Source organism: Blennius ocellaris (genome assembly GCF_963422515.1).
Source record: "Blennius ocellaris genome assembly, chromosome: 3".
NCBI lineage: Eukaryota > Metazoa > Chordata > Actinopteri > Blenniiformes > Blenniidae > Blennius > Blennius ocellaris.
This window is the reverse complement of record NC_137652.1, coordinates 14059338-14130728: the sequence shown is the minus strand read 5'-3', so window position 1 is coordinate 14130728 and position 71391 is coordinate 14059338. Positions and strand designations below refer to the sequence as shown.

The 71391-nt window shown below is 41.8% G+C and overlaps 4 protein-coding genes and 1 long non-coding RNA gene across 9 annotated transcripts in view; 2 read left to right on the top strand and 3 right to left on the bottom strand.

Moving 5' to 3' along the window:
• f8a (coagulation factor VIII associated) overlaps window positions 1-1006 on the top strand; it is a 4929-nt gene extending 3923 nt beyond the window's left edge. Inside the window, exons 11-12 of the mRNA XM_080515393.1 lie at window positions 335-390; window positions 482-1006. Coding sequence (XP_080371519.1) covers window positions 335-390; window positions 482-563 — 138 coding nt within the window. The 3' untranslated portion in view covers window positions 564-1006. The remainder of the gene's footprint in view (window positions 1-334; window positions 391-481) is intronic.
• Window positions 1007-1467: 461 nt separating this feature from the next.
• Window positions 1468-5360, bottom strand: LOC308144314 (epithelial membrane protein 2-like). The gene is given in 6 exon segments (XM_080515404.1): window positions 1468-1922; window positions 3082-3222; window positions 3948-4047; window positions 4382-4384; window positions 4388-4472; window positions 5254-5360. Coding segments are annotated over 5 exon segments (474 nt in total). The 5' UTR covers window positions 4457-4472; window positions 5254-5360; the 3' UTR covers window positions 1468-1761.
• A 7239-nt stretch (window positions 5361-12599) lies between these two features.
• Window positions 12600-14146, bottom strand: LOC308147862. The gene is made up of 3 exons (XR_013937168.1): window positions 13917-14146; window positions 13107-13218; window positions 12600-13021 (listed from the first exon to the last, which is right to left on the bottom strand). It is a non-coding gene; the product is annotated as an uncharacterized lncRNA (long non-coding RNA).
• Window positions 14147-27805: 13659 nt separating this feature from the next.
• On the top strand, window positions 27806-65349 carry rbfox2 (RNA binding fox-1 homolog 2). 5 transcript variants are annotated; one of them, XR_013936581.1, is made up of 13 exons: window positions 27806-28880; window positions 36140-36190; window positions 50582-50788; window positions 51446-51616; window positions 52130-52183; window positions 52344-52436; window positions 56394-56481; window positions 56767-56823; window positions 57148-57298; window positions 58224-58269; window positions 58831-58867; window positions 60937-61025; window positions 61649-61696. XR_013936581.1 is itself a non-coding variant. In XM_080494262.1 (13 exons), exons 1-13 carry the CDS (start codon window positions 28629-28631, stop codon window positions 62210-62212), a joined length of 1374 nt encoding a protein of 457 aa, XP_080350388.1. In that variant the 5' UTR covers window positions 27807-28628; the 3' UTR covers window positions 62213-65349. The 5 variants fall into 5 exon arrangements, 4 of the variants coding, with proteins under 4 accessions (XP_080350388.1, XP_080350389.1, XP_080350387.1 ...); XM_080494262.1 differs by lacking the exon at window positions 58831-58867 and adding an exon at window positions 62168-65349 and having other exon boundaries at window positions 27807-28880; window positions 51449-51616; window positions 61649-61721; XM_080494263.1 differs by lacking the exon at window positions 58224-58269 and adding an exon at window positions 62168-65349 and having other exon boundaries at window positions 27807-28880; window positions 61649-61721.
• Window positions 65350-67191: 1842 nt separating this feature from the next.
• On the bottom strand, window positions 67192-67971 carry pde6ha (phosphodiesterase 6H, cGMP-specific, cone, gamma, paralog a; the record flags this gene model as incomplete). The annotated part of the gene is made up of 2 exons (XM_080520522.1): window positions 67192-67309; window positions 67862-67971. The coding sequence occupies 2 exons, from the start codon at window positions 67969-67971 to the stop codon at window positions 67192-67194; spliced, it is 228 nt and encodes a 75-aa protein (XP_080376648.1).
• Window positions 67972-71391: the final 3420 nt, after the last annotated feature.

The following is a 71391-nucleotide window of genomic DNA, read 5'->3' as shown; positions in this document are numbered from 1 at the left end:
TCCTGATCCTTCCTGCTTCATACAGGAAGAAATGATGGCCTTCAGATGACAGTGATGTACCGCTTGTGTGGGAAGTTTGGTCTTTCTCAGCCAGTGAAGTCATTGTTTGGTTTTAATTGTTTTACTTTCCCGGTGTCTTCTGGTGTGGCACAGCTATTCAGATATGTTCACTTACCCTTCATGGAAAATAATTATGCAAACAAACCATTTGTCCTTGGAGATCAGATCCATTCTTGTGAGTGAGGAGTCATGTGGGAATAAACATGGGCAAGGTCATCTGAATGTGCAGTTGTTTTTATTAGTGCCGTGTATAACAGCAAAATGTGTTGTGCAGATGGCGTGTCAGGAGAAAGACACGGAGTCCCTCAAGTCTCTGCAGACAGAGCTGTGGTGAGCAGTGTTATTAGGGTTAACGTTTGCATTTTCATCACTGTTAACTTTGAGCTGGTGTTTAATTATTTTACTCCCCCTCTTTTCTCAGGCCGTTTCTCTCTGCTGAGCAGAATCACCTCCTCCACCTGGTGGTGCAGGAGCGCATCACACCGTCTGGTCAAGGCATTTAGTGCACTCCAGATTTTACTCACTTCCTCTGGGAACGATACTTTATATAATGGAACATTCCTGTTTCTGACTGGGTCTGTTGTAAGGCCTGAAGACGGGTTGTTTTCAAAACTTCACTGTTGTACCTTGCACTCAGAACTGTGCACTAAAGTTTTGTCTTGAAGGAGTCGTATAGATTTAGAACCATGTCAGAAATCCATTTTCTTTTGTTTTTGTATGTGAAAATACTTTGTGGGCTGATTTGACTGAGGGCAAACAATAGATTGCTTTGTGTATTTATTTTAAGGGGATTTTGTAGTTTTTACTGTCGAAACAAAACAGGAAACAGTCTGTTATGATTTGTTTATTAATAAATGACATGGCTTAGATTCCAATGTAATCACACACACAACCTTCTAATGCATAATATTGTAATATGGTGCAAATAAACCACCATCACCCTCCATCCCTGGTTCACTTTATGTTCACTTGTACAGTTGCATGTACTTTTTATTCTTTGGATAGCAGCCAACTAGACATGAAATCAGACATGGTTAAAACACGCAGTACAAAATGCTACAAAAATATAATGGTTACAATGTACATCAATTAAAAACGATATGCGATACTTCAGTTGTAAAATGATACAAGATTAAAACTACTTGTACTGTAACTTAAGGCTGGTCTGTCTTGATTGTTCAAGTAGTACAACTTGTGGTTGTAGTTTTGCTGATGTGGTGTCATTTCAAAAACAAGATTAAAAAAAAAAAAAAAAAAAAAACGATGCACGATTCTTGAAACTTGTGATAGTCAAGTTCACAACAAAAGGCTTTTGATGTAATTAGTCGGTCGATTCTTAGTTATATATTCAGGGAAGGTTCACATTCTGGCTCTAGCTCTGAAGATTGAAGCACCAAACATGATGGACCCTCTTCAAATTTATTCATCACCCAACAAAATCACTAAGTCTAACTAGTCCAATTCTCAAGTACTGAAGACAAAAATACTATGGGTTATAAAGTAAACTTCCCATGTTCATGTAATACATGTTTCAATTCATAATCAACAAATGGCTCTCATTAGCTTTCAAAACATTTGACCACGATGTGAACTACAGATTGAGTTCAGCTTTCTTTTCGCCCCCAATTTTGAGATAAATCCTATACGATAATTCCCAAATATTTAGAGGAACTTGACCCCTGTCCCAAATCTCGTACTGTCTCACTCACTCTTCTTCCGCAGGACGAGGTAGACGATCGCTAAGAGGAAAGTGAAGACAAAGGAGATCCAGGCCAGGATATAGGAGTGTCCGTACGCTCCCTCTGTGTCGTTGGCGTGAAGCTCAGACGTGTAGATTGAGGCGGCTGTCATTATACACAGGCCTACAAGAGAGCACAGAAGATGTCACGTGCATCTAGACAAGACAATTAAAAAGTCATTATTTTTCCCATTAAAAGGAGAGCTTCATGAACAACGGTGCTACAGCAGACACAATGAGAAACATGACAAGTTTCACCTTTTTAATCTACGAAAAGACGAACTCCTGACGGCGCAAGACAAAACCTTATTACTTGCACTCCCTGCGAGTTTCTCGTGCTCTTGTAGCTCTGTCAGTAATAATCCGTAATTAACTCACAGCGTGAATCCTACGATACTTTTCTTTTAAATCCTTCATCCTCTGAATATTTTCTAATATTTTAACTTGCTGTTAGACAACGGTTTCCAAATCCTCATATTTCAGTGACTTGATCTTGGAGTTGGACTGCTATTGATTGTCAGATAGGCTTCTGAGTTATATAATTCCTTATAACAATATCAGATAATACAGCTCTTTTACTACTTTCAAATGGACTACAACAACACAAGTGTAAAGTACAAAATAAAACAGACGAGCAGATTTAATTATTCTCAAAGACTCAGATGAGGATTTGATGCTTTTCTTTACACAATACCACCAGAAAACGGTACTTGTAAGATGTCAGGTTAATAATTATGTGAAGTTGAACATGAGTCTTGTTAATGCAAACAAATAAATGGAAAGATATAAACAGTTGCAGGAGTAGATTTATACATCAGACTCTTCCAGGTCATGAGATTTGACATTGATTCGTCGTCAGACTGACTCATGTCAGTACTCAGAAACTTTAAAACCTAAATGAGTGAAAATAATTGGCCTCCTGCGTCTGTAGTCTTGTCCGGTTTAACAATATATTGCAGGTGCTGTGGTTCGGCCCCAAAGGCTTTGTTTGAGGTGTAAACATGCTCACGTCATTGAAGTTCATCACTCAAACTTCATGTAAAAGATGCATCAAATTAGTCACCTGCATCTTCACTTTAAAACAGTCATTTGTTTATGTTTTACTGGCGAATGAGTAAACCGTTCTCAATAGAATATAAATGCCAAACCGAAGAGTTTTCCTGAGTGAATCAGGCCTCTTGGCCACACATGCCATAGAAATGTTTTGATCTCTGCACAGAACCAAGTGAATAAATCAATGACTTTCAGCTACAACTTAAGACGTTTGTCTCCAGGATACTTACAGGCGATTAGCTGTAAAATGCCAGAGAAGGTGAACCTCTGGCCTTTGGGCAAGGTGAACAGCTGAGCCACAAACACAAACAAGGCCAGGATGGAAAAAATGCAGGCGAGTACTGAAGTGGCCTGCACTGTTTGGAGGTACGCTGCAGGAGCAAGGTGACAGAAACGGGTCAGCAATGAGTCAAAGTGGAACACAAATATAGGGCAATATTCACCTATTAGCCATTTATTACTGCATCACTTTACTGAAATCCGTTTCCCAGTGTAAGGTGTGGTAATAATTACTAGGGCTGGATGATTTATCGCAAATGTATCGTCATCGCAATATTAACATTCACATTCACATTCACAATATGCTATTTGTTTCCATGCACTATACATCCATGTTCTGCAGATCAGATTAGATGGAGCTTTATGGCAATAGATAGATAGTGCTGACAGAAAACTGTATTTCACTACATTATTTAACGAGGACCATGTGGGAACCTGAAATAATCAAGGTCAACAAAGTCAACCACTGATCTGCTTCTGCAACTCGACTGGTGGGAACTGCTGATGTGCATTTAAAAAAGCAACAAACAAACGAAGAAAAGCAAACACATTGCATTTCCTATCACACAAAATTGTGTCCAAGTCGAGTAAGTAGTAATGTCACTGATGGATACATATCCTGAAGCAAAAAAGACTTTGACATTAAACGTATTTGTTGATTTATCATAACTATTCAACCACGTTATTGCAAGTTTTATAAACAACGTGCAGTCCTAACAAGTACGTTATCACTTTCCTGACTTATTCATTCCAGCTGGCCCAAATATCATATTTATCAAATTTCGATTAATTAACGGGAAAGTCTCCTGCAGTTCACCTTCTGGATAGTCTTTCAGGTTGGTGTAATGCCACACGGAGTTTGTGAGGACCCACTTGCCCCACAGGTCCGTTGACACTGTATCGGTGATCCACCAGGCCTGAAGACATTAAAGCAAATGTAGACATGGTCATCATATTATAAAGTATAGATGCATTAGATCATTTAAAAAAAAATTGCTTTCTCTCTGTCATTTGCCATATCTGTATAAAAGTGGTTATGCATTCAGTGCCTCAATAATAACATGCCTTTTAAATATTATGTAAGCATTAATGCACAGTGATTCTACTTTTCAAACATGGAGGCGCAAAATAAATATATAGAATATACTTCCATCACAGATATCCACAGTTTGATGGGTTCTTGTCTTGGAATTTATAAACCTCTTAAAGACGTTTTGGTAGCATTGACACAAGAAAACAAATTAATCTTACATATCAATTGGTGGCCACCAACAGCAGAATGATGGTAGTAATGTGCAGAACGACGATTCCTGCCAGCATCAACATTATGGCCTTCTGAAAACTGATAACAGAGGGAAAGGCGGAAGGATGCGCATCATTTATTTATCTTCTTCGCACATACTTGTACAGGGAGAAAGTATCAAGTCACAACAAACATGGGGGGGGGGGGGGGGGGGGGGTCACAATTAGGTTTAAAACTGAACCGAACACACAGAGTAGAGGGGAGCCCTTGCATTGCAAGCCCAAACTCGTCCAGAAGTCTGCAGACATGCACATTTTTGAAAAACACACATCTGGTGTCAGACACACCACTGGTCCCTGCTCAGAGCTTTAACTCGTCAAAACGTTTTACTATGAAACTGTGTGTGTGTGTTTAATGAATAAACATCAATTTCAGTGCCATAAAACGCGCCTCCGTTTCCCTGAATGCTCGTTTTTCACTGCCTTCCGACTGTTTCCTTCGACAAGAAAGACGCATTTGTTAAGACGGTGTTCTGCGTGCCGCTCCGTTACTCACAGGCCCCGCACGACAGTCAACAACTTTGAAAAGAGCGCGAGATTTTCAGGGCGACAGAAAACTCAAATAAGCACATATTTAAATTAATTGTATGAATATAAATACAATCGACTCATCAAAAGTAAGTTAATCTGCGAAATCCGCTGTGGCGCGTCCTTTTAATACTTTTGCGCTCACAACCAATGAATTCTTCAAAGCGCTTAAATGGACTTTTATACTCTACATATACATAAACAAATACATACATCGTACATAGGGCTGTTCCACGGACAGTGGTTCATTAAAACGAGCTTTACAAAAGGTAAAACAATGCGGATAAACGTACCTGAAAGCGCTAAAACGCACGGCGCCGGGGAGTTATTTGGGAATGTGAAACTCTGTAGACCCACCCAGTTTTGAATTCACAGGACACACATCACCCTGTTTTCCCTCTCTATTCCCTCTCTTTCCCTCACCAAGCCCCACCCAGAAAGTCTCTATTTTCTCTCTCTCTCTCTCTCTCTCTCCCTCTGAGCGACATGTCCAGATGAGCCAAGCGGCTTCAGGTGGCCTCCTGCAGCTCCAATCTGTGCGTAAAAATGAGTTACGTCCTCGCAGTCACTCATCGAAGCCGCCTCGGATGTATTCCTGTACTGTTTATTCCTTTCTTTCCCCACATGCTGCTTCAGGTTGATTTCCTTCAGCTGAATAGCTCACCTGGGTGGTGGGTCTTCATAATAAACCGGCCACAGACGCTGCCGCTAAAGAGCCGCTCCATAGCACACGGGTGACAAAATATCACTGCACGTCTTGCGGGGCAGTGAAACTGTGCCCTTTACTTGCTTTCAGATCTGCTTTGCTGACTAGTCGCTTCATTATGCTCCTACAATGAGTTCTTCAAAAATGGGACATTAAGAAGTGATGCTGGCAGTCGTGTGGTGCATTTTGAGCAGCAGGGATCTCATCTTCTGCACAGCAGCAGTCACCCTCTGATGGGGACATTTTTATTTTTATAAGCAGGAAAGAAATGAGATGTCATGTTGTTGGCTTGTGTTGGGGCAGCTCTGACTGGAGCAACAGAGTGTAATTAAAATCAATGTCAATCAGCAAAAAGCTGGAATGAGATTACTGACTATAACTGTCAAACAGCTCTGTCAGACTGGACTATTCATTTTGCAGCCACGGTCTAAAGGCAGGGAGCCGCACTGATCAGTACGGTCACTATTGCCTCACAGTGAGAAAAGGCCTGGTTTGAGTCTGGGCTTGGGGGGGGGGGGGGGGGGGGGGGCTTTTCTGTGTTAAGTTAACATGTTTTCCCTGTGTGTGTGCGCAGCACTCCAGTTTTCTCCCACAGTGAAATGCCTCTGTTTGAGGTTGATTGGTGACTTCAGATCGCCTGCAGGTGTGAGTGTGTATGACTGTCCAGGAAACATCCTGCCTTCACCCATAGTCATCTGAGGTCAGTTCAGCCCCCTGTGGTCCTCAGTTGGATAAAGCTGTACAGAAGGTTGATGCATAATAACTGAAATAAACTTAAATATGGCTGGTAACTTATAACATATAAGTTCTACCAGGGGCATGCTGCACAAGGAATGTTTGTGAGAAAAAATTCAAAGTAAAAGACAAACAACATGATGTCAGCATTACCGACCTGAAAAGAGGCCAGCAAAGTCTTGATTTGTACAAAAATGTTACAGGTTACCGGTATAATAAATAATTATCAGAAGTGTTGACTTTCAATTGATGGAACAAATTAGGATGAAATAAAGGAATGCATGTATTTGTTTATTTGCATGCACAAATACATTTGTGACAGTTGGACGATATGGAAAATCAATATTTCTACCTGAACCTCTTCACATCTATGAAAATGCTCATTCAGGATGAAGTCTGCAGCTGTAATTCTTCAAGACGTTTGTAACATGCAACCCTTTGTATCATCTAGTTTCCATTAACTATTGTTCAGTTTCAAAAAGGTTAATTGACCTTGGCTTAAAATCATATATATTTATTCATAATTTTTTGATTTGGTATATGCATATATACATATATACAGTATGTATATCTATTATGGACATGAATGTATTCAACGACACCCATTCCACAACTTTTATGAGTTGTGATTTTTTTTGGAATCTCTACATCTGCCTGTCATCCATGACACTTCATCCAACTCAGGGATCAGAGCTGACCCCAGCTGACTGTGGTAACAGGCCTAAACACTACACAACCTTTGTTTCCTTGTTCAAGCAAACTGCTTGCTACAAATTGGTTGTTGTTTCTCGGTTTTAGTCCTGCAATTAATTGATGACCTTTCCATATGCTCTTTGCCTGTTGCACCCAGTCTAAACCGGATCACCAACACCCCTGACTTGGATCAAGAGGAGATGATGGATGCAACGCCCACTTGTGCGTTTCCAGATGGGACTCTGGAGGATGTTTGCTAAAAGCTGTTTTAGTGTGAAACAAATGTGAAAAATATGGGTTTAGATACTTAATGTGGACACAGTGTGTGAACTGAAGCAAAGCTCACACAGCAAAGTTTATTGTCGTGTTGCCTCCACTTTTATATATGAACCTCGTCCTTCATAAAACATGTATACAACATATGAAATAATCTAATAATAAACACACATAAAATACTGTCGCAAATTAAGTTAGAAGTAAACAGATGCAGACTAATGCAAAATTAAATATTAAAGTTTTTTTCCAGAGTACTCTTAGATCCTTAGGATTCCTTCCTAACCCTAATAATAATAATAAAGGCAGAAAATGGCTCTTGTCATGTGTGATAACAAAAAGTGAGTAAACGACATGTATGGACTCCTTGGAAAACTGTGTTAAAGGAGGTAAAGTAATATGAGGACTAAACATAAAAATAAACGCAAGTGATGAACATAACCAGAAGCAGGATTAAGTATCTCAACATACTAGACTCCTCAATGAAAGATAAACTCATACAGACACACAAATTGTCATAATTCAAACAGAAGTTGTTAGATAGCTATCATCATTGGCTGTAGTCAACTTACACCATGTTATTAGGGGATTATCAAGTAGACAGTGCATGTCTAGTAAAGGCTTTCATCACCTGTCTCAGAATTAAAAAAAAAAATCCACAGTGATTGCGGGTTTTCTCAGCTCTACAAAGTAGCTTTATTAAAAAAAAAAACCAAAAAACACACAAACGAGAAATATATGTGCAGTATTTTTCTACCACTGGCAGTTTGAGCTAATTTCTACCGGTCTCTGAGTAAAAACCACATTAATCGAGGAAGTCCTGGTCGCAGTACGACAATGGCTGCTTTATCCTGCAGGAGGTGGGATGAAGATAGATACGATAATTGCTTCCTTCACTCTTTCATTTGCTTGCGGTCTCATTTATGGACAATACAGATTCACTCAGTACAAGCAGCCCAACCTGGACCCAAAGCAAACAGCCAGTTTACACATGGCTCATCATCCAGTGTGGAAAAGGTACGGTATGTACACCTCCTCTGATTAAAGTAACACAGGAAGAGGTTTGTCGGCGAGCACAGCATTACACTGAAGGCCCCCTTCATCAGCGTATCAAACCATTTTTATTAATGTCACAAAACCGGTCCAAGATCATCTTTGATCAACTAAACATTTATATATATTTGACCTAGTATGTATATAGATATATGCTGACCATGTTTTGTATTCTGTTTTGTATTCTGTGTAAACATGTTCATATATGACTTTTTAATTCATGTTACATGTTGAAAAAGACAATTTATAAAGATATACAAGTATTTGTGTTGACAAAATAAATATTTCGCCAACACAAATACTGGAAACATTTTGTGATGTGACTTTTTAAACTCATAAAAAGTCACATTATTCAAAATGTATAAGAACTCAATTTTTTTTTAACCCAGTCATGCATTCAATGTCTTTCTGCCCCCCCCCCCCCCCCCCCTGTTTTTTTTTTTTTTTTACTTTGTGCATACATTTTGAAAATGCAATTCTTCAAATAATAGTTAGCAGATGAATAAAATAGTTCTTAGTTGCAAACATAAACATGATAAACAATATAAAATGTTGTTTTGGTCACACTGCAGTTATCTTGAACACACTATGTATCTATTTCAAATGGAACAACTTTCCAAAACAGAGACGGAAAGTTCACAACCAAATCCTACCAGGTCAAATCCAGATGAGGTTTGTGGAGACTGAAGCATATTGAAGTGACTAATCCTAACAAACAATTAACCAACCAATCAGTCAACAAGAATCATGATCAAATCACAAATTTAACAAAACCAATTAGCCACATGATCATTTCACCACTCAAATATGTCAGCTTGTTATTTGCACTGACAACCATTTGATCACCCTCTCATCTGACTGAATGTCTATATGAGCCCTAATCAATGACTCGACACCCCAACCTGCTCTATCATCCAGCCAAACATCTGAGACAGACCATAATACAACCTAAAGTGGTGACTGAATGGTGGCTTGTACACTTACAAGAGGAAAAACAGACAATCACTTGTGCAAAAATGTCCATCTGTAGCCTGTTACCTGGAAACAAACTGTGAGCCAAGCACATGCATCAATCCACTGCTGGTCTGCAGGTTCAAGCAGGAACAGTCTACTTGTGAAGTGATGGAGCAGACAATTGGGCCACTGTCCTCCAGACCAGATATCTCGATACCAAATAACTCCATTAGAGTGAATTTGTTCTTCACAGGCGTTCTGTTACTTAACTTTATGTAATGCGGGCTTGGTGCTAATAGAGCCATTAGTGTGCGTCTCTCGGTTTTTATTGTTGTACTGCTGCGATGGAAATCATTTGAGAGCGGTATTATTGTCAGGGGTTGTGGGAACGAACAAGAGGAAATATGTTCTGCTGGCAGCAAGTCTAAATAGAAGTCAAAACCATTACATCTGACCCCTGACTGTTTGTCATATCCTCGCTGTGAATGGTGAGTGGGTGCTGAGCAGCACGGGTTCGCCTCGTCCACCACTTCTGAGTCAGGCGAGTTTTCTATTCCAGTCACAACATGTGGGCCTCTGCAGAACGTACAGTCTAACATCTCCTGTGCTGTGGGCGTCCAGTGGAAACATCGCACAAAAGGGGGTGCTGCTGAAAGGATGTCATTTCAAATTTGCGATATTTTTCAAGAATGGAAAAGAATGTAGTTTTTCTTGTCATCTAATGTGTACTTTGCTCACAATGTATTGTTTTAAAATTAATCAGATGGAGCTGCAACTATTGATGTGTCAATTATTCTCTTGATGAACTTAATAGTCCAGTGCGATTCCCTCTCGCAACACTAAAATACATGTTTGAATAGAGTTTGAAACAGACATTTTTCCTTAATCAAAGCAGAAACAAAAGAAAAGTGATGAAAACGTTGCAGCACACAATAAATCCCTTTGCCCTTCGTAGACCACACTCCCCAGCTCACAATTTCTTTTGAACTGTCACTGCACATTTCTATAACACCCAATCTATTAACACAGCGGTCACTGCAGGACTGAACCTCGTCCCAGTGTTTTCAGAACAACTCCAGAGCCTCTGCTCACCTCAGGACACTGACGCTCGCAGCAGGTCCATCCTTAAGGAGCGACATTAAAAACGATGTGCCATGTGCGAGTGCAATGAAAGGAGCTCCATCGCAGCCCCTCTCATCACACTCGGCTCACAATGTTCCAATACCTCATCGCTGGTTCCGGAAAGACTATTCCTTCACATTTCAGTGCTTCACCTCTTAAATATGTGGGCGGCTGTGGTTTGGTTGGTAGAGTGGTCGTCTCGCAATCAGAAGCTTCCAAGTTTATTTCTCCATCTCCACCTATTGAAGTTTCCCTGAGCAAGACGCAGAACATCAAAGTGGCTTCTGACAACAGGCAGGAAACTCCAACAGGATCTCAGTCAGAAATCATATATATATAAAAGATGAATGGGGCTTTTTTTTTTTTTTTTCCACTTATGCATGTTTGCATTGAAGTCTACTACACATTAGAAATGAAAGATGGCAGGATATTGTCTCAAACAACCAAAGATACACTTAAACCTTTCAGGATTAGGAAGTAGGTTTAATTTTTCCCTATTTACAAAAAATAAACATAAAAAATATCAACACTAAGGAAACTTCACTTCTCACTATAACTGCAAAATGTAGAGTGTGTGTTACTTTAAAGAATAGACTGTGTTTATAAGACAAAGGGAAAACAAACTACAGAACAGATACTATCTTATGGTGTCCTGGCCGGTCTGTATGTGCTTAAAATAAGAAACGTTTTAGATCTAACCACACAGAAATCATGTTTTAGATTCTAAGCATGCTTCACACAAAAACAACAGATATGGAAGTAAAACTGTGCCATCAGATTCTGAATTCGAATTTCTAACTCTGAATTTTTTCACCATCGAAATCAGACTTTGAATTTGAAAAGCTGTCTAAAACATCTAAAAATATTCAGTGTGTAAAAATTCAATGTGTCTAAAAATTCATCTGCAAAAAAAAATTCGGCTGCAAAAAAAATTCGGCTGCAAAAAAAAATTCGGCTGTAAAAAAAATTCGGCTGCAAAAAAAATTCGGCTGCAAAAAAAATTCGGCTGCAAAACAGCCAGAATATCTGTGCCATCAGGACGATGCAATCGATACCTGTCTCATTCACCCAACATCCAATCAAGGGAAGCTTTGTTGGTCACGTGACAAGTGCAACACTGGGCAGGAGCGCCCAGGATTTTCAATCAGCCATGGAGGCCAGCGGTAGTGACGGCGCTTCGGTGAGTATTTGCCATTTATGTCTGTAAATCACACATTGCAAATCACCAGAAGTTATGAAGCAACATATGTGGCGAACTTTTAATGATGTGTGAAAATGTTTTCAAAGAAATTACATTTACTGTATGCAATGTTTTACATGCAGAAAATAGTTAAATTGTCTCCTGTTTGATTTTTTTTTAATGTCCATTGAATACTCTAATCTGCGAAATGCTTGTTATGGCAAAAACATTTTTTAACAAACATAACCAGGTCATTGACGGTGGTGCTAGAAACACTATTGCAGGGGGAGGGAACCCGCGCTCCGGAGGCATGTGGCTCTTCGGTAACGTCTTCAGTAATGTTTTGGATAATATTGTTTTCAAAGCATGGAGTTATTAGTATGCAGAATGAAACATTTTTGTATACTGCTTGTTTCATGTTACTTTATTACATATTTCAATTAAAATTGTCTCCATTTGTAGGGCCTGGATATTCCTGACATTGACTGGAAAAACAGTGGACTTCCTTATGATGATCACTCGAGCATCGTTGTTCCACACACAGGATGCCCACTGACTGATGGACAAATGGCAGCTTTAAGAGCTGCAGTTCACCCAAGAGCTGCTCCAGTGCTTTGGCAGTGACATTTACATTGCTTCTGTTCAATTTTGTGAGCAATTCCTTCATGTCTGAAGGAATTAATCAGAGAATCAGCTCTGAGTTTTGTATGTTGTAGCTTGAGTGTTGTAACAATGTAACAAAGACTTTCAATTGTGTAATATGGAAATAAAATCAGTGTCCACTTTATAAGTTGAATACTTGGAACATTGCATATGTCAAACTAGAGTAAGAAGGGCAAGGAATCTCACAGTGCATGGTTCAGAGAATCGGTGGGTTGCTGTTCAACAAATGCAACAATTCAGTCAAGTCTTGGAAGTGGGATCTATGCAGTCAAATTTATTTGAACAATTAACAAACATCAACACTAGTTACTTTGGACAAACAAGAAATTCAACCGTTCTCATTTCTTAAATTTGGATTGTATAAATGAAAAACTTATCCAGACATCCAGAGCTCTCAAACATGTAATTTAGGCTTGGAAACATGAACTTTTCACTTTACCTAAATACAGGCCCAATATAGTAACTCACACAAGACCAAATCCCGTATGGCAAGTGGCAATGCATGCCAGGATGTCGTTTTTAAAAGAATTGTAGTCCGTATAATGTCCTGGGATGCACAAGGTCTCAAAGCAGGTGGAGGCCGTGGGGTGTTTGCCACTGATGATTTGGATGGTGAGACTTTGTGGCAGAACCTCCCATCCAGTCCAGAGCTTGACCAGGTCATTTAATTCACTTGCAGCTGCTATAGAGTAGAGTAAAATAGATTATGATCACGTGTACTCTGCGCACACTCAGACATTGGTAGCATGAGGAGGCCTTAAACCTACCATTGGCTATGAACTGTCCTACATAGCTCGACGTGCAGCATTTTGCTTGAATTGAGCAATCGTCCTCATCATCACTGTCATCTTGAGGCCATGTGATCCGCTGAAGAAGAACCTGCATTGAAAAAATAGCATGATAATAACTGATCATTTATCTAGAAACTAGAACTTCAAAGATAGTTTTAAACAACTGAATATTACTGGACTTTAATTGAAGTGACATAGTTTGATTAGCAGAAAAGATGACACTTAAACTGTGGTGTATACATACATTATCAAGACCTAACAACTAAATAAAACATTTCCATCAGCAAACATAAATTCAGATATGCTCATTCAATATGCCTTTAAGATATCATTTTTTGTTCAGGTTTTGTATTTCCTAAAATTATTTATTTAATATCTTAAAAACAAAGGCAGTACAACCCACCACCAATGCAGATTGACACAATTTTTGTTCATAATCATTTTATTATATCTTACAAAGTAAAACTGCACAAACGATACTTTTAGTCAGCACAAACCAGGACCAACGCAGCACAAACCACTTGACTATTTTCAGCTCACGTTATGTTTGTTAAAAAATGTTTTTGCCAGAACAAGCACTGCGCAGATTAGAGTATTCAATGGACATAAAAAAAAATCAAACAGGAGACAATTTAACTATTTTCTGCATGTAAAACATTGCATACAGTAAATGTAATTTCTTTGAAAACATTTTCACACATCATTAAAAGTTCGCCACATATGTTGCTTCATAACTTCTGGTGATTTGCAATGTGTGATTTACAGACATAAATGGCAAATACTCACCGAAGCGCCGTCACTACCGCTGGCCTCCATGGCTGATTGAAAATCCTGGGCGCTCCTGCCCAGTGTTGCACTTGTCACGTGACCAACAAAGCTTCCCTTGATTGGATGTTGGGTGAATGAGACAGGTATCGATTGCATCGTCCTGATGGCACAGATATTCTGGCTGTTTTGCAGCCGAATTTTTTTTGCAGCCGAATTTTTTTTGCAGCCGAATTTTTTTTACAGCCGAATTTTTTTTTGCAGCCGAATTTTTTTTGCAGCCGAATTTTTTTTTGCAGATGAATTTTTAGACACATTGAATTTTTACACACTGAATATTTTTAGATGTTTTAGACAGCTTTTCAAATTCAAAGTCTGATTTCGATGGTGAAAAAATTCAGAGTTAGAAATTCGAATTCAGAATCTGATGGCACAGTTTTACTTCCATACACAGAACAATGCTGCTGATTCGGCCTGTAAAGAGAAGGAAGAATCTACTTTCCCCTAATTTTCTAATAGGGTCTACAAATGTCTTTTGTAATCAAATATAAATGATGTGACTGGTTGTTTTATGTCAAAACTCTTGTCATTTGAGTCACTTTAAGACGAATCAGTCTGGAAGGCAAAACAAAAGCAACGGGTTCATTGTCGATTTAAGTTTTTTTTTGTTTTTTTTAACCGTGCTGCGCCCTAATTGGCTCGACTCTTAATTGGTCGCGCTCTTCAGGAGACGCGTCTGACCGCACGTGCGCAACACGCGTCAGTCACCGGCGATGTCTTGCAAACAGAAGAGAGCAATAGGTTTATCTTTATTTAAACCGGCTGGTTGTTTTTTCGCCTTTCTACTGTGCTGTCCGGTGCGATGTGACGATGATTTTCCAGCCTCCACCGGAATGAGAAGTATTAACCGTGAAGAGGACGACCAGCGGGGCCGCTGGCGCGCAGTTAAACCCGTTTTTCTGGACTCTAATCAGCATAAATCTCTCCGGGAACTTCGGCCTGAATCGAAGGCCTCTCCTGGAGGTCCGCCTCCAGATGTTAAACTTCCAAAACTTACTGCAACTTTCTCTTGGGCTATTGGGAATGTCAGTACAAAACCCCAGCACTCTGCGTCGGGCCGGGAAGATGGATATCAGCGAGATTTTACAGGTTTAAAAAGAAATTCCACCTGCTTTTATCACACCTTTCACATGCGTTAGAGCTTGTTTATTGTTATTGAATAAGGCAGTATTATTTAAATATAAAGGCGTAGAATGTTTGTTGAAATTCTATTTAATGTCGACTGTTGTGGGATTTTAAAAGAAATAAGTCCGCTTACCAAAGCGCTGAAGTGAGCTGCTGCTTCTCCGTCTCACCTGAAACTACCTGAATCACCGGTTATGTTGCATTGTGGGTAATGTAGGCTCCAACTGAGATTTCTCCATAGCTATTTTAAATGTTACACAAGTGCTATGCCAAACATGGGTTGTCTATTTTTGTTTTGTTTTGAGAACTTGAAGGGGGATTTTGCCATGTATTCGAAAAGGTTTTTTTTGTGTGTGATATTTAGGCTACCATAGTGTCAAGGGGGAGGTTTTGGGCCCATCATCAGGCTCCAGCCCACATTTGACTGAGTGGGAGGCCATGAAGCCTTTCATAGAGTGTAATGAGAACGTCATGACCTTCACTGCCTCTGGTGGAGGATTCACGGATCTGCTGGTGGACAGAGGTAATCTTATTCATTATTTGATATTGAGATAAAGTGCATTTAATTTTCACATATGTAGAGGATTCCCAGCTTTTTTTTCTTTTGCATGGAAATGTAGAGCAGTGAATTTGTTGGGAGCAAAACGGACAAGGAAAAATTGAGAAATTGATTAACACAAACATTTCTTTTCTGAATGTTCATTGTAGTCTTTTTACAACATCAGAAACTTAAACTGCTGGTATACAATGCGTACAAATTGTGTCGTTTCACAATGTGTTACTTTGTTTGGCATTTAAAAAAATCTTGGTGGGGGTTGTAGAGTGCCCCTCAAGTGAGAGATACCAGTTTGTGCACTACATATTTATTTTATGACAAGCCTAAGGTTATTATTGTGAGATGCATGTCTGGTTTTTGCATCAAATGACAAACGTTGAATTGGGATGAGGAATAAAATGTAGGGAATGACCATAAGTGTTGTCTATAAGCCATGCTATGGAATGGTGGAAATGGAAGAGGGATTTAATTGTTGTATTTGATCATATTGGTTATTTAGTACATCTTGCTAAGAAAATGTGGGTAATGAAGCAAGAGAAACTAGTTCAAAGTGCCCATTCAATGTTCAAAAAGCTTAAGATGACTGAATTAGGTTGCTTGTTTTGTTTTATTAATTCTTTAATAGAAACCAACATCTTGTCTCCTCAGAGGGAGCTTCTCCCATCTCTGTCTTCCAGTTGCCCTCGTACTGTGGTTACTCCGTGAAGTCGTCATGGAGTGACCTTGAGATAATGGTGCCCTACGATGCGTGCTACATTATCCAGGAGGTACCAGCAGCTGTTGCATTATAACTTCCTCAAGTACTCCCTCCATTTCTGCTGTTCCTCACCCGGTTATTTATTTCTCTTTCTTTCAGAATGGCAGTTACATTCTGCCCCTCCTGTGGTGGGGCAGCCCACTGAAGCTCGCCTGCCCGATGTCGATATCTGCTCTTTCACCCCCGCTCACCCTCACACTCCCAGTCGTCTTCTGCTCCCCCTTTGGCATGGCCGTGCAGATATTTGGACAGGAGAGTGACGTACCTGTTCTGAGAGTCTTGGGTTTGTTCGTTTTTTTTTTTTTTTTAGCTGATTCTTTTGCCCTATGAAAATATGCTTTTGATATAGCTTCTAAATAATAATGACCTACAAGACACACATTTTTTATCAAGTTAATTTTGAAACGCATTTGTCTGAATTCTATTGAAAGTCTTGAATGACTCTTTAAAGAGTTTCCACTTCTTTATGCACTGAATTAATCTTTCTCTGTAATTGGTACCCAAACAAAAAATATGATCCATTTAAAATCTGATTTATTTTCTCAAGCCTTCCTTGCTCATCCTTTGTTTTGCTGCACTTCTCCACAGCAAATGGGGGGGGGGGGTTCCAAATTTCCTGGAAAACACGAGTGACACTTAAAAGCTGTTAGCCTGAGACTTTGTCACCTGAGTGAGTAATGGCACTTGTTGTTTCACAGTGGATGGAGCTTGGGCTCCGTTTGCATCCGAGCAGTGTGCGTACCGTGTCAACATCAAGGCTCCGGTGCTCACCTTCTTCATCCCCTACAGTGCTCCTTGTTTTACTCAGGGGGTAAGGGATTTCCTTTTAATTGGATTATTATGAGGCTGCTGACTTCTTGCACTAATCGTGTGTGTGTGTGTGTATATGGTGTTTTTTACAGGATGATCTGCAGCTACAGCTTTTCTTAGTCGATCAAGAATTTGTTCTCTCCTGCCCAGCCAGTCCTGTGTTTACCAACTCTCCCACCACACCGTGGTTTCCTTCTCTGTTTCCTGTTCTACCCCAGTTGCCAAACATCCCAGATCCTGTCAGCCTTGCACCCTCTTTCACTCCCCCTCCCCCTCCACAACCTACAACTGGGGAACAAATTGCACATCACCCCCGCTTCCCCCACTTTGCATTGAAGTTCCCCGAGCAGCGCCAGGTATTCTCTCCTCATTCACAATACCCTGTTCCCTCACAGCCAATCAGCGACAGCTCATATGAGCCCAAACAACCACAGCTTCTTTACCCCACAGGTGCTGGAGAGGTTCCCTACTCTTTTGATGAGCATGATCACTACCCTTCTTCTTTTGACTCTCAGGTCCTCGTAGAAGCAACATCTGCTCCAGATTTGGGTTCAGAGCAGGGTCGTTTGCCACAGTTCTCAGAACTACCTGTTGGCCCCTCTGAGGTGCCATTTGTTTTGCCTTACGAGCCATTTTTCTACCCCACAGGGACACTGGCTGCAGTTCCCCAAACGCAGAAAACCACTAATGCCGATCCCACCCTCATTGAGCTCCCCAAACTTCCACCAAGTATTTTTTACTCCACATACTATCTTCAGGCACCTTTCTACCCCGCACCCACTATTGCACCGGGCACCCAAGCACATGCTCCTCTCACTCCTCCCCCTCCTGCACCAGAAGAAGAGCTGGATCAACAGTATCACAGTTCATTTTATTCACCTGCTCTCTACTATCCCTATTGGTCTGTTTCTTACCCCAAACCATCGGAGTTGCCTCCTGTAGCCACGCCACCAGTTACTTCGGACAACAACCAGCCCAATTATCCCTTCAGCCAACTTCCTCCCCCAAAGCCCTCATACTCGCAAGGGCCCACACCCCCGCCTCTTGCTAAAGAGAACCCTACGACACCAATGGCTTCACAAGCCACCTGCCCCCCTTACACTCAGACCATTTGTGTCTATTTCTCTTATCCCCAATATCCTTATGGTGTATACCCACCACATCACCAGCCTTTCCCACAGTATCCAAACATTTATCCACCACCGCCAACAGAAATGCCCACCACCAGCTCCACTGAGAATCAATTCACCTCCAGGTTGACCACCCCAGCTTGGTCCACTCCATATCTTCACAACGTCCACTGTGCAATGGGGAGGATGGCTGCCTTCCTGCCTTTTGCTCACCCAGACTCCATCCAAGTTAGAGGTCAGTGCTGGTGAAAGTATTCACCAAGAGAGTTGAGGTTCTTATTTGTTTCCAGCTTTTTGTCTACAAAAAATGACATGGATCTTAATGCAGCATCCACATATAATTGTGACATTTACTTGTCTGTCAAAGACCTCTGCCAGATGAGAATTTGAATATTTGACATTTTAGCTTTTTTTTTTTCCCTACTTGAATCCATGATTAAGTTGTATTAAACTGAAAGACATTTAGGGTAGTCTTGTGTATATATGGAAAAAAAAAAATCTGTTTTCACGTGTGTGTGTGTGTGTGTGTGTGTGTGTGTGTGTGTGTGTGTGTGTGTGTGTGTGTGTGTGTGTGTGTGTGTGTGTGTGTGTGTGTGTGTGTGTGTGTGTGTGTGTGTGTGTGTGTGTGTGTGTGTGTGTGTGTGTGTGTGTGTGTGTGTGTGTGTGTGTGTGTGTGTGTGTGTGTGTGTGTGTGTGTATCTCAAAAAATGTATCTGAATATTCATAACTGTCTACAGCTTGCCAAGTCTCTCGACCTGTATTGTCAAGCCAGTTTCACTTTTGAAAATATTTGTTGGCCATCAAAAGGTGTAACAACCACTTTCTGACAACAGACCACAGGAGGACGTGGGTCTTTCTGTCCACCGCGTCTCCACTCTGTGGGTACCTGCTACAATCGGCTGAAGGCTCTGGGGTGATCCTCCACTCTCCTCTGCCCGCTTGTCACAGCGAGTTACAGGTGAAACCATTGTTGATGCTTTTTCTCGACAAGTCCTCGCTTGTCTTCAGTCATGTTTTTGTGGGTATACTATAGTGAAGCTCACTTGTTCCAAAATATTCTTTCTTGGCCAGCTTGAACTCATGTTTGCTAAAATAAAAATGGGGGGGGGGGGTAAAAACCTTCGAAGTAAAATTATTGTGCACATTAAATTAATCCATGCATTGAAATATGCATATTATTCTACATGATATGAGTGCTTTGATGTCAGTATTTTCAAGCTCTGTGGTTGGATGGTGTGGAGTATAGGTTGTCACGATTACACACCCTCCTACAGGTTAAAATGTGGTTTTGTAGGATTTTTATGCAAACTTTTCACATCTCTAAAAATTGAATTTATGGTCCAAAACTAATGGCGTAAGGATTTATCATGAAATTTTCCCCTGGTTTATGAAGGTAAAAGGAAATGCAAAGTGTGGTTGTTGGTTGACTGTATTAAATATCTAGAAGATGCAAAACTAATCAAATAGTCCATGCTGATTTAACAAAGAATGACTTGATCATTTCATAATGTTTATTTAAAGAAATTGGTGCCTCGAATCTCAGCATTGTCTTTGCTCATAGTTCAGTCTATTGCTGACGCTGGCAGTTTTTACTGCTTGTGTTGTCACTGCAGCAATTTACACCAGTCGTGCTTGTATGTAGAGCACAGACGAGCAGTTCTTCGACGTCAGCAACTCATATTTATGATTACTCCCATATGGACCATAAGCAGCATTCGCCCTGCGTGCATCTGTGCTGGGTGGAGTTTTATGTTCTGTGCAAGCCAGCTGGTGGGAACTTTTTTGTGTGAGAGTTGAGCTCAATTCACACTTTATTTTTAAATGCAGTAGCTGGAAACCATGCGTGGTTGCTTTTTGGTTATTTTATCGATTTCTCTCTTCCTGCAGACTCCCACGTCAATTTCCTTGCCGATAAGGCTTTGGGACCTATCCGCTGCGCAGTACAGGACTGTGGACCTGCAGTGCCTCCATCAGAGTACTCCAGATTCATGGCCTGTGCCTCCACCTCTTGTTCACACTCCTCGAAGCGCGGCCACCAGCCAGCCGGTTGTCCCAAAAACTCGACTCCAGTGCTCCCCCCATGAGATGGTGGTGAAGCTCCCATCTGGCTCAGTTTCAGAAATAGTGGTTAAAGGTGTGTGGATTTATATAGTAGTCTATATGTTCCAGGTACATATGGTTGCCATCAGCTCTGCATGAGTTGAATGTTGACATGGTTCAGGGGGTCTGGTGTACATTTGAGTGATGTGTAGGGGCCTCGGTTTCTGTTTAGGCTGGAGAATGCTTGAACTCTGTTCACTTTGTTCAAAGCTATAATGGTGATGTTTAAAGTATACCCGAATAACTGTTTGTTTCAACTTGCACTTCCCAGACATCAAGGGGAACCAAATGAAGCTTCAAGAAGCCCCAAAGCACTGTGGGTATTCTGCAAGGCAGACCAGCGATGGCAAAATCAGTCTGAGTCTCCAGTTACACACTCGGTGTCATATGAATGTTCAGGCAAGTACTGACCCAGACTTCTATGTGAACATATAAAAAAAAAAAAAAAAGACAAAACATTTCAGGTGCCTAATAACTTGATCACTTTTGTCTCCAAAGGGCCAAATGTACATCATCAATATCATCTACCCGACAGCGGTTGGGCTCAAAGAGTCCAAGTTTTCTTGTCCAGTTGTCGTCCCAGGATCTGGCCAAGGTGGGCAGATTTTATGTTTACTCTTCTCAAAGGCTGTTCAATTTGCCAAAGGGTGTTTTCTCCAGGCCATTCAGGGTAATTTTAACTGCGTGGCTGACATTTGTCGTGCTGTCCCTCAGAGTGCAACCTTCCCCGCGAACAGCGTCTCCCCTGCGGATCCAGCTCTGTATCCCAGCCACAGTGCATCTCCATGGGCTGCTGCTTCAACAAGCACCCCCCCGCCTGCTACTACCCCATGGATGGTGAGCTGCAGTTTGTCCCCACTGGCATTTTGATGCCACTTAGCTAAGTGCAGTTGAGCTGTTTTGGGTACGGAAATGTAAGCGCTGCAGTTGTTGGATGTGTGAAGAGACGTATTCATGGGCGGCACAGCATGAGTCAGGCTGGCAGTGACTCAGAAAGTGAAAAGGGTATAAGATACCTTGGGTCTCATTATCAATTGCCTCCTGAGATTTCTGACCTTTTGTTCACCTGACCTTTACATAACTGCGCGTGTGTATTTGTTTGTGAATGTGTTTGTGTGTTTTCCCCTTTAGAGTGCACTATTGACCGCCACTTTGTCTTCTCTGTGCCCGCCTCCCTCACGGAGCCCCCGCTTTCCCCCGATCTGCTCATTGCTGCCAGCAACTCCACCTGTAAACCTGTGAAAGTCACTCCTGAATACGCCCTGTTTAAGATCCCGATGGATGGCTGCGGCACACGCAAAGTGGTGAGACTCGCGGAGTAAAAATGTCACAAAAATAAAGCGGAGTCAGCATTCCATATTTAGACGTGCCGAATATTGACAAGCGCATTCTTTTAAAGTCCAAAGAATTTAATGCAATAGACTAAAATAAATCCATTGCACAAGTATTTCCTGTGTGGCAAAGTCCTAATATCTTACTCCTTTGTGCAACAGAACTTTCTCATCCAGAAAACTGAATATAGGTCAACCCCCATTGTGAGACGGCCCTTTTTCAAAGATCTGTTTTTGAGAGATTCTTTGAGGATAGGAAAGACTTTGATATTCATCCTCTTGGGAAAGGGTACTGAAGGGAATGAAGTCTTCATTATTTAAGATTCCTTCCCCCATTTTTGTGAAACATGAAAAATAGTTTTGCCCTCATTGGTTTATCTACAATCAGTTGGACACGTCTGTCAAGCTTTTAGATGCTTATGCTCCAATAAAATATTTGATTCTTTGACTTTAGTGCAACTGTACATGGTCCCATAATCATGCTGAAAACCATGTGCCCCAATTTGTGAAACGGTTGCTTAAACATTTTCCAAACAACCTCAGCTATAATGCCATCTGGTATTTATTGTCTAAAATTACAATTTCATTTCCGACTGTGTGACAGGTGGTTGGGAAAACGGTAGTCTACATGTTGGAGATCGTCAACAAGGTTCAGACCATCACCCTCAACTATGGCACCATCACAAGGGATTCTCCCGTCAGGTCAGACCACTTTGTTACACTTGCGGAGAAGCAGGCAACATCTGAGGTCGGCTGAAACTCTAATCTTGCAAAGAGGTGGAAGGCAGCATGCCTTGACATGCATATCCAAATGATTGTTCCGGTCATCTGTTGCCATTTTAACATGTATTGCTTGTTTTGAAATGACCAAATTCCTTCGGTACTTGATGACATTGAATGGAATTTTAGTATCCAGTGTTAAACCTAAAGTGTAATGTAGTTCAATTAAAACCTCAGAGAATCTGCTTCAACATCTCTTGTCTTAATGTAGTCATTCATTCACATGTTTTATTCCTTTACTGGACTTGCGTTCTCAACATGAACAAACTCTTGGCTGTTGTCTTTAGGAACAGGAAATGGATTCAAAATGCAGCTGTTGGATAAATGGAATAAGCCGCAGCATCTGTTTTGTAGTCTTCTCAGACGTGGCTTTTAAAACCTACAGCCTGGCCACATAACACTGTAAACCTTTAGTTGTCGATGCAGATATTGCACGAGAAATTTGAGTAATACTTGAGCACAGTTTGTAGGCCAGGTTCCTTCCCCACAAATGCATTTATCTAAACTATAGACCACAATTGAAGTGGGAATTCCCGTTTTGATGGTATTTCTCCACTATTCTCAGGTTGCTGGTGGAGTGCAGGTTTGAACCAGGAGAACGTCTCACTGTGAGCTATGTGGTTAAATCTCCCAGTCTCGGTGCTCAAATTCACACCCAGGGGGTGTTTGGAGTCCAACTCCGGATTGCCAAAGGTAAATTATCTTTATTTCAACATGAAATGCCTTAAGTTGGCTGTTAAACCACTTTATTTGTAATGCATCCACATCAGCTTGAATAGGTGAAATGTGGTTTATCCCACCCACAACTCTCTTTCAGATGCCCAGTACAGCAGCTACCACCCACAGTATCACCAGCCTCTGCAGATGTTGCTGGGGAAACCTCTCCATCTCGAAGTGCGGCTCCTCAACTCCCCGGATCCCAATTTGATGCTGCTGGTGCACTTCTGTGTGGCTTACCCCCGCTCCGGGAAAGCTGTGTGGGTGCTGCTTTACAACGGGTATGCTCACCTCCTGTTTGAGCAGGAGAATGTAAATAAATGGAGGTGACATGGCTGCTACTGCAGAGGGAACAAAAATGGAAGGAGGATTGCACATTCATTTGACATCTTTAGCTCCCATCAAAACAAAAATCACTGTATTTTAGAATTCATACAATTTGCTCTCTGATTTTTGTTGTTCCCAAGATGTCCAAACCCCTTGGACCCAGCCACACCACAGACTGTGCCGTCTGATCTTCAGCCATCGTATCCCCAGAGTCAGATCCGACGCTTCACCATCAGCACCTTCCAGTTTCTTCCCGATGGCGAGTTCAAGGACCCAAATGAAGAGGTGAGCATGAACAAATCGCTGAAACATACCTCCACTGTTGACATCTGAATCCTCTTATTTTGTGCAGTTATTGGCCATCAATTTAATGTTTTATTGGAGCAGCACATGGATATTTTATGACATTCAAAGAATTATTTAACGGTTTGGTGGTTATGTTAATGTGCAGCAATACCCAGAGATGGCGTGACCGACTAAACAAACCTCGGATTGGAAACATGGGTCCAAGTAAATGAAATGGCTATTCTAATTTAAAATGCACATTATGTATTTTCCTAAAATGGAATGGACAACCTGGTTTTGACTGTCGGAATGGAGACTCACTGGTTGTGGTGTTGAGTTGACCTTGGCCAGGGAAGCAGTCTCGCCATCTATCTATCCAGTTACCATGACAATTTGCTGGAGTCTTTGCCTCCATATTGTGTAGGAATGAGAGACGTCTCTTGAACGAATGTTGAATGGCTTTTTAGTTTGACATAAATGATCAAGTCTTTCGTCATATCAATCAGGCTTCTTTCAATTTTTTTTGTGTCTCAAGAAAAAGTTCTGTTAAGTGAGTCCATAAGCTTCCCCGTGCATGGAAAGGATAAGGTTTTCACAGGGCAATTAACAAGACAATGTGATTCTGTGTCTTGATCATTTAAAAAAAAATCTTGAAGTGTACATGATGAATTTAGCTATAAGCAACTTGGGGCAAATCCAAAGTTTCATCGCTCTAAACTGACCTCCCTCAGTCAGCATTCATTATAAGCAGATGTAAAGTGGTCATTTTCACTCTCCTGCCAGCAGCGGTTTGTTGCTCTACAACGTACACTCTTGAGACTGGACACTACATGAAATCCTGCTGCTTTACTTCCCCCTTTCTCAGATCTACTTCATGTGTTCAACTGAAATCTGCTCGCCCCGCGACGGGCCGTGTGTGGAGGGATGCTTCGGCCACTGACGGTGAGGAGAAATTAAATTTTTGCCATCGATTTAACCACTGAACCGTCTTGAACTGTTGGATTACAGATAAACACCCATGGATGAGTTTTGTTACCTCCCAGTTCTTCAGTGGAAATGGCCCGAGTGTCAGTAGCTGCAGTTCATACGACAGCAGGGCAATGTTTTAGTAATGAGGGGAGTGTTGAATTATTTATTAAGGCTGATCTATTTCCTGTTTTTCCTTTTTTACCCCCCTTCAGCTCCAACATGGAAGATGCATGAAGTTAATCGAGATGAGCTGGTAAATCATGGAACAATTGTGTTTTAGTGCTCTGGATCGTGGCTCCTTTCTCACGCTACCACATGTTTTTCTATTTTTAGGCCTCAGACATCACTCAGTTAACCACCAATAAAGGCTTCTAAATAACACTGAGGGTGTTGGTATGTTTTTGTTCCCAATGTTGCAGCTATTGCGTTTAACAGAAGGAAGTAGCACTCTCATCAAAAAGTGGGAGGCGGCATTGTTTGTTTGCATGGGCACAAAGCCACAGTGGAGCCCTGACGGGACTGCAAGTTGCATTACGCTCATAAAAGTAAAGCTATAGAAATTACCACAGCGTCTATGATTAGATTTGACAAGAAATGCAGAACCCGACTTGTTTAACCTTTTTCTATGGGTGAAAATTGGTAGTTACCCGTAACGTCCCACTGTGGTCTGAAATTGGAAGGTTAATGTAGCCATGGGATAAGGTTTTAACCAATTGTAGCACTATTGTACATGTTGGACCACTACAGGATGGCATGACTTGTCTTCTAAAGTCTGTTCTTCAACTTCACTCAAACTCTTTAAAGACCCCCTTGCGCATGTCGGTCTTGGCACCCCTGTGGTGGATTGAAATGTAGCGTGTTTGAGATTAATTCAGTCCTCTGAACTTCAATAATTTGATTTACTACATAAAACTGCCGGCCGTCTCAAGGAAAACTCGAGGGGGAACTTGATGGTTTGAACTTTGATTCTCCGAGAATCAGTCTTGTGCAAAGTAACGTCACCCAAACTTGAGTCTGGAGAAACCTTTGAAAGGAGAAAATGAATGGATACAGCTGTGAATCTTAAACTAGCAGTGATGCCAAATTAATGGGCAAACTGAATAAAAATAAAAAACCAAAAAAAAAGCCATTGTGGGAAATGTGCATGATCTGTGAACACACACTTATCCAATTTCTGATCACTTTGAGTGAGGCTGCAGGAAGTAGCAACTTAAAAATGAAATGCCTTGGCTAGCTTTGTGCCAAAAGTGACCTAAGAACCTCCAAGGCTCAACTAGAACCTCATTAAAATAAAGTGGAAAAACAATTTGTGGCCTATGAAGCTTCAGGAAATTAATCTACATGGGTTTAAGTAGGACCTATTAAGTCCCTTTTCTCATTTACACATTTTCAAATTGTATGAAGAAAGATGCTATATTTTCTTTTATTCTGCCAGGAAAAGGTTAGTTTATACTTTTACATCCTTCTTAAAGAACACAATGGGGAAAAAACTTCTTGACGCAGATGGACTCATTTAAACAGACCAAGATACTTTAAACTTGATCTGGAGTTTGTGGACCCAACCCTCAAAATGTACCTGGCTCTTTGCAGGCAGAAATGGATGAAATCTGGAACTGGGCCTCTTAAAGTACCTTTTTTTTTTTTTTTTTTTTAAATTCTAAACTACAGTCTTTGAGTTGAAGTCTAGAAACCCTGAACTAATCAAATCACACCAGGGATTTCTAATGGACCAAGACTTGTTGTACCTCTTTAAACTACATAGAGGGAGTCTTCCATCCTGAACCAAGACTCAGAAACTAAACCCAGACTATTAAAGATAAACCTGAAGTCTTTGCACCAGACCGACACACAATCACTTTGCCCACACTCTTTAAAATGAGACCAAATTCTTTGAACCGGACACTTTGATCAGTTAATTCATCAGCATACTAAAGAGTTAAAATATTTAATTGACAGTTGCATTCACACAAAGGAAATATGACATGCACAATGCTACATTTTGAGCACTGACGCATGGGTGATCTTGACCTGGGACAGAGTTTTAACCTCGTTTTCCAACCTTGCATAAGTCTGCTTTGTGCATGAGTGTTTTTTCTTATTTGTTTGCGACAACAGTGGCAAATGCCATTAAAACCTGTTAAAGGTGCTAGAAATGGCACTTTATTATATAGCAGCGATATAACGGGGGAGACGTTTGTGCATGGAGGAGGGTGAGCTGACAGCATTGAGGGTTTTCTGATCATTTATCTGTTTTGTAATTTGCCCATGCCAAACTGTCATTGGGATGAAGTGTTTGCCTCTCATGGTACCCTGTGACCACTGGGTGTCATCCAAGCAATACAAATGTCAGAGGAACATAAGCTTTTTCCATGCTGCATGACTCACAGCTGGGCTTGTGTGTGTCTGTGTGAAGACCTTGGCCTGTGTACTGGTTGTGTAATGAGTAAGGCATGAAATCTTCCAGCGCTGCAGCCCACCCTATTAATATTCAGAAATCTAATGTGACCACCGCTCGACGGCGGAGCCCGACATTATGGGGCTTTCATTTTGCAGAATTACGCACCAGTAGATAATGTAAAGCGCGCACAAAAGGAGCAACGGGTGGAGGCGTGGGGGGGTCTGTAAGAGCATGGTCGTCCCCCTGAGCCACAAGACCCCCTCCTCCTCTACTCTCGCTCTCTCTCTCTCTCTCTCTCTCTCTCTCTCTCTCACACACACACAAATGCATTCACACACACCTCCCCTCGGTGAAATGTATGGAAGCACTGCGGCACACTGCGTGTATCTGCAGGCTGCATGGCTGCCTGGCTCCGCGTTCAAAGGCAGAGCGGAAGATAGGAGGAGGGGAATGACTACAGCAAGAGAGGAGGAGGAGGAGGAGGAGGAGGGAGGACAATTTCCTTTCTGTAACACACACGCCACATGAACACACCGGGAAAACGGAGCGAGCAAAGAAAATAAGCCAGAGAGAGAGAGAGAGAGGGAAAAAAGAGGGGGGGGCGAAGGAAACACCGCAGCCCGAGTCCGTCCGTCCTTTGGTTGGCTTTTTTTTTTTTCTTCTTTTTTTTTAAGGGGGGGGATTAGCGTTTTTGGTCGTTACGCGCAGACTTGAGGACTAACATGGGAAGAGAGAGCTCCTGAGGAGGATTGACTTTGAGTGAACCTCTGCTCTGTGGCGAACAGGGAGGAAAAGGCGACAGGGAAGACATGTTGAGGGGCTTTTCGTCTTGAGGTTGCGGTAGGCTGTTCATGTTGTGCTCTTAAAGAAACACGGCTCTGGTGGAAGGGTTAAAAAAAAAAAAAAAGGGAAAAAAAGAGGGCAAATGGAAACTGGGCGGTAAGCTGAGCTCAGGAGCCATTGTGTTGATCGGTGTTTGTTTAATTGGTTTGTTATGATCTGAAATAACGTAGGCCTCTGAGGCAGCCCCGCAGTAAATAAATACACGGTCAGCAGACAAGAGGGGCTACATAGCTGGAATTAGCCTGATAAACCTGCCTCGTATCGTCAGGGACGCTTAGAATAACGCGGCGTGAGTGTTTAAAAACAGGAATTTAGCTTTTTTGTGTGGATTGTTGTCGGGTTTATTTTTTAAACAAGAGAGTCGAAACATTTCCAGATTCATCAACTCTTAAGGGGATCAAACAAAGGCCCAGTATTAATAAAATACACAGGGAAGGCTCCTTGGCTTTGGAAGAGATAGATTTTAATCCTCCGTCCGCTCTTTGCGCGCAGAGGTGCACAGTATTACTTCAGCTGAGGAAAAGGGAACAACACCAGATTTTTAAATGTTAATGTCGACCGACGTTGCATCCATCATGCTGCCGGTGTCCCGTGGTCTCATGGACCGGGATCGAGAGCTGGACTCCATGGCCGGGGTGCATCCTAACGCGGGCGGCGCTCCCGCGGCGGTGCGGGGCATGAAGCGCGGAGACCCGGAGCCCGACGCGCAGACGGCCGCGGCTCTGGTCGACTCGACCAGCGCCGAGTGCAAGCGTCCCCGCATCGATGGTTCCGGAGGGATCGGCGAGGTTGGCCAGGTGAGGAGGGGGGGTAGTCTTTTGTCCAAATAGAGTAAAACATGCACGTCTCTTGATCTTTAATTTCCTAAGTTTCTGTGGTTATATTTGTAATCTGCTCACTTGGCTGTGTGGATAGCCGCTGCACCAGCAGGCCCAGCATCTACTTTGTCCAGTCCTTTACCAGCTGTGCAGGAAATACCACCACAATTCAGATGTGCACGCCTGTAATTCAGTTGTGGAGGGAACTGAATTCGTAACAAAGTAATGCATGGCGCTCAGCAAACAGTTTCCTCCAATCCTGCCACTGGAAATAGCTACTTTTATCTTGGATTGCAGTAATCCAGTTCGTTGTTGTCTGCCACAATGGAGCAGCCCAGTGAAAACAAAGTCTCCTAAAAACATCTTGTGGTGGGTGAAAATCCTCAATCCCGAGGATGTAAACAAACCTGACCTTTCAAACTTGAGGGGGCATTTCCATGTTGCATAATTTTGAATACATTTGCTCAGTGGTTGATCCTCTTTATTTGGTGGTGGTGGTGGTGATCTCCAGGTTTCATTGGGGGACAATCAGTACCATACAAACCTCATAGATGTAATTACCTTGATCCACAGACCCCTGCTTTTATCAACATAACCACTGCTTTGTCTAAAATAACCTGTGCACTCTATTAACCTATTTCTTTCAGTGTTGGCAAATGAATTTGCTGTTTTTACCACCAATGATCCAAAAATGGTCAAGTATTGTTGCTAATAAAGAACCACAGGAGTGCGGGAGGATGCTCAGGATATCATTAGGGTGGATTATGTAGGGTGAAGTGCCCCAATGGAAGACGGAAAGCTATTTCTCAGTCACTGAAAGCACCAGTAATGGAGGTGAAGTGGCCTGTTTGCTCCTGTTTGGAAAACTAAATGGCTGGCTTTACGTCGTCATGCTGTCCGTTGAGTGCTGACAGACAGGCTAGGAAATGTAATGCACTTACAAACAGATGCAAGTGGAAGAGTGTGTGTTTGTGTGGTGGGGAGAGAAGCACAGATCAATAGCTTCAGCTTCTAAAATGTATTGAACGTGAACTGGCTGGACAGTCCGGAAATGAGAGTGGGAGAGGTGGCCCCCCCCACCCCCTCCACCTCCCCCTCCTGTTCTCTCAGTTCGTGCAGAACAGATTTTCCCTATCACTGGCAGTAAAGAGGCTTTGTTTCCAGCTAATGGGATCACATCTCATACTAGAGGGGGCATTATAACCACACTGATCTCTGAGATCCTTATTTAAGGCAAAGGATTTACAGGACGCTCATGTACCCATTTGTATGCTTGATATCAAGAAGAAATAGTTTCTGGTACACTCCTCTGATTAGACCGTTTGTTTAGGAACCACAAATTAAACTAAACAAAAAACATTTGCTTTTTAAAAAAAACAAAACAGTCCACTCAAGACATTTGAATTTCCAAATAAACTAATTGCTGACTATGTTTTGTAAACTAAAGTAGTTTAGGTAATTGAAAATCCACATGTGCACATATTAAAAAAAAAAAAAAAAAAAAAAAAGGGTTGCTGCCACAGTCCTGAATTTATGTTTTATACCCAGAAGAGCAATGAGGGATGTCAATTAGAGGATGACCTTTCAAAATGCTCTCAACAGACCTTCTCCCTCTAATCTGGTCTGTGCCTCACCTCCGAATATTTCTCTCCCATCCCAGTATGAGTGTGTGTTTGAACCGCTGTGACGAATTTTTATTCCTCTAACCCGGTGACACCATTAATATTCTGGAAACAAATTGGGTTGAGTGACGTTCAGCTTTCTGACTTCTGAGAGCCCGAGCTCTTGACTTTCCAAGAAACATGTATGAAACTGCAACCGAGTGCGTCTGCAAAGCTAATCTTCAGAGGTTGGCGGAGGATGGAAAATCTGACGGTGAACAGTATCCTGGCTCCCATGAAGTCTGATGGTCTCCCTTCCCAAATCTCTTCCACCCTTGATTTAATAAAAAAACAAAAAAAACAAAGAAAAAGAAAGTCCTGATTGTTGACATCATGACAAGTGTTGAACTTTGACCTGTTTGAGGAGCCAACACAATGGGGCGTGGTTTTGGTTGAGAAGTCCATTTTGCAGCACTGCAGCTTAATGAGGAGATCCTTCCAATATGATTATTGACACTGCTTGTTTTTCCCAATAGGGTGTGATGTCATCACTGTGCAGAGGGGGTGGCAGGGTTCTGTCGAGGCAAATCTGCAAAGTTTTCACAGAGCAGCAGAGCATTTATAAATCACTGCGGTGTGCACTGGATGAGTGAATGCTCAGCTAATGCGAGCAAATAGAACTCACGGAGGGGAAAAAAAGCTTGACGCATCCAGCAGTATGAGTTCAAATGTTCACTGCTGCTCACAGAAATTAGCCCCTGATCTGTACAGATACTGGGTTCATCCCATAGCAGAGGTGGATAGAGAACCGTAAACATCCACAACTACTTTACATTGTCTTTTCTCTAAATGAATCTCAAAACATTCACCCGCTAAAATAAAGTTGAACAGAAATGCGGATTCAAATATTGGCTAAAATGTACTCAATTGTTAGAAAAAGCACTGTCCTTAAAATAAATCAAAGAATTACTTTAGCTTATTGATACAATTGCATCATCAAGTAATCATTTGATTCAGCTCATTTCTGAACAATTAAATGTATCAAAAATTCCATGATGGTAAACATCAGTGACTTCCTGCCATATTCTATATTATTTTATCTAAATCGTTTTGTCAGGGCTCTGCAGCCGATCTAAACTGACTTTGGGGCGAAGGCAGGCTACACCCTCCACTAATCACCAGTCCATCACAAGACTGGAGACCACACAATGCAGTGACGCACACTCACACCTACGGGCAATTTAGTCACTAATTATCCTCAAATTCATGTTTTTGGACTGTGGGAGGAAACCGGAGTACCTGGTGGAAAAACCCACATGAAAACATTACACAGAAAGACCCCGACAGGACTGGAAGTGAGTCTGTTCTGTCCGATTGAGAGTGCTAACCATTATAGCGCCATGTGGCCCTCTGAAGCAGTGTGTGATTAAAAAGTAGCGATCATATGAGTATTTTTAATTTGGTTCTCCCGCCCCTGCACAATATTGCATACGTTTATGAAACATCCAGTATTGTGCTTACTGAATAACACCCAATCAGTGTTTTCGGCATTCCGGTGCAGCAGCGGGAAAGTCCTGGAGTGTTCAGGGCAGGTGTGGGAGGAGGGATCCACAATAACACCCTGCAATTTTTCAGCCTGCGTCAAATTTTGGGAAATGTTGAGATGAGGTTGTCGGCTTTGATATCCATCTGGCCTGCTGCTGAGCAGCCTGTGTTTTGTTGTCGCTCGGCGTAGGAGCCGGGACTCTTTCTAACCTAATAAGGCCCTGCCTGGGGTGACAGCGCTGAGGACAAATGACTTGACTAGGACATTAATGTAGGTGGATCACCCCTCTGTGCTTTCATCTCTTCCCCGCTACTGGAATGGTATGAAAAACGTCAGAAAGAAAAATGTACTCTCTCGGCCGATTGAGAATATTTGTTTAGTTTTCAGGCCCCTGCTTTCCTGTGATAAATTGCCAGAAGTCCGTTGACTGATTCGTCTTTGAGAGACTCCAGCGCATTTTAGGACCTTGCTCTAGGGAAGGTTTCAAGTGCTTAAACTGTAGTTTTCCTCATATATCAGCCGCTCTTTAGGTGGTCTGTTTCTAGTAAGTAAAGGACTTAATTTTTTACAATATATGAATAGACTGTTTTACATTAAGGAGAATTACAATTTAGTTATTTATTTAATTTAGGGACACAGAAATTTCTTATGAAGGCAAAAAGTCTTTAAAAAAAACATTTAAATAGAGGAAATAACTAAAATGGCAACAGTGAAAGCAGAAAAATAATCAGACTTTTTTTCTAAGCTCGACAAACACAAAATCCAATGTAAAGATAAGTGGACCAACATTCCACAGGCGACAGTCAACAACCTGATCCATTCTATGCGAAGGAGATGTGTTGCACTGCGCGATGCAAATGGCGGTCACACCAGATACTGACTGGTGTTCTTAAATGTTCAATTCAAATCAATTCAATTCAACACGGTCGTTTTTAGGGGCTTTTCACAGAGAGAAATCCACAGTTAACATTCTTGTCATTGTGATACAGCTGCAACTTCTACAACTGTGCTGAATTGGGCAATTACATTTTTAATTTCTCTTTTTTATGATTAGGGTTAGGGTTACAGGGTACAGTCTGTAGGTGTTGGATAATATGCTGGAAATAATAATTATTGAAATAATTGCAAAGGGCAATTATTGCTGGAGGTTTATTTTCAAGTAGTTTCATGTTAATCGATGTTTTAATTAATTTTCCAAGCAAATACTATTAAGACACTATTTATACCTATCCGAATGGTTGATTTAAGACAGAACTGTGGCCAAATAAGTAATGTACAGATTAATTTACAATCAAAATAGTGAATATGCCCAAAAGAAATGTACCTGAGATAATCTAGGAATTGAACCAAGTTATGTAGTTTTCCTAGCAGACCTTTTATATATTGTTATTATTATATGTATATATTTTTTACTTCCTTTCAGAATCATGTCCAACAAATTCCTGCCAAAATGTTGAATAGTAACACCATCAGAGTCACGGTTTCCTCATTGTTCCCAGCAGTCCACTCTTTGTTTGTAGTTTCACTGGAGCGATGCTGAAATGAAGCAATAATGTTGAAACATTATCATGGCCAATTATGCTGTGTGGTAAATAATTACAAGCAAACACTAATTCTCGCTTATCAGATCTGGAATAAATTGCGGGTGATAAAAAAAAAAAAAAAAAAAATCTGAGTTTTAATTTGAGATGCACGCGAGTGCAGCTGACATCAGTTTCATTATGTAGGATGTGATTTGGCAGCTGGTGCTGCTATATGATTATCTTTATGCAGGACTTGTCAAGCCCGCTTCTAAAATTCACTGTGCGCGCGTGCGTGTGCGCACGCGTGCTATACGGAGGGGGGAAATAAACTTCAGTTCCCCCGACTGACGGCTCGTAGGCTTAGCACCTAAGTGCTCTGTGGTAGAAATGGATTCACATCCTCTTGAGTGTGTGGAGTGCCCTGCTTTGCAGTTTGGTAGGATGATTCTCTCAGCACTGAAATATAGTTCCTATTTTCCCTCTCCTCAGAAGAGTAGGAGTCCCAAGGTACGATAGGAATAGACACAAGTCTTACAACTAAATTGGACATCTCACACACACGCACACACCACCTGTAGTTTTTGGAGAGGAGTTGCGGGCTAAGTTCATGTGTACAATTTATTTCTGTTGCTATGTAAATCGATGATGCGAAGTAGACGCTTGGAGCCTTATCCTCTGTGTCTTCTCATATTCAGTTATTATAGCTCTGCCACTGTTCTTCTCCTCCTGAGCCCCCCCCCCCCCCCTCCTTCCCCCTCTGCCATCTGTTGACTCCAGGTCATTTTGTTACTTTCTCCTAGTCGCTCACCAGGGTCTTTCCCTGCAGTTTGCCTCTGTTGTTTTACCCGCCCCACCCACAGAATCATTACTATGACGGCCCCGAGTCAGGAATCAGATTTGCTTGTATTAGATAAAAAGTGAAAAGAAGAAGGAAAAAAATCCCCCCAAAAAACAGATAAGGGAGGACTTTGATTAAGTGTGACTGCATTTAGTACAGGATCTTTTGCAAGTGACTGTGGTGCTGAAAGTGAGACCAAGACACTCTCATCTCAAGCTGCCTCCACGCTGCCCCCCGCCCGCCCCCTTCTCTTCCCGCCCAGTTCCTTAAGGAAATTAAGCACATGACTCCGCTCATGTATGAGTCATTGTTTTTGCTCCCTCCATCTCTTTTTTTAAAATGTATTTTATTGCTATCCATTTGCGCGGTCTCTCTCTCTCTCTCTCTCTCTCTCTCTCTCTCTCTCTCTCTCTCTCTCTCTCCAGATGTTTGTATTTCAACCCCCCCCCCCCCCCCCCCCCCCCCACACACACACACACTTTGACGCAGTGCACCGCACCTCTTGTTGCCTCTCATTTCGGGTTTTATTTTTCCCCTCCATACCTCCAGCGTGTTGCATTTAGAGTTTGTCCTCGCTGTAAAATACGGTTTATACTTTATTCATGTTATTCAAGCCTCTAAGAGGTGATTCATTATTTAGAGCGTCTACCTCCCAAAGCTAGTTCTCTAAGTACATTTTTGGCTCTGAGGTAGACTCACAAACTGCGTTTTTCAATCCCGGAGACACTTCCTGCTCCCTCCTCCTCGGCCGGGACGCTCACATTTGAAAACGTTGTGCTTAGTTTTTAGTGAAAAGGCCCCGTTGGGCCCGGAGTTGGATGGCTACAGTATTAATCAGGTGAACTCGAGCTGTGAAGCGCACAGAGCAAAGTATTCCCCCCGGGGACGGAGCAGATGAGGGACATTGGTTCCAGATGAAAGGAAGAGCAGAGATGGGAAGGACGGAGAGATGAGGGAGGAGCTGAATTGTTTTCTAGTCTAGTGATATGAAGTCAGAGATGGGAAAAGCCCCTCCCCCTTCCCAGAAAAAAAAAAACTGTTGTAATTGCTGCGAAAAGCTTCTTTTTAATGGCATACATTAGCATAAAAGCTGGAACACAGTGTTATGAGTATGAATAAAGTGAGTTACAAAGTATTTTAGGGCGGAGGAATGTGATTTGTGTTTGGTATTTGGCTCCGTACAAAATGTCCCCCCCCCCCTGCATGCATCTTGTTTTAGTGTAATTACTCACCAGATGTTTGATGTATCCGTTTCTGCTCTGCACAGCCAGAACATTGAGAGGAATGTGTCGGAGATTGCATCAGGGCTCATGATCGCATTTCACACCAATGGGCTTCATGCTCGCTGACACTCCTGACCTATTTATGATTTAAGAGCCGTGGTGACACTCGTTCTTTCTACCCTGTCTTTCATCTCTTCCTCGCATGATCTCACTCGCCCCCGTTATCACGTCTTTACAAGCAGACAAAAGATCTGCTGGGTGGAAAACTGTAGGAGAGAGGGAGCTGGGAGATAGCAGGAGTGTGTCGCCGATGGAGTTAATTTGATTAGGAATCACAAACCCGACACCACTCGAAAGTCAAATATAGAGACACGACTGAAAGGGAATAAAGCGGAAAAACAATCGGCTTGAAATCATGTGTTTCTGTGTAATAAATACAATACCAAATAGCCTGTATTTTTTTTTTCCCCTTTACAAACTGTGAACAAAAGTACTCTTTTCTTTCAGAACAATGATCCTTTGACCCTCGGTTATCATGGATACCCGTCTCATAGCCAGGTGAGTGCAAACGCATGCAAAAATCCATATTGTGTAATGTGTCCTCAATCCATCCTTCTTTTTCATCTGGATACGGCATTCATGGAGCATTATTGTTGCTCAGTGAAGCTCTCTAAACCACAAGGTGGGGGTGTAGATTATAATTTATCAGTCGTGTAGAAGAAGACATGCCTCCGCAACCTTCACTCTTCCATTCTTACCCTCCGCCCACTTGCCTTTTTATTCTCAATAATCAGAAGCATTATTAATCATCTCTCAGCTTGTAAATATAACTTTCTTTTTTCTTTCATCACCTTTAAACACGATGATGATCTAGTTTTTTTTCTGTCCACAAGCAAACACACAATTAAAAGGAATCCTCCACTTTGTGTATGTGTGGTCTTGTTTTTCTCTCTTGGTGAAGCCTGTAAACTCCAGTCAACCTTAACAAGCCCAAATTGTAAAAAGCCAGCATGGTTTATATGAAGAGGTACATCTAATAAAAATTGTCGGGTATTTCTACACACACAAAAATGAAATTGCTCAAGAATATTTCAGTTTAGTTCATGACCTTAAGCTTGAACTCATAAAGGAAATAAAGAAAAAAGACTGAAGTTAGGTTATTGAAATATATTTGAAGTTTAGCTGTTTGAATTAAATTATGGGAATAACTGTTTCCATTGTACCAGTATGAGAAGGTGAAGGTGCGGTTTTGTGGCTGATGCTACAGATTTTGGTTAAGCAATTAGAGGTGTGTGTGTGTGTGTGTGTGTGTGTGTGTGTGTGTGTGTGTGTGTGTGTGTGTGTGTGTGTGTGTGTGTGTGTGTGTGTGTGTGTGTGTGTGTGTGTGTGTGTGTGTGTGTGTGTGTGTGTGTGTGTGTGTGCGTGCGTGCGTGCGTGCGTGCGTGCGTGCGTGCACACACACAGTCTGTTTGCTGGGCTTTGTATTAGCCTGCTCACTGTGTTATTAGGCTGTTCAGTTTATGTGGTTAATCCTGAGATCAGCCTCCATTCGTCCACTCATCCTCTCATGCTCTGCCCGTAATCTCTTCATCCCTCGCTCCCTGTGACGCCTAACAACCTCTGGCCGCGTATCTGCACTTTATCTGTCTCACTTCTTCTCTTTCGAGGCTTTAATTTGCTTCAGCGTGAGAGCTAAGCTTTTTTTTTTTTTTTTTTTCTTTCACCGTCTAGTGGATATTGCGGAAGCCTGGAAGTCAATTAGACAGTTTCGATTTCACTGCGAGATGAGACTTCGAATGGTTTCCTTCCAAATGAGCAGAACTGCAGAAGTTTTTGGCTTGTGCGAGCAAACTTGCTTGCGATGTAGATAAGTCATTCAAGGACTGCTTTGAGGGCTTTGGAAGTATGAACTGGCCTCTGACCAGGAGAAAATAAGACTTGAGAGGAAGAAAACAATGCAGGGCAGCGGAGGCTTCCTCAACACTGAGGTGCTAAACTGTCAACAGCAGAGTGAGAATGATGTGATCAAAGGCTCCAGGAAGGAAGAGCCTGGAGAGTAGCAGAAGCCCCGTGTGAAGCGAGAGACGAGCCCTCTGCAGATGGAATGTGAAATTTAGCTGGCTTTATCTGGCTGTGGATGTAATTTCACAAGAGTTTTTTGGGAGGCTTTTTATAAACAGGTAAATCATCAGGTGAAATTGCTTTATTCCAGCGTGACAGAACGGAGACGTAGAACCACAAGAGTCGTGCCGTATTTGTTGCCTGCTTAGAGGGAGGCAGTAGTCGGGATGACAGGTGTTTTCTGTTCTTCCCGGTGCCGCAATGGAGATGGATTTTAGTTTGAGACGTTTTTGTTGTTAAAGCTTATTGTAAGACTCTTTGCCTAAACGTTTTGGCTGGGTATTTGCTCTTTGAAGCTGTGAAAAGGGTTTTTGATACGGATCATCTCTGCTTGATTCATCTTTTTGGGGTTTTTCATCTAAACAACTTCCAAAATCACCAAAAGCAGCTGTGACAAGACAACAAGCTGTCAGGTTAATCCTTGTATCGTTATATCATTAGAATTGGGTAAAAGAGCCAATTTACAATTTAAGTATCTGGACTACTTTACGACATGGCAACTAGCAAAATGACATTGCGGCCGGCGAAGAGGACACGTCTCCCTGTGGTGGCCGATTGTGTCACAAAGGTTTTATGCCACATTGCTTAATTCAGAGCTGGAATGAAATCCATAAATGTACCTTGTACCAAATGCTTATCAAGCGGAGCTGTGCCATGCAGAAAAACATAGGCAGAAATGTTCTACTTGTATTTGTCAATGCATATACATTTTATTTTGTTTTTGTTGCATTGATACATGCAGAAGGAATGAAATGTGTTAAAAATGTGTAACAAAACCCCAAATGTAAGGATTATAAAGGATATGGTCCATTTTGGCATTTCCATCCAACCAATCTTGACCTCTTGAATCGTGACCCCACAATCAACTTTTACTGAGAAATTGGAACAAGACAGTGATTTACAACGCAATAAATTTCCAATTTTAGTCAGTTTATTAGTTTGAAAGCAGACTCTGCACGAGTGCGGTGTTACCGTACCATCTGACTTTGTTGACGATCTGCTTGATGAAATTAATGTGAAATGATGGTCATTTGTTTTACTGTTCTGATAGAGTTCCAGCTTAGGGCGCGTTTGGTGCCTCCGGGGGTGTCTTTTCAATCTTTGTTATTATGAAACTATTGATTAGTGCAGCTCTAATGATCCTAACGCTAATGCGACGATATTCAGACTCCAGCAATGCTTGCAGTGCTTTGAAAATTCGACTAGGTTTGACCCGGCATGATTGCAGTCGTGACTTTGAATGATAAAAAAATAAGTGGCATTCTGGCATTCAGCTGCCATGTAAAATCATCAGTCCCTTTGTGTAACAAGGTGCATGTCTGAAAGGGGGAGGAGAAGAAAAGGGAAAGTCTTGCTCTTCTTCCCTTCTTCTCCCAGTGGTGCCAGCAGCCCCAGTTAACTCACCTACATGGAGAAGAGAATAGAGGGAGAGAGAGAGGGAGGGAGGGAGAGAGAGAGAGAGCGAGAGAGACTGCGACATGAGAGGGAGGCAGAGGGGAGGGGAAAGTTTGCAGGTGTGACAGGCGGAGGAGTAGGAGGAGGGAGGCGTTAGGCTATCTGGGTGAGAGAGGAGGAGGACTGGAGAAGAGACAGAAGAGATGAGCAGGCAAGGGCACAGCAGCAAAACAGAAGGCTGGGGGAAGAGGGAAAGCAAGGAGCGAGTGGGAGAGGGAAAGAAAAGAGTGAGTGGGAGACAGAGCGAGAAAGAGAGTGGGGAAAGAAAAGAAAGCGAGTAAGCAACCGAGGGAGAGTGACAGGGACAGGGGCCAGCAGAGGAGGAGGAGGAGGAGGAGGAGGAGGAGGAGGAGGTGGTGGAGGAGGAGGTGGTGGGGAGGGGATTGGCAGGGCAGACAGAGTGAGCGGGGGCAGAGAGAGGGAGATTTTGAATCTGTGAGACAGACAAGAGAGACTGAGCTGGTGAGGTGACACAGGCTCGGAGAGGGAGAGAAAGCGAGGCAGCGTGAGAAGAGGAGCGGAGAGAGAGAGAGAGAGAGGAGCGACGACAATCGGCGTTGTTGCACAGAATACGATGATGGGACTGTACTATCCTAACGTGCTGTCGGTGAGTGTTTATCTGGCTATCTTTTCATATCCTCCGCTCTGTACGGGTCCGTTGCTCATCTTCGCCGACTCTCGGGCTCCACTGTACATGAGACGGCATCGCAGCGAGCGGCACTGTCATCGAGCATTAAATGTTAATCAACTAATAACAGATGAGGACTCTACTTGACCCGTTTACTCGAGTGGTCCAGTCAGGACATTTCAGACTCTTGTTAGGACTCGTCAGCCAGTGGCTGTGAGGGATATAAACACTGCAACTCATGTAGTAGGCGTAGATGACAGCGAGATGCAGGGTACAGATTGTATCGCTACAATTATGATTTGCTATGGTGCGATGCACGAATGGCGCTGTATTATTGTACGCCGATGTTGTGGCATCTGTTCTCCTGCCTAGAGCTAGAAGTGCATGCAGCCTGAACATCAAGAGCTGCCACTGCCAGAAACTGCGCTCTGCCATGTATTATGTATGCTCAGAAGAATCTATGCGAACATACAGTACAGCGTGTTAGTCTGTGCAGCAGTTTGGAGCGCTGCTTCTGCCTCAACTCTTTAGACATTTCTGAAGCGAATGAAAAGAAAGCGAGAGGCAATAGTGGGGGAGAGGTAAGTAAGAAAAAAAGAAAGAAAAAAACCTCTTTATTGTCCCTGCAGCTGTCTCCGTTCATCGCTCAAGCCTGTGAGCGAAAAAGACAGGTGTCCACTGAACAGTTGTCTCTGTCCTTTTTTTTTTTTATTAGTCGCTCTGTCTTTCTCTTCCTCCCTTCTCCCTTCTGCATCTCTTTTATTCCACTAACAACACCTCCTCACTGTAATTTCTGTGTCACACATTTCACAAACACACAGAAGCTCAAGCACACAGTGGGCTGCAAAGTTGGTGTATGAAGTGTCATGTTCATATCATTACATTTCAATTGGTGTGAGTCAGGGTGTGTGTGTGTGTGTGTCTGTGTGTGTGTGTCTGTGTGTGTGTGTGTGTGTGTGTGTGTGTGTGTGTGTGTGTGTGTGTGTGTGTGTGTGTGTGTGTGTGTGTGTGTGTGTGTGTGTGTGTGTGTGTGTGTGTGTGTGTGTGTGTGTGTGTGTGTGTGTCTTTCAGCTGTACCTTGGATTCCTGCTCTCTTTACTGTTTGACCTCTTTTCTCCCTCCTCTTGCTCTCCCTGGGGCCCTGGCAGCTGTTATCTCAATGTTTTCCTTTAAGAGCCCCTGGAAGAGAGGGGGGGATGGGTTGGAAAAGAGAGAGAATGGGAGCATGAGAAAAGGAAATTGATTTTTAAGGTGACGGGACACCCTTGGCCACTTACCAATGGAAGCCAGTGGGTTAGCACACTCGTACTATGCGAAAAAGGGTGAACCAGGTGGAGAGCAACACAGAAACGTGACAATATTGTAGGTCAACTGGATAGAGACAGTTTGCTCAGTGATGCAATTTCAGACAGTAAAGCTGACTTTGCATTTATGTGTGTGTGAAGTGTTGCGTTATGACGGGGGATAATTTAGTAGCTCTTTAGCTGTGCTGCGTGTCTTAATCATTTTTGCCTGCTCTGCAAGAGAGCCATAGCAGCACATCGGGTGCAAAAGAGTCAAATATTTTCTCAAGCCCCACCTAAGTGTGTGCCCTGAGGCGAGGGAGAGACGCCTACCTGCTGCTAAAGCTATGTAACTCCTGCCACGCTTGCGTAAACGTTGAACGGGGTCGTGCAGATTCCACCTCCTGCCGCTGCCACCACCTCCACCCCTCACCCCGGCCGCCTCCACCTCCCAAATCTTGTTATTGATTCTGTGCAAGGTTAACAATGATGGTCGTTAAATGATCCCAATGAGCTGTGTTGCCATGGCAACTTGCATGACTCACTCATTTTGTGCAGATTGTTAGATGGTTCGAGAGACATGTTGATATGAGAGCTACGTGAGCTTAACACCTTTTGGACTATACTTCCACCAAAAAAAAAAACCTTATGTAATTGGTCAAATCATGAGCTGCCGTAACGGTTATGCCACCTTGGCAGCTATTTGCCTTTCTAATTGCTCCAGAAGCACATGCTGGGAAGCATCTGTGTGACTTTGAAAAAAAAAAACAAGAAAAACATTGCTTTTGAAATAGATGGGGGTTGCCCTCACTGACTCTATGGATTGTGCGGTTGACAGTGACAACACCTCCTACAGCTGGCTTGCGTACGTTTTCAAACCACACTGGTCAGCCAGGTGAGTGTCTTATTGTCACCAAACCCTCTGTTAGCATCAAACAGGACAAACTCGTTCCATGGTCATACCTATTCTGTTGAAAGTGGCGTGTCTATGTTGAGTAAATACATATCTGTTTGCAAGTTTGTGTGTTCACCTGGACAGGTGTTTGTTTGGGCTGCTTTGTGGACTCTAATGAGGAATAATGTAGACAAATGATGTCATCATCTTTTTGTTCTGAGGTGTTTGTTTTTCATAAAGGGCTGCAATGGTGCCAAACGGACCAGTGATGCAGCTGGTGAGGAGATGACAGGAGGAAGTCGGAGATTGTGCGTGCATGCGTGTTCATGTGCACATGTATGAGGAAGGGGAGTCTCCCAGTCATGGCGTGCGAGGAGGGGGAGACCCTACAAGGAGAAGGATGGGGGATGGGTTTGCTTGACAAGCAGATATGTTACCCTATTAGGAGATGGAGAAGCGTGTGGAGGGAGGAGCCTGGACACCACTGATATCCTGTTGCTATGAGGCAAATGGGCTTGATTGACAGGTGTGGGGGCGGGGCGTATGCAAGGGTCCCGTCTGGATTTTATGAAGCGTAAAAAAAGTGAAGCACACAGCAGAGAGAGTGGGAGGAAAGGGAGAAGAGCAGCAAGAGGAGCAGAGAGGACGAGCAAGAGGAGGAGGACGAGTGATGGAGGAGGTGGAGGAGGGGTTGACGTGGGATGGAATAATTTAACAAGAGGGTGTCTCCTGGCTCATTGGTATGCCGCAGACACGTCGTAAACGTTTCTCCAGCTGTTTGCAGCTTGGCTTACAGCAGCACGGACTCGGAAGCCAAGATCTGAACTGAGCGCTGAACTTCCCCATTTAATACGATCACCGAGCCAAAATGTGAGCTGCTGCTAACAGCATGAATCACATTTTCCACAGTCAAGTTTGTTGAATTAGGCTATAGACTAATGGCTGGAGGCCAGAGAAAGTAAGATCCTGAGATGTCATTATTCATGTGAAATGACCCAGTGATGCCCTAGTTAGCTCTTAACCATGTTTCCTCTCCTCCTTGCTCCTCTTCCTCCTTCCTCTCCTGCTGTAGCGGAGTGCGACTGCTGCAGACGCACACATTTTATAACATGCCTCCTCAGACACACTTGCTGCTGCTAACTGACCCGAAAGTAAGTCAGCTACAGCTACCGCTCTGAGTCACTGGCTTTGCCTGGCCAACGCACACACTTACACAACCCTTAACATCCTCACACTAAGGGAGTGTATTCGCAAATGCTCATGCAGACATGCACAAGACATGTACACAAACAAACGTACAGTTGGCCCCAGTGTTGACACAAATGCACAACATGCAGTTTGCTTGTCCACGGGGCGCAACGTCCCTTCAGATGGCTCAAGAATGCCATCGTCTTTGTCTGTTTGTTCCTCCTCTTATCCTCCTATCTGTGTGCATTTATTCAGTGGATGCTTTTAGCCCGATGCGAATCACAAAAGGCCACTCGCAGTCAGAAAAAGGACCTACGGTCTGTTGGGGAGGGGGGGCTGGCAGGCAGGAACGCACTGTTTTTATAGATACCAGGATGTTGACACGGTGTATCAGGTAGAAAGACGACTGCTCGGATGCGAGCTAAAATGGATCTCCTCTGAAAAGGCCAATCGTCAAATACAAACACTAGGTTGTTTTTGGCTTGTGTTCCCGCTTCTATTTTGGTCTGGCAGAAGGAGCAGCAACAGCCGGGGTTGTCCATTCTCCCACTAGGCTGTAGCCTGTTTGTTTGCACAAGCAGCAACAATAAAGTGACTGGGATGACTGACAAGAGTCGGGATCTGACCGGAGGTTCACACTGCGGAGGTGACATGTCAAGTTTGCAACGAATATTGAAACCTCAAGATATCAAACCTCAAGAGCGCTGCATTAAAATCCCAGTCACTACCATTCTGTCTGAGTTGCATCACAATTTGTCAAGTCCAAGACTGACTCATCTGTAGTCAAGTGAGATGTGTCATGAGTCATCGATGTTGGGACTCGACGATGACAACACTGGAGCCGTGGTGAACATTTTACTGCACAGTAGGAGGGTAGTTTTCCCAACAAATTGAAACAAAGGTAGGCATTTCTTTTAGTCAACGACTTTGTTCCCTCTCACAGACGGTTCCCTCAACTCAATTCCTCATGCTGTTTGTTGTTGTTTTCGGGTCAGGCTATTAATAAACTTATGGCACATCTGGTTAAGTCTTGACCTTGATTGTCGGGGGGGCCTGGGTTAAATCCCAGTTGCATGCCAGGAAAGACACCTGGAGCCATTACTATGAAGCAGAATTAACATACCCGGGATATCTCTGTTACCAGGGTTGACTTACCCAGGCATTCGCACTTCTGATAAGCAGTACCACGGAGCTGGTTATCAACTTTATAATTGAACCCAGGGTTTTCCAATCTTGATCAGTACATTTGCATATAAAAGGAGTTATGTTTCCAGCATTGGACCAATCGCAAACCCAGAGAAATCCTGCAGAGCAGCCTAATTTACCATGGAGGGGCAATTATTCTTCAAAAATATGAAGAATTCAAAGACATCCAGGCCAAAAGCAACATTGTTACCACATCAAGAGCCAGGAAGGAATACTGGCAGAAAACTGCCAACTGTGTTCATCCATACCTTTGTGAGATTATACTACATTGATATTGATTAATATAATTCATAAATGGATTGCACTCTGATCACTCACTTTCGCTTTATTACGGCAGACATTTTGGGCAGAACGAGTACACAAACATACTTCAAGGCGCGCAGTGATGAGGCTTCATTTCTTCACACTGTCGCTGTTGTATGGATATGAATATTTAATATTGTTTAGTGTCTCTAATCGAGCCGATGTAAATCTGTACCTTTTATACATGATGTCAAAATGATTGCATCTATCTCTAAAAACTCTTTCCATACGCTCCTATCACTGCCACGCACCAACATCAACAGGGTCTTCTAGGACTGGGCAGGTAATTTTCCAAGAGATCTGATTGGTCAGGAGGTGGCGCATTCAGGTCTTATCACGAATGTAACCTATGTCGCAATGGATTAGCTGTTCAGCACAAGTTTCTGTGGTGATTTCGTCTGTTTAAGAAGTGAACTCGTGTCATAGGACAGAAAACCCAAGGTTAATTGTGAATTTCCCTGAATAAGATCAAATCCAAATTCGTAGTATTTCTCTGGTGCAAAAGCCTAGCCAAGGGTAAGGTGCATACAGGATGACCAACATTTCAACAAAATTGGTGTATGAACCTTAAAACCTTCTTTTATTTCTCTGTAAAGCACTGTGGATTCCCTTGTGTTTGAATGGTGCTCTATAAATAAATGTGCTTTGCCTTAAAAACAAGGTGCAACTAAAGCAATCATAATACTGACTTTACCATATTAAGTTGGGTAATTTTAATGCTGACCAGATACAGCAGTGCAGTTGCTGTATATTTGCAGCATGTATGTTCCTCAAGTTGAACATTTTAGTTGCACTTGTTTCTATGATAACATTTATTAATCATCATAAAACACAGGAGAGCATAGGCTGAGCTGCACTTTGGCTTGATGGCTCTATGACACCTAAATGTGCTGTAATTCTATTTTATCGGCATTTAGCAGCGAGATTGCGGATGTAAACATAAGTCTTGATCCCATTATGTTCTCCTCTGAAGAGAATCTATGGTGGCTGTGAATGTCCTGGCGAGCAGGGCAAGTCATCTGTGGAGACAAGTGTATTTTCTTTTCTTTCTTTTGGAAGAAAACCTGTCACTGGTTTGAATCTGAAAGTCGGTGGGAGGATTTCAGTATGGAGCAGAATCCACAGAGTATTGCCTTTGACACTAAAATGAAATCTTTCTCATATTTCCATTTTATTCGTCTTCTGAAAAGATAGTCTCATCGTTACAAAACGTTGGCAATCTGTCTTTCTCTTCTTGCTTTTCCCATTTCACCACTTCACCCATGCAGTGCGATCAACTTTCCTTTTCTTGCAGGACACAGGAGCAGGTTTAGTGTCTCTTTTTCTCATCCATGCTAGCTCCTACCTGGCGACCCAGAACGGCTTGCTCCACCCACCTATCATTTTCACCTCCACAAATGCATTTAAACAAGGGTGATGCAAGGTGAGGTCATCCAGTGTGTCATTCAGCATATTGTCTGTTTTTTTTCCTCACTCTTGCAGTTAAAAGTCTGATATAAACTGGCTAATTCCCCCATTTCTGCTCTCCCCTCTCTGTCTCTGAATGGAGCAAATGTAATGAATTCAGGATGTCTCATCAGAGGATTGCAGCTCATGCTCACATTATTACCATCGGTGATGTAACAGAAGGGGTATTTTGTACAACGAAGAGTGAATTCCTCACACAATTTTCTGGTCCATTTGAAAGCTTTTGTTCATTAATTAGAGCATAGAATTATCATACATTTTAACAGAAAATAAAAGGAGAAGCTCAAGTCAGTGTTTCTTAGCACATTAAGCTCAAGAATGGCTAAAGTATTGCTTGCTTATATGTCCGTATACATTTGTAATGGGATCAAATCCATTCTAACGGTCGTAAACCAATAGGAATTTGGTGCAAATAATCAGCATGCATTGCCAAGGTACACGGTGGTTGAGCTGCTGCACAAAACTAAGGCAGGGATTCAAGATGTGAGCGATGTTATCACTTAGCAAAATCTTAATTTGGATGCTTGTGGAATGGATTGGAAGAGGTTCATACAGCTGCAGAGTTTAGACGAGCGGACACAGCTGCTATCTGAAAATGTGAATGAAGTTATACTTGGACACTGTGGTCAGTAATCTGGCGGCGGTATTGCGTGCATGCCAGGCAATGAAGATGGAGAACATGGCGTCTGTTCTGGGCGAGGTGAAGACTCTTCACCTGAAATCAGGGCCTGCTCAGGGATTTTGTGGAAGGGAAAGGAATGTGCGCAGTGAAAAATGTAGCGGCAGCGGTTCAGTACAAGGTGTACAGTGTTGAGATTAATGATAAACATGTACAGTATTTACTGCCTGTTATCTGTCAGAGAGTGGGGATGAGATAACGGGATTTCTGGTTGTGCGGTTGAAATCACAAAAGGCAGACCGCCTCTGCAGTTATTAAAGGTTGAGTTCAAAGTATTTCTCGTAAAACGCCTGGTAGTCTTCCTTCGTCTAACAAGGGCAGAAAACACTGAAGAAATACATCCAGATACAGAAGTAAACAAATCTAAAATGAAAATTGGAGAAACGATTCACAAAAATAAGCTTTTTCATTTAATTCTACAGTAAAAAAAAAACAACAAAACAAAAAAAGACTAGTCATGTCTATGGGGCAAGTTGCAAGGATTTAGTTTGTTTGTCAAAAACATTTCAGTTAAAACTTCCACTGACAACTTTGCAAAGATTTTGCGGTCTTTATAGAAGTGCAAATAAAGGTTGACTTCATTTTGTGATTTTTTTTTTTTTTTTTTTAAACATGATGGATTAATAGATTTTTGATTTGCATAGGGCAGACGAGGGGTGACATCTTCTTCCTTTTGTTATTTAATAACAAAAGTAGATGAGCAGTTTTGACAGCTAAATTCACTCTTTAAACATCCTGTTATTAAAGTGAGTGCTGGTTTTAAAGGCAGCAAATTATTACACCTGACAAGAAAGATTTAATTGATGATAAATACCTACGTTTGAAGAGATGTTAACTTCCGTGTGACAGGATTTTTAATTAGTGTGTTAAACTGCGAGGATACACAGGTAAAGTGAAGAATTTCAGATCTTGTAAATATTTACACCATCCATACGTCTTCAACATCACTTCATCCAACGATGGAGCCATACACAGATTATCACTGTGAGGCAAGAATGCCCAGATTTGATATTGTTATTATTATGTATCAAACCTACTATTTTATTCACTTTGGTTTTTATCTCAGTTCATTTCATTACAAACTTTGTAGTCCGCCGTTTTCTGGCTCTCGTGTCTCATATCAATGCGATCCGTGTCGATTGAGCGTACCTCAGTTTGTCGGAGTCGAGGGCCCGGACTAACGTGTCACAGGTGTGACGCTGACAAAGGTCAAAAGCTGTGAGACAGATGGTACACACACACACACACACACACACACACACACACACACACACACACACACACACACACACACACACACACACACACACACATATATATATATATATATATATATATATATATATATATATATATATATATATATATATATATATATATATATATATATATATATATATATATATATATATATACACTTACAAATACACCCTCCCACACACTTTTAACACTCCCAAAGGGACAGTGATCTATTGTGCAACTCAGATGGGCATCGCTGCAGCCTGTCACTCACACACACACACACACACACACACACACACACACACACACACACACACAAGTCACTCTCGCCAAACAGATGTCTAGTGAGTTTGGTGGACAGCCTTTTTAGAAGAGATATAATTCTGGGGAAAAGGCACCAAATATTACTTTTAATAATGAATGACAATTATTAGGGTCTTTTTCTTGTGCCACGACATAACTACTATTGATAATAGTAATAATAACCATAGTAAGAACGGATAATGGTGATTATGATTAGACGTAGGAGTGGAACAAAAAGAACAAAGTGAAGACAAAAAAAGAACAAGAATAGGCTGAACAAAAGGCTCAACTGTGGCTGTGAGATCATATTTATAGAGATCTTTATATGTTTTCTTTCAACTGTTTAACAAACACATTTACATTTTGGGTGTGTTTGATGCATTTTCTTGACCATTTGAATCAGTTTTCTGGTTCTTGTTATTGAATATATCTCACTGTGGCACTCTGGCTGTCTCTGTCTTATTGAAGGTTTTTAACCAGTAACACTGCTGGAATAATTCCAGGAAGGAATTCTTCCACCTCTGACAAAGGCGGAGATTTTGTGTGTTTTATTAGCCAGACTTCTGCCACGATTAATGGCGGGCAGACAGTCCCGGCCAGTTGGCTTTTTGCCAGATTTTTTACCAGAACAAAAAAATCCCAAGCAATTTCTGGCTGCTAAATTCTCAAAATCTTGACAATCATCTTCCCCAAAGAGTCAATCCAACTGAGTTTATTCACTTAAATATCCTCTAGTGACACCCGGGGCTGGCAATTGGAGCGGTACATTGAGAACGAGGACAGAACTAATAGTAGTCAAATGGGATGATAACACTATTGCAAATATCAGTGAGATAAGTAGAAAAACCTAAGTGCATAGATACAGGATCACATGTGCCACATGTACTCTGATCCTCAACCTCTTACAAAAAAAACCCCCTCACCCATCACGCTCTTTGCTTCACCCAAGCTGTAATTTTTTTGGTTGAATGTCTGGTTTTCAACAGCTTCTCACATTATGGCTGTCGATCCCCGTGAGGGACCGGTGCACCGTCCAGCGTGTTACCTGCCATCATCCGCTGTAATCCTCCCACGACCCCTAATTCATTAAAACCCCAATGAATTCACTTCAAATGTGTTTCACTGGCATGATTATTAGGTTTGATCTCCATCTTTTTTTTTTTTTCCCAAAAAGAAAATCACTTTGTAGTAATAATCATGCTGACCCTTAGACTTCCTGCCACTATACCACTGGGCTCTACAGCGCCCTCCAGTGGAAGGTCACCACATACTATAAAAACCTCAGCTACAGACTGATACTCCCTCTATTATATCTTCTAATGTTGCCAGAGTGTTTTGATAATTGATCATCCTGCTCTGTCATTTGACTTATAAATAGACATGAAAGATAGTGATGACTCGTCATGCTTCTTCAATCAGTCAACACCTCCTATCGTTCATCCTTCCCTTTTCTCCTCCGTCCCCACTGTCTCCCTCCACTCTCTATTACCATTTAGGGTATTCGAATGCCCCTCTGCCAGCAGTGAGGAATGCGTGTGTGTGTGTCTGTTGTGTGGTGTCTGTACTTCTCCAGCTTGAGAGTGTGAACCTCTTATTATCGTCCTCTGGGCTTCAAACATTAGGAGTGTCTTTAACAAGTCTCTTATGGGGGTAATAATGTGTAAGAAACACTTGGGCAGGCTTCTTTACTAACAGTTGGTCTTTGTGTGTGAGCGTTGAGTGCGTGGGCGATTGCGTGTCAAAGGTGGTTTATGTTGCAGAGGCGCGCGTGCGCGTGCGTGTGCGCGTGCGTGTGTGTGTGCGTGTGTGTGTGTGTGTGTGTGTGTGGGCATTAGACACTCATGGTTGTACAACACACTGAGCATGGAGGCATCTGACCCTCAATAATAGATGTGAATGCAGTGAATATTTAATGGGTGGGTGGGGAGGGGTGTCGATACATGTACGCTTTTGCACACACACACACACACACACACACACACACACACACACACACACATATGCACAAGGAAATGGAAACACAATACCCACACGTCTGACTTTTAGACCAAAGCTCCTGGGAAAGTGGTCCCTGTGTGGTCGGGTGATGCTCTCGGTAAAAGATACTGTGGATTTTGCGCCAGTCGGCCACTTTAGCTCCCCACTTCCTCCTCACTCTCCTGCTTCCTCTTCCCAACAGGGCTCACAGGATAGTGCTGGTGGTCAGGAGGGACTCGTCCCCCCACCTTTCTCTGCGTTCCCGCCTCCCCCACCACCGCCACCCCAGAACGGCCTGGCCCTGGATTACGGGGGCAGCCTGTATGCAGCAGGGGCGGTCCAGGGCCCAGTGGAAGCTGGTGGAGCAGCGAACAGCGCAGTCAACGCTGCAAACAGCCTCAGTGCCCAAGTGAGTGCCAGCATCTTCCTCTGTGAGCAGCCCACACCAGGTCTGAGCTTTCAGAGAGCACAAAGAGCGAGTGTCTGTACACTGATATGTTGAACAGGTGTTAAAAAAGGCTCTAAATTCTCACCACTTTTTGCTATTTTTATTTTTCCCGATTTCAAAATCTGTAAACCTTCCATTTTACTTCCATTAACCAGAATTTAGATTTGTGGTTTCTGTCCTCTAGCATGTAGGCAGCCAAAATATGAATCCAACTTTGGATCTTTGAAATCTCTAATACCACACAAACTATCAAGTCTTACTAAAATATGTTATGCCGTAGTGTTAATGTTTCCTGCGTTGATTTGTTTATTTATTTATTAATTTTTTAGTTTGTCTTTCTGTCAAACTTCTACGTATTTGTCAGTCGGCTATGTTCAGCACGGTGGGAAAGATTTCCCTCGGCTACATTAACAACGGTGCATATTCATCACATTTCTATGGGATTGTCTTTGTGAACTAATTCATTAAATGAAGAATCATCAGCTGCAGCCATACTGCGACGGCACTGCGAGAAATAAGTTCCAAGGACAGTTGATGATCAATCACATCGTCGCAACACAGCCCTCAAGCTGTCTGTCTGTTTCCTCTCTCCTGTGCTTAAACCCACACCTGTCCCAGCAGCCAGACGGATCCTCCCAGATTGACGGTCAGTCTGGGATTGGCTCGGGAGGAGGGGGAGGTGGCGGGAGTGCCGGGGATGACTTAGATGCCAAGGGGACCCCCAAACGCCTCCACGTATCCAACATCCCCTTCCGCTTTCGAGACCCTGACCTACGGCAAATGTTTGGGGTATGCGTACAGGTTTATTCCTCCCATTCATTCCATGAATCATCACAAAAGTTGCATCTTTGGAATAAATGCCTGCGCTTTGTGAAAATAGCTCAAACACCCCGTCAGCACTCGCTGCCCTTTTTTTTTTTTTTTATCATCAGTAGATTATTTGTAATAATTCTCAAGGGGACGATTTCAGTAAAAATGTGTCATCCGTTTCTGCTGAATGGACTCTGTACTGGTTAAAATCCGAAATGTTCGGGCAGGTTATTTAAGGTGAGGTGTACTGATCTGGCTTCGTCACTGCCTGTTTTGTAAGAGGAATGCCTCCAAAATGCGGCACACAGAAACGAGAGCAGAGGCAAAGAAGATATGGTAGAAGCCCAGGCTCCACCAGAGTCTGGCTCTGTGCCAGCGCAGCATGGCTGAGGAGCGCTGACACCCTGTGGCGAGATGCAGTATCTGACTTGCTGCTTCAGTCTCTTAATTTTCCTCTCCTCTCCTGTTTTTTTTTTTTTTGCTTCTCCTCAGCAATTTGGCAAAATCCTGGATGTGGAGATCATTTTCAACGAGAGGGGTTCCAAGGTACGGTGGTGAATCATAAACCTGTCAAACATCAAATGAGCTCAGCAGAAGCCTTCGCTGGCATTTACGATCTTTCCTTCCTCTCTCGCTGCCTCTGTCATTCCAACCCCCCCCCCCCCCCCCCCCCCCAACCCCCCCAAAATCTCTCCTCTGTTTGCAGGGCTTCGGTTTTGTAACGTTCGAGTTGAGTGCAGATGCAGAGCGGGCCAGAGAGAAGCTGCACGGCACGCTGGTGGAGGGCCGTAAAATCGAGGTAACTCGCCTCCCTTCGCCACTACCCCCCTCCCTTTTTTTTTTTTTTTTTTTTTTTTCAAAACAGTGACCATTTTCTCCTCTGTTTACCCCCTTCATGTTCAAAAAATAAGTTTATTCTGGCCCTTTCAGCCCCAGACAAGGTCTCCGGATGGCTGCTATGTGTTGAACTCTAACCCCTTCTGGCTTCACTATAGCATGGTGCAGTGATGCTGCACGCACAGACGTCTCTCTTGACGGCACTCCCCGTTTGATGTCCATGCTGATGTCGCTGTTCTTGTGGATGTTGTGGGCTGTTCATTGCACCTTGATCTTAAAAGCCGTGTGGTTTGCAAAGCATGCTGGGTGGCGTGGCTACACAACTGGCATGGCTGGTGAGACTGTCACTTCGACACTGACGCTGATGGTATCCGCTTCTGTCAAAGCATGTAGGATCTTTTAATTTTCTCTGTTTTTCTGCACCTTTTCCATCACCATTATCACTTCTTCCATGATCATGATGAGTGGCATTTTATATTATTTTATTTATTTTGATTTATGGTTGTGTTTATGACCACAAGGGCAGTTCATAGCCTCTGTTATTTCCCTCGGGGCGGAAAAGTGCTTGCTGGTGTCTTTAAGAGGCTATTGTATGTTGCATGGATGGGGCATATGGTCAGACTGTTGTGGAGGAGCTTTTCCCACTCTTTTACTCAACATTACACGGCTGCATCTGGGTCGCAGTTTTTTGTGTTTGTTGTGTCACAAGACTGATGCATGATGGGAGCAATTTCAGGAAGGCAAACTTTGGGAATGAGACTGCTGTGAGAAGTGTGGTGTCATTTCTGATGCTTCAAAAAGAATGTTTCATTTTTGACTTGCAAGATGGTAATAATTAAAGAGATGCAGATTGATTACACATGCACACACTTGCATCCACCACAAATAAAAAAAAAAAAAATTTGATCTCATGGAAGTGCATTTTGTTATGACATCCATGTTTTTCTGTTGATTTGTCAGCATGAGCTCGAATTTCGGTTGCAAATGGCCTTGGAGATTTCAAAAAAAATACAAAAACCATGCTTTCGCCATTTGCTCTGGCTCCCGACTATAAATCAGACTTTTATTTATTTATTTATTTATTTATTTATTTATTTTCCTCTACTTGCTACTCCAGCTATTCTGCATGGTCTTGACTGTCCTGCACTCTTCTGTCTCTGTCTCTGTGTGTGGGTGTGCTGAATTAAAAAGACGGAGGGTGGAGAAAGGCTGAACAAGTGACAAGTATGCAATAGATAGCCGTCATTCTCTCCTTTCTCTTTGATTTATTTCTTTACTTTTTGGTTCTCCTCCATCGTTCTCCTCCACTCTTTTTCACCAGGCCAGTCTGTCTGTCCATCCGTCCATCTCTCCCTGTTTGTGTCCCCATCTGCACCTGCATCTGTGCTGTCCATCCCTCCCTCCCTCCCTTCCTCCCTCCCTCATGTCTCTTGTCCATCTCCCCATCCTGGGAAGTAGTCAGGTAGCATCAACACTGGAGACTGGGATTAAGTTCCATTTTTGAGTGCTTATTTCTGTTATTTGAATTAAATCCGAGATTTAAAAAAAACAAAAAAAAACAACAACATATAGTTTCCCTCCATAGTCAGATTTTTTTTCTGTCATTTTCTCTTAAAACTTGTTTGCTCCTTTGTAAAGTGTTATGATCTGTGTGTGTAGTGGGTTCTTGGGGGCTAGGTTGTGGTGAAATGGCTGATACGTATAGGTGACTGTTGACACGTGACCTGTGACATCACTTCCTCTCTACCACAGGGTGGGGGTTGCTTTTCATTACCTCGTTTTGTTTTTGTTTTGTTTTCTTTCTTTTTTTTTTTCATCATTTCTTTCTTACATATATTTTCTCTATTTCCCTGATGATTTTTGTATGTTGTTGTTGTTGTCAGTCTCCACGGTAACTGCTCGCGTGTCCTCACGCCGTTTCCCTGGCAACGGTAAGTTGTGTATACATGGCATCATCTTTGAATGACCCCTCCCCCCCACCCCATCCGTCCAAATGAAATAAAATGCACCAAACACCTAAATGAAGGGCTCCTGTGCTGAAGGGAGCGAGATTGATTGATTGTTTGATTAATTGATTGAGTGGCCGAATCTGATTGGCTAATCCTGTGATTGATTGGGGAGGTGGTGAATGAAGACTATTACGAGATTAGCCGTTGACCGCATGGCATTACAAAGGCCACTTATTTAACTGAATGTACTGCATCTATCTGCAAGTGCAACAACTTTGACTACCACTTCTTATGCATTCATTCCAATCACCTCTCTAACTGCATTCGGCATTTAATTCTAGAGCTGTATCCTGCATGGTTTACTCTCTTTCTCGTCATCTGTATGACGCCATATAGTACCAAGTCATCTCTCTGTGTCGTGTCAGCCGATAGTTGCATTTTTGCACCTTTTAGTGGGACAGCATGCTGAAGCATGAGTGCTATGTTAGTTACTGGAGAGGGGATACTAGTATATACAGTGGTGTGCCGTAGTGCTTGACTATCACTTTCTGTTCTGCTGTGCAGACTTTCTCATTTTAATTAAAGTCTTACTTGTGGAAGATTAACGCGTGCCCCTAAAGGAAGTAGACTTTCTTGAAACTTTAAGGTAATTCACTGCTTACATGTTCACTTAGTGTTTGAGACGAACACAAAAGGGGAAAAAGCTGTCGGTAATTAACGCCTGTAAACATTCGAACCGACTTTTCTTTGTCCTGATTTTCTGTATTGAGGTGTCCTTGTTTTACTTTTGGATCCGTTTTGGTTTTGGATGGTGTGTGTTGGTGGTTGTGTGCTTCGAGGTGTTTCTGGTGTGCGACACTGACCTGGAATGTCTGGCAGTGTTTCACCGCCGCGGTTTGATTTGATATTTTATTTCATTTTATTTTTTTTATTTTTTTCTCTTGAGGAATGATAATTGCATCCCCCATCCTCTCTGTCATTTATCTCGACTCTTCTCTGTCTGTATTTGTTCTTGCTCCATTCATCATTTCTCCATCATTGCTCCTGCACAGTCAGATCCAATGTAGGCAAACGGTTAGACGTGTTCTGTATGTGTGTACCGCATCCGACTGTTTGTTCATTTGACGAATTGCACATTTGGATGGATTGTTCACTCTCTGCGTCTCCATCACATCATGTATGTGTTTTTATGTGTTTTTCATGTGGACTGGCTCCTCCTTTTGCATCCTTCCATATTTGTCTTATCTCTGTTGTTCTCTCTCCCTCCTCTTCCTCCTTTTTTTCTGTATGATTGTGTATTTGATTGGGAGGGCTGCCAACCTTATTTGATTGGTCTCTTGCTGCATCTGATGCTTGCTGTTTGGCTAGTTTTGCTCACCTTTGGTGATGTGATGCGCTCCTGATTGGCTGTGTGTAATTTGTGTATGAACTCTTTGATTGATGTTTTTTTGCATTGTGTTCTACTGATGAATCTGCTGCTTAATTCACCTTCTTTTTCCCTCCTTTTTTTAAGGTAGCAATAAAATGGTCATGGATTTCTTATTTGGAATGCCTTTGTTCTGAAATATTTTGTTGTATTCTTTGTTCTGTGTGCCAATGGTTGCATTGTTTGTGTGCAAAACTGCCTGACTACTCACCAAGATCCTTGTTTTCAAAGTCTTTTTTCCTTCAAAAGAAGCGCATGCATCAAATACCATCGCTGCTCATCAAGAGAATTAACTGCTGTCATAGAAAAAACTGTTACAAGTGTTAAGATGCACCACACGTTTTAACTTGAAGGCTGCAGTCGTCATGTGAGAAGCGTATTTTTTGTGTGTGTGTGTGTGTGTGTCTATTTCACAGAATACATTCGCCTTAAGTAACACAAGCTGTAGTGGTTTTGGAATATAAAGCATTTTGTTTTTCCTCATCACACGTGTATGTATTAAGCTGAGTTATATGAGGCCCTGACCATTTTCTCTAATGTCCAGGTCAATAATGCCACAGCCAGAGTGATGACAAACAAGAAGATGACCACACCGTACTCTAATGGAGAGGGTCTCGCAGCACTACCATATGGTAATGCAATTTGCACAGCTAGCCCTGTGAGATCAATATCACCACGTGACCTTAGGGCTTCTTTTCAGGTGTACTTTGGTATTTAGTTATGTTGCGCATCTAGATTTATATGCAAAGTGCTCAAATCGATCCGAAATCCACTATATTGATTTTCAAGCTCTGTGAGCATGTGCAGCGGCAAATCTCAGTCTGGAGAAAATAAACAAGTCATAAAAATGTTGGTCTAATTGCATTCAATGTGAAAACACTGCTATAAGTACCTGCTGTTGTTTTTATTGAACGTAGCTGGCTGGAAGTTGAGTCCCATGGTTGGAGCCATGTACAGCCCTGAGCTCTATACAGGTAAGACAAGAACATCTGAGAATTTGACTGTTTATTGCAACTCTTCATCAGCTCAGAGTCAAATATTTCAACAACAAAAGGGGTGCCTAAAAATGGAAACATTTTTGTATTTTTAGCTTCTCCGATGTCGAGATGCAATGCCTTTCTGTATCAGATATGCTTTTATATCGAAGGTTTTGGCGTTTCCCCCCTCAGTCCAATAACTTTACATTCTGGTGGACACAGTGATTGATTAGGGGAGTTATTTACTGATTTACTACCTTGTGTTCATCTCCATTTACAATATTAAAAGTGTCAATCTCGCTCTCTCTCCCTCTGTCTCAGTGCCAGGGTTTCCTTACCCTGCAGCAGCAGCAGCAGCTGCTGCCTCCACAGCTGCAACCTTTCGAGGGGCTCATCTCCGGGGTCGAGCTCGGCCGGTCTACAGTGCAGTGAGGGCAGCTGTCCCACAACCTGCCATCCCCACCTACCCCGGGTAAACACTCAAAAAATGACGAGAGCCACACCTGCAAACTGGTGTTAATGACAAGAAGTAGAGTATGACAATGACTACCTTCTTAAAAGCATGGCTTTAATTTATCATTAATGTAGGACTTTATTATTGTGCATGCAGTGTGTTTGAATACATTTTCTGGTATTGACAGTGATGGTTTGCTAAGCTGAAATACCATTTCCTTGTACGTAAAAAAATTATGCTTAAATGCCAAATACTATTTGGTCATTATTTTAATCTCACACTTTTAACTGAATTTCTGAGTGTAAAGAATTTGGAGCCGTGAAATAATACGTCCGATCTGAACAGGTCATTAATGCTTACAAGATATGTTAAGGGGATCCACTGTATAATGTTTTTCCCCCATTATATTCATTGGATGCTATAACATTGGACATTATTACTGAACATAGCTGAAATTTTACATGATGATCTGAAATCTGAAATCATCTTTTAAACTATTACTATTTACTGTTTTGTGAGCAGCATGAGAGAGGAAGCAATCTGGTTCAAGCTATGTGAGGAAGGATCCACATTTTGAAAACCTGTTTTTGTGTCGTTTGTTTTCTTTTTTTTATAACGATTTGTCTCACTGCTTCAAGTGACAGTTGTATCATTGTAAAGTCGGTGCGTTTGCATACAAAGAGGTGGTATTCATTCTTGCATGTTGCACGGTGTGTAATAATCTCACCCTTCTTCTTCTTCTCTCTCTCACAATCTGGCACCATTTTCTCACCCCTCTTCCTTAATCACCACCTCTATTTGTTGTTTCGCTCAATGCCCACATGGTGGCGCAACACACCATCTTTTTTTTGTTTTGTTTTGTTTTGTTTTGATTTGTTTCCCCCACCACGCTCCTGTGTATTCTCTACCTTTCCTCCCTCGTCTGTCTGTCTCTCTCTCTCAGTGTGATGGCCTATCAGGATGGTTTTTACGGTGCAGCTGATCTCTATGTAAGTATGCCTGTCTCTCCTCACTGCCTCACTCCTCATCTACGTTTCTCGCCTCTTGCCTGTGGGATTTCAAGTGTGAGACAGCACAGGTCGAACCCACAGAGATGTCTACCTTTCAATCCTTTGATTTATAATTCACTCTACATTTTTTATTCCTCCAAATCTTGAGTGGATTTTTAATTGCAGTAAATGTTCACGTCCCATTTTCAAAAGCACTTTACAGGCAGTCTTACATGAAATGCCCTGTGATTGATGGATGATACACGGTATATCCGTGACGAAACATGACCCCTCGGTTGCCCAGCACACCTTGTAGTCATGTGTTCATGAGTAGACTCCTCTCTGGTTTGTTTCTGTGCATTTGTGACTTTGTACCAACGTGATTATGAGTGTGTAATGGTGCGTGCGTGCGTGTGTGCGCGTGCGTGCGTGTGTGTGCGTGTGTGTGCGTGTGTGTGTGTGTGTGTGTGAGTGTGCGCGCGTGTGCGTGCATGTGTGTGTGTGCGTGCGTGAGTCTGAGAGAGACCAGGTTGACAATAGCTGTTTCTGTTCTCTCTGTAGACTAGTGTTTCAGGACATTAGTGGCAGATTGCCCCAGGTAGGGTTTACACACTCTGTGTGAGAGCCAGTGTGCATCCTACTCGTCTCCAATGACTGCGTGCTGCTAGACATTATTGACCATCTGAGATTGAAATGCCTTTTCTGTCTTCTTTTACTAACTCACTGGATTCTGACATGGGTGGAGTTGCGGAAGGGGGAAGAAAAGAAACTTGTTTAATTCAGTTTTGTTTTTTGTTTTTTTTTTTAATAAAAAAACAACAACTCTAAATTCAGATAGGGAAACACTGTCGGTAGATAGACTAGAAAGCAGCCAGAAAACTACTGTTGGTATAATTTCAGTTAGTTGTACAAAAAAAATTAGTTGGATCTGTTTTGTGTCAACATATTGAGCCAATTTTCATTAGTTTACATAAACTATAAAGAGACCTTTTTGCGGTGTGTTGTTGATCGATGATGAAAAGTGTAGATTACCTTTTAGAATCAGTCGTTTTAGATGTGAAATCATTTTACACACAAAAGCACTTTGTACAAAAAGGGGTGGAAAAACAGATGAACATGGGAGGGTTGGGGGGGGCTTTTTTAAACTCATCAGATGAGTAAATAATTATTAGTTGAACCCTTTACAGGTCCAACTTAACCTTTTGTTGGAGCAAATATAATGGATTTCTTTGTAGCTTTTGTCATATTTTACTAAGTTTGATCGAACCATCTCTACTACTCAATTGTCTTATATTAGGATGGCAAAATATAGCAGTAAATCATGACTGTATAACTCTTTAAAAAGTTTCACACAAAAATATGTACTCGGCACGAGCAGTGAGGGATTCAGGACAAGAATATTCAAATTAATCATTCATTCAGACCCCTTCCAGGAATCTCCCTATTTGTTTCACGTGTGGCATGCTAACTGAATCAATGTCAGCATGCGGACATACTTACAAGGCTGACTCCCCCACCCAAGTCCCTCCGACCCCACCCCACCCCACCCAACCCCACCCCTCCCCCCTTCTATCTGTCCTCTTTCACATCTTTTTTTTTGTCTTTTCCTTCCACATTGTCAAAGTTACTGGAACTTTTCATTTTCCCAATTTTATCACTTTATCCTCCTCTTCTGTTAATTGCTCCCTTCATCTCCTACTGTTTCTGTGTAGTTCTACCTTTTTCCTCACTATCTCTCACTATTCCCTCCCTCCCTCCCTCCCTCCCTCCTTCCCTCCTCCATTCTCCCGGTCCAGCCTTCCTACCATAGCAGCAACTGTGTGGTCCTGAATGCAGGGACTTGGTTGTGACTGATTCTTTAGGGTAGAATGCAGTGGTGTGTTTTTGTTTATTTTCCATAGGGATGTTTGGTCTAATACACTGTACGTTCTGAGTTTGGGAAAGCATGCTGTGTCTGTCAGTGATTGGTCGCTGGTCACACGAGAGTGTGTGTATGTCTGTGTGCGTGTGTGCGCGTGTGTGTGTTTTTGTCCTTTTTTTTTTTTTTTTTTTTAAATCCGACTGGCTGATTGTCTTCTTACACCTGTAGTTTTTTATTTTATATTTTTGTGTCTGTTCATCAGCTGTTCATCCAAACATAAATAATGACACAATCATCTTGCCACCCCTTCCCCTTTCTTTAACAGTGTGTTTTGGTAGGGGAACCGGGGTGGCGCACAGTTATGGCTATGGACTCTCTCTTCCTCCATGTCCAACTTAGACTGGAAACACGATGATGCAGTTTACTGCCACAGAAAAGAGCATTACGCACAATTAAGGATGTCATTTCTTGTGGTGTTGGTCATGGAGTGAGAGAGCCACACAGAGCCTGAGCTACATCCTTGTGAATGCTATACTGCACCAGATTAGCCAGTTTTGCTGACTGTCTGCTTGTTAATCTTTCGCTCTCTTCTCAGCAGTTTTTCTCACAATGTAACCCCGTAGATCCACTGCTCGTTTTTTTTTTTTTTTTTTTTTTAATCTGCAGACAGGCAATCGTTTAACGGTGTCTTCCTCTTCTTTCTGCCCCCTTCCTGTCTTATCCCACCATTGCATCTCCCTCTTCCTTGTGACTGTCGTCCTCCACCTCCACCTCCACCTCCACCTCACTCTGCCGCCTGCTCACAGGGTGGCTATGCAGCATATCGTTACGCCCAGCCGGCTGCAGTAGCGACTCCTGCGGCAGCAGCGGCTGCAGCGGCAGCATACAGCGACAGGTGAGTGAACTGCCACGTGAATTCATTGGACAGCATGTTGTGTCTCACAGAGGGAAATTTTTATTTATTTTTTTTCGGGGTGATGACAATAAAAGGTGCGATACTTTTGGTGAATCCATGCAGCTGGGAACTTGAACAAGAGACTACCAACACATATTCTGCACAAAATGGCAAACAGCGATGTCGTCCAATGATAAAATAAAGTCAACATTATTTACACGCCTCACTTGTATATCACAAACTATCAAGACAAGATTAAAAATGTCTGCTTATACTTTTGCACCTTTAGTGCTATAAGTTTGGGTAGACTACAATATTAAATAATGTCATCTCACGTAAATGCACAAATTCTTCAGTGTTGTGTGGCATCAGATCTACTTCTCGAAGCTCCTTGAACTCTGGAGTCATTAACCGTCCATGTGAAAAGTTCCCTGTTTGATTGGTTTCAGATTTTCTAAACTCAAAAGCCAGAATTTTCCAACTTCCCAGTTGCTCATGAATGCATCTTTTGATATCAACTGCCTTCTGAAGTATTACAATGTTTGTTTTTTGTTTTTTTAGATTAAACAGTGGCTAACCATAAAAACTAAATGTAAACAAATATTCTTCGATATGTCTGATAGTTATGGACGAGTTTACACGGCAGATCCCTACCATGCTGCGCTCGCCCCGGCTGCCTACGGTGTTGGAGCCATGGTAAGTCCATGCAAGCAGCATAGTGCATTGGCAGGTTTGTTGTCGTGTAATAATGGTCAAAATAATTACTTTACATTTTGAATTCAACATAGTTTTCACTTATTCTTTAGTTAATGCAGCTCGGCTGCAGTTTTTTTTAACTCATGACTGAGACACAGAACTCAATACCAGATAGCATTAAACAGTACTGCAATAGAGAACGTTTGCAACTGTATTGTATGTACGATAAGTCAATTTTTTGTTGTTTGGCTGGTCGTGTAACTCCTGTTCAGATATTTCAAAATGCACCAGTTACGTGAAAATTGGGACAACTCGATGGCACGTAGTTAAATTTGAGATTTTGTTTGCAAAATTGACTCTGAGATTATAAAATATATGCATGACTAAAATGGCATTTTAAGTCAAAGATTATGTTTACTGAATGTGTGTTTCCTTTCATTTTATAGGCCACACTGTACAGGGGGGGCTACAGTAGATTTGCCCCTTATTGAAGACGCTACATTTCCCAGGAGCTCCTCTCTTCCATTGAATTACTCTGAAAGAGCTCCCCCTGTTGTCGTGGAGGTTGACTGCACCCAGTTTTAAAGAGTGGAGTCATCCACAAACAACGTATTTCACGTCCCACCCCAGAACAGTCCCACATTTTCTTATATACGCTACTACAGAAATAGAGGAATGCTGTATTAAAGACTGAAGGATGGCCTTTGAATAATTAAAAAAAAAAAAATTTGAAAAAAAATAAATAAATAAGACTTTAAATGGCCACCTTCACTATTGCACGGCTGTATCATAGTCTCCCCTATCTTTTTCCCTCGGCACTCAGCAGCACAAGATTTGGGACAGAGCCCAGAAGTTCTTCCAAAGTCTGTACGCGGATGACTGACATTTGAGCAGCTGTCACTCCTGTGAGGGAAAAGAGCCCGACGGTGTGTGGCAAGCACACACTCCGCATTTAAGGAAAACGGAGAGGGAGGCGAGCAATCGAGGCATCCACAAATCATCAGGGTGACCAGAAGACAGAAGAAGGTGCACCTAAAACGGCACCTGAAAACACTCTGAACCAGGATCACTAAAATAATAATGACAAAAAAAACAAAAAAAGAAGTCCACTGACAGGTTTTATAATTCCTCTTTTTCGTGGGCGGGTAGTGACGAGAGGATTTCCATTGCTGCTGTGTTCTGGCAGGGGCAGACTGAGCGTGGCAGCTTGGGAGAGGAGACGCGATGGTTTATAACGCTACAGGAGGAGGGAGGGTTTTTAGAGCTGTTCCTTACCTCAAGTTTTCTTAGTATGTGGAAATGGTAAACCTTTAAACTTTAAATTGTTATGATATGCAAAGAAATTAGTTTAGAGAAAAAAAGTTACCAAATTTATTATTATTATTATTATTATCATTATTATTGCTATTGATATTATTATCACAATTATTTTGTTTGACTCAGCTACAACGGTGAGCCTTGGGGTGAAAAACAAAACAAAGCAACCTTCATCTGTTTTAAAAATCATCCATCAAGTCCAAACTTGCACAATATCTCATAACACTACAAAAAGTGCAACACTACACAGAAAGCATTGTTTAGCTGAGTTGACATTCAAATTAAATCATTGGCACACAGCCCTCGGAGTTTCTGTGGGATTTTAATGTAAAGATTTATCATTTGGATGATTTGGATTCTTTTCTTCCCCTCATGCTCCCATTTTTTTAATCGAGAGTTCAACATTGGATGAGTCTTCCTGAAACATACTTTAGTTGGTAATTGTGTTCAAAGTGCTGCCAGCAGCAATTACTGAGCAAGAGCGCAATCAAGTCGGTGAGTTAATAGTAAATATTTAAATGCAAAACACCTTACTATTGTGCATATTTCTATACCATTGTATTCTATATTTCCAAAACGTGGCTTTTTGGGCTTTTGTTTTTTGTTCCAAAGATTTGTAGAAAGCACATTTTTCAGCCGTATGTATAAATATATTATCTTTGTTATGATTATGATTATCTTATAGCTGTTTTTATTTACTTTCCCCTCATCTTCTGTTGATATATATATATATATATATTTTTTATATATCTCTAAATGTTGTTCCTTCTCCAGTAAGGTGCAAGTTAAATTTCAAGTTTTTGTTTTGTTTTGTGTTTTTTGCTTTGGATTAAAACTGAGCGTGTACATGAGTGCAGACAAACAAGGGTATGCATGTAACATTGCCAGACTTTAGTCCTCTCAGTCCAGGTTATTTTTAATTGTTTGTTTGATTGATCATAGGATCCGTTAGCATGACGTTTAATTATATTTCAATCTATACAGTAATGGCTCTTTTTTTTTTCCTTTTAGTGTCAATATTTTGCAGTTGACTGAGTTGTTTTGAAATGAGGCCTGTAGCACTATGGTTGAAACCAACGTGTTTAATTGTTTTCCATTTTGTTTCTTTCGTCATTGTGTTTTCGTTTCTTTCTATTTTTGAAAAGGCGATTCCTTTCACATTTCAGTGGCTCGATCTGTCGCCTCAGAGAGGTCTGTCGCTCCGGGTTTGTTTGAAGATATCTTGTAAAATGTCTAAAAGTGTTATCACACATACACGCATAAGCTGGTTAGTATCCCAATACGGTGAAATACAAAAGTGTAAATGTGGAAGACGATCTAAGTATGTGCATAATATGGGACAGCTTTTTTTTTCTTTTCTTTTAAAAATTTCAAATACGCAAATTTGTAAGCTACCATAGTGTTTTTCCACTTAAAAGCCGGTCAATAATGTGCCCCCACCCCCCTATTATTAAATGTGCTGCTGTTATATTTCATCATACCATTTACATTTCTTTTTTTTTTTTTTTATAATAAGTATTTCAATAGTGAATGTGGTCTGGACACCATTTAAAAAAAAAAAAAAAAAAAATGGCACCAGCCAAAGATGCTAGCAGTTCCCAGCATGTTTCTGGTTCCCAACTTAAAAAGTGCTACACAAAACCACACAGACAGACTTTTAGAGCCACTGAAGGCATGGACAAATCAGCATGAGTGATACTTGTTAAGTCAAAAAAAAAAAAAAAAAGAGAAAAAAAAATATTTTGCATGAATCTTGTGTCTTTTCATATTTGCCTCCGAAGCAGCCGAGCCCGGCTCGTTCATCTTTACCGCTTTGCTCCGCGGCGGCAACGCGCGGTCCAAAGCTAGTCGACACAACAAAGAGCACAGTGCCGTTTGGCGAAAAGGCCGGCTGACAAACACAACGGCTGCTGCAGAAATGACAGGCGGCTCCTTCATTTTCCCGCCATGTTTTGTTTTTTGCTGTTTTTGTTTTTGTGTTGTTGTTTTTCTGCTACTATATTGTAGTAAACTATGTGGTCATTCGTCATAGTTGCTACAGTATGAAGCGTTTCTTCCCGCTGTCATGTCTGTATCCCCCTTGATTGCCATTATGTTTTTGTTTTTGTTTTTTTGTTTTGCTTTTTTGTTAATGAATGTCCATATAAAATGTTTTCTATAAAATGTTTTGTTGTGAGTAAGCTTTCAGTTTGTTTTCTTTTGGTATTTTGTTGATTTGGTAAAATGGATGAGTGTTAATTTTGTAGTCCAGTGTGTGAGATGCAAAGTTACAAATCTGACCGATCACCAATATTAAAGGTAGAGTCTATAATTCTGTTGCTGAGCACCTTTTTGTCCAGTACAAGCAAATCTGTTCACAGGTTGTGAGATGTTGGTCTGCTGTCATTGTAGCACTTGTATCTCACTGGGCTGTGACATTACAGAGGGGACATGCGGAGGAGTTTCCAAAATATCTTGAAACACTTTCCCACCGGGCCCTGCAATCACGAATCTTCAACAAGTAAATAAAAATCCAACTAAGTAGATTTGTCGTTGCAGATCTCTTCAAGACCGTGTCAAGTTTTCCGCAGAATTCAACATTTTCGAAATGAGAAATGAGGCTTGTTAGTCCGGTCCTCATTCAGCAGCTCCATTTTTTTTCTTCTTCTCGGCATCTGGTGACAAAATGATTTCTGGACTGTGAAGTGACCCAATCAAAATCCTCAGTGGTCTCATGTCTGTTGCATGACATTCGTCCTTTGTAAATCCAAAAATGTGATAATTATCTAGCGATCATTGTGCAAACACAACATCGCAGTGCTAATTCTCCACATTCCGGCAAATTTTGGGCGAAATATGAGACAATTCCCATTAGCCACGGGTGAGACTTCATCTGTTGATTTATATTGACAAGAGCTACATTGTTTGCATGTGTAGTTGTAACTCAAATTTAATCATGAATAAAAAAAAAAAGTGAACATAGCTAAATTTACTTGATTTCATACACCAGCTACCTTTAGTTTTAGTTTGCCAGTTAAAATGTTGCCATTTCATTGCATCTTTACAGAAGAAACCCGACAAGGGTGAGCGCGATGAAAGGAGAGGAAAAACTGCAGAAGCAAAGAGATGTTGCCTGCAACACTCATCACGTCAGGAGGCAGCGTTGTGTTGGCGCCGACGTGTTAGTGCTCGCCAATTTGCATCAAACACTGAAGAACTGGTTAACATCTGAACGTCGCGAGTTCATGGATTGAGAAAGAAAATGGATCAGCTGATCAAAATGACACTCATCAAAGGTCAAACCACTTCTGCCAAGCTGCTAAATAGAAATCAATCCTGCAGTCGTTCAAGTTGCTCAGAAACAGCTGCTGACCTCCATGTGGCGTAAATAGAAACCAATGGGGGTTTTTTTAATCCAGGAATCTTAAAAGTGCCGTTGGATGTTTATATATTTTGCTGTGAACCTTCTTGTGTGCACATTTTAGTGGCAAACCCTGTGACATATGTTGACATGTTTTAGTCCTCAGGACAGAGTCGGAGAAAAGACTGCTCAAAGTGACTTCTATTAGCGGCTTCGATTAAGCTCAACATGTCTGCTTGATTTATGTCTTTTCCCAGGGTCAAACATGAAAGATAGTCACACCATATGAGTTCTTCTGGAAAATATTTATTGGCAGTTCTCAACTGAAATCCAACCACTATTGACAGCATGCACAAACTTACATTCTTGGTTCATAAAAATAAAAATATGTTTCATAATTCTCTTAAACAGCAGTACATTAAGAAGGTTTTAGCTCCAAAGAGGGGGAGGAGAGTGGAGAGGGAAAGGCTGAAGAGGAGTGAGGGTCAGGAAACGGGAGGTGAAAAAGTGCAAAATAAGAGGGGTGGGGGGTGGGGGTCAGATCTGGCAGCCGGAAAACCTCAGTGAAGCGTGTATACATATATTTAATATATAACTGTTTACAATTGGATTTGCCAATTTTATTTGACATATTCTTGTTTCGTGTTTAGGGTTCTGTTTTTTGTGCAGCGATTCCCAAACCTACTTCAACAAAACATCTCTCGGGTCAGGTTTGAAGGAAAGCAAAGGACAACAGGGTGAGGCAGGAAGGTTCAGTGCAGGAAAAATACTGCAGGGAGGTAAAATAGCTGATATGAAGACACAGGGTGGTCCCTAAACAATTCCATATTTGGCCAGGTCGCTGAGCTCCATGTCCCCGAAAGCCTCCCAGGGGCAGACCACTGTGAAGTCGGTGCCCAGACCCTCCATGCCGGGGATGTCGTCTCCGAATCTGAAAACAAACAAAAACACTATTATTTGTACGGAAAAAAAATCCAAATCCTGAAAGGTGCCACTTGGAGGTAAGTATTTATGCTATTTCCCATATGTTTTACAAACCAGAATTCTTTTTATTTGGTTGATTTGTACTCGATGGTCTGATGCCATATAGCTTGTCAATTGAATTGTCAATGAAGAGGTTATAGTTTCAGACATTTGAATTCCTCACTTGATCAGAAAATGTTAAAATGATCCATTCGATCACAATACTTTGAGTTGGAAAACTATATGAAGGCCTCCAATGTTCCTTGCACTAGCTTGTTCAGTGTGGGAGGATACAAACCCTAAAGTGCCATAAAAACACCAGATACACTGAATGACACACTGCATGTCGCCTCAGAAAAATCTCTGATCTTAGAGTCGTTCTACTTCCAACTCTGAATTCCCACATGAACTACAAAAACTGTTGTGCTGAAAACTGAATTGGGTGATAATTCTTGAATATAGTGGAGCTCATGTATAAATATTGCCATGATGTAATGTGTGACATGAAAGCGCCTCTTACCCCTTCTGGCCTGGTTTGGGGGCCTTGCTCTTGAAGGTCCTTGCAGTCCTCTGCTTGAACTTGGGAGGTGCCTTCTTGTCGGCGGGTGTCGCAACTGCAGTGTCTGCCATTTTTTTTTAGGCTCTGCAAGAGAAAGAATTAACAGTTAATCTTAATGTTAAAGATCCTCTTTCCTCCTCCCCTTCCACTTGTTCCTATAAGTCCCTACAGCCCTGTGCTGTGATGACATAACCCTCTCAAGTTGGGTCAAATTATACACCAAAGCTGCCGTAGCACCTTAAAACCCTCTAAGACAAACCGCTTTAGTCTATTTTTACACCCTGGCTTTGAGGATTAGTAATGACCAAGTTTCAAGACAAATATTCTGAGACCAAGAAATAAAGTTAACACCTTCATAAGGCCAGGCAAATTTTGATCCCTGAGCATAACAACATTTTGCCCAGAATGGCAAATTTTTAATCTGCTGTAATCTGATCTCAGCGGAAAGACCTTTCACCTTGCAGGAGAGCTCAGCAATACTCTGAATTTCACCTGAGATATACTCTGATCTCACTGATAACCATTACTTTTAAGTAATTTTGTCAATTTCTCATTTTTCTGCCAGTAAATGAAGTTACAAAATGTCCCTGGGAAAAAAAAAAAAAATTCCACAAGAATCTTTTAAACAAACAGCATCTTAAAAATGATCGTCAAGGATGACTGTTGCTACTAGATATGACAAAAGAAAGTACTCAAAGAACGTTTTCTTCACTGCACTTTAGAAATTCTTTGAGACAGTTTTAACCTCATTCATTAAAATTAAATAAATAATTAAACAAACAAAAACCTCCACGGATAGAAGATGCTGTTTATAAACGAATCATTGTTCTATCTACAACTTGACAAGACAAAAGCACTGCAGTCTCCCTCTGTGTTTAAAAATGTCTTCTTGGCTCGGCCCAGTTCATCTTTTCCAGGGTGTAAATCGTTTCAGAAAACCCTCCAGTCAATGTTACCATGAAACAAGTTTTTTTGTTGAATAGCAAACTGACTTTCATGTTGGTCCACAGACCAACATCATTACGAATCAAAGGCAGAATGCTTAAACTCAATGGAAAAATCTTCAAATAAAAGCATTTTAAATTCCACTTCTCCAGTTCAAATGTATCTTCTTATCAAGCTTGTTTGAGTTTGGATTTAACAATAAATGTCAATAAGTGTTCCAGGTTAGAGTCCCCCAAAAAACATTCAGTGAACTCCTCCATAACATTGCACATACACGTTTAAAAGTCCAGAGTCCTCTAGGAGGTGAAAAAGTACCATGAAGTTTCAACAACAAAATATACAGGATAAGAGACGTGCAAAAGTTGTTGCGAAGCGATGATGCACAGTCCACAAATCAGAACATTAACAGCCAAAAGGTAAAGTGCAAAACCACGTGCAGCTATAAAATGTATCCAAAGTTCTGGAATGAAACGTGGAAGATGATAACATTTGACTGACTTCCCACCCATCTACTCCGTAGAGTCCCTCACCTTTATCGCCACAGCAGAATTGAAAGAGCACCAAAGTCTGACTACAAGTCCCAGTTGGATCTTACCTGTAGATGAGTACAGCTGGTTTCTGGTTGATGTCTCTTTCTCGAGTCTGCTTCGTTGTTAGAAGGGCATCCTCTGGGCTCTTATATACTGTCTTCTCTAATCCCCCTGACATGCTTCTCCTTACTTTTCTGTCCTGCTTTTTTTTAGACCCCACCCTCTATTTTGACTCACTGTTTATGAGCTTAAGGAATCGGCTCAGCAGTCCACCTGTATCATGAGAAAAAAGGGCCGCCTTACCTGGTGACGCATGAAAAGATCTGAGTAGCATCATAAGTCATTTTCGGACGTCAACATGAATGAAGATTTGCATTTGCACAACAATATATTGTGATCATATACACACCTGCGATAAATACATCTGGGAGTAAAGGGTGAATTCATTACCAGCAGAAGTCCAGCTTTTACTGTGAGAACCATATTTTTGACATAAAATGACAAATTAAAAGCTACATAATGTCAATATTTAGATTTCAGCTTATTTCAAAAGTTCTAATAAAGTAATACTGACAGTGAAATCCCTTTGTACAACAACCTAAAAAGTGAAGACTCGGGAGCAGAATTGGGAGCTGAACCAAATTACCATCATGAATGTTTTACCAAGATCACACACTTGGTGTCACATTAATAATTGTTCGTTTGAGGTGACACTCTTTGCTCTCAGTGGTGCCCTGAGGCCATGTGGTGAGGGATTAAGAGATGAATGCTTAAGTGTTCCTTATCTGTCACCGTGTGATCGAAGAGACTGTGCCTCCGCTGCTCCTCTTACATCACATGGTCCAGATCCTCATGCAGCCTGTCGGGACACATGTGTGTTTACTAATAAGGTGGAAGGACCTCCCAGTATTTAACATTTTAAAATCCAAACATGTGAATAAAACGCAGGGCGGAAGTCATGACTCACTGTAGCTCCCAGTCGTTCTGGCTTGTCGAACTTCCACATAGGTTACTAAAGTACAGTTGACACCATGTGACTGACTGACACTACTTCTAAATTCACAAGTGGCAAATTACGTACACCCAGGTTCAAACATTCAAACATTTTGAGATGCATTTTTATTGCAAGAACTGTACCTTTGTTGCCAAAATAATTTGACCAAAATATATTTTGTGAGAAATCTATTGTTGATTATACTGTTGATTATACATTCATAGTAAATCAAATGCCTGCTGTTAAAAATGTCATAAAACACTGTTGAAAAGTAACTAATGCTGAGTAATCTGCAATAAGAACTTTACTTGAACTCCAGTGCATTTAATTGCGATCAAGTATTTACAAAAGTCATAAAGAGGTATAACATATTACACTTGGGAATGAGGGCTTGAGACCATTTTAATCTATTGTGGGAGTGAATAAACTTAATTTAATTGTATTTATGTTGTAACGGCAGAAAGCCATAGTACTTACTCGCCCTTGTGAAACGTTTATATTCATAACTCTTCTACTTCTGTGAGTCTACATTGTAAAAAGAGAAATGAAAGAAGCTATTGAAGTGGAAAAAAAGTATTAATAATCCTCCACTGATTAAAAAAAAAAAAAAAAAGGCATTTGGATGAAAACCGGGCCTCTTTATTCCATTTTTATAACTTGTTAAAAGAGTCAGATAGCCAAGATATGTTTGAAACTACATGAAGATTTTCTTCGGGCAGTACATCAACATTTTAACATGATGAACTTACCTGCTTTAATTCGACTACAATTTTCCATTTTTCCAGCTTATTACCTTTTCATAGCCCTGATGGAGCAGTCATAAGACACTCAGCTCTGACAGGTAGACAATCATCTTTTAGCAGATTTTATTGCCTTCAGTTCCATAGCTATGCTAATGACTGTCAGTCACCGCTGCCAATAACGGGCACCTCTGTAATCCGCTTCAATCCAACACGTTTACAGGCACAGCTAATTTGTATTACGCCTTGTATTTATATCCCACTAGCCTTTATCCTGTCTAT

What these genes read in the sequence shown, in the direction of transcription:
- rbfox2 (XM_080494261.1), top strand. Translation starts at nt 28,629, where the DNA reads ATGTTAATGTCGACCGACGTTGCATCCATCATGCTGCCGGTGTCCCGT. An exon ending in GGATCGGCGAGGTTGGCCAG is followed by an intron (nt 28,881 to 36,139) that starts GTGAGGAGGGGG and finishes CTTTTCTTTCAG; the next exon opens with AACAATGATCCTTTGACCCT. An exon ending in GCGGCAGCATACAGCGACAG is followed by an intron (nt 61,026 to 61,648) that starts GTGAGTGAACTG and finishes TATGTCTGATAG; the next exon opens with TTATGGACGAGTTTACACGG.